General features: G+C 46.9%; 1 protein-coding gene across 1 annotated transcript; it reads left to right on the top strand.

The window, feature by feature from the left end:
* Positions 1 to 33,144: 33,144 nt before the first annotated feature.
* LOC149362636 (uncharacterized) lies at positions 33,145 to 49,844 on the top strand. The gene is made up of 4 exons (XM_089569779.1): positions 33,145 to 33,260; positions 36,990 to 37,060; positions 40,902 to 40,994; positions 49,341 to 49,844. Exons 1-4 carry the CDS (start codon positions 33,194 to 33,196, stop codon positions 49,824 to 49,826), a joined length of 717 nt encoding a protein of 238 aa, XP_089425905.1. The 5' UTR covers positions 33,145 to 33,193; the 3' UTR covers positions 49,827 to 49,844.
* Positions 49,845 to 72,089: the final 22,245 nt, after the last annotated feature.

The raw sequence follows: 72,089 nt of genomic DNA, 5'->3' as shown, positions 1-72,089 counted from the left end.
GGGGGGGGGGCAAAATCTGCGACATGCCTGCGCACAACCGGCGCCGTGGCCACCCCCCCTCCCCCCCTCAAAAGAAAAAGAAACGCAAGGCATGCACGAACTTTGTGACACAACCCCCACGAAAAGAATGTTATAAGGGAGTTATTACTCATTGACGTCCACCCAAGCGCAGCCATATGGCTACAAAGGAAAGCTATACAGCTTTCACAGAAACTTCGCAGTTAAAGAAAAATTCGTCCTGGTCCGGGGTTCGAACCCGGGACCACCGCTTCACCGGAGCAGTCGCTCTACCAATTGAGCTAACCGGGACGGCAAGCTTATGGTAGGGCGAGAGCGAATTGATCAATAACTCGAAGTGGGAACAGTGTTGACCAAATGTTTAGGGGAACAGGGTCACCCCAAAGTTTCACTCCCAACAACACGAGAACTAGCACTCTGGTCCCAAGCATACATCACTGTGAGTCCAAAGCGCTTTTTGAATGAAATGGTTATCACCGACATAGCGGCACCGGTGTCCACTAAAGCAAGAGTGTTTAAGCCACCAACACACATAAACACTTTGTTCTTCAACATAACGAAAGGCAGAGTAATTAGAGAGTTTTAGTATAGCGTTAGCGTGATAGCGGACCTAAGGGAAATTACGTTAGCGTTCCGCAAGCAACGTATCCCCAAAGACAGTTTTAGTATAGCGTTTTGAAAACGTTAAACGCCATCTGCTTGACATGGATGCGAACGGCCCTTCTAAAATGGTCGACACTGCCGCTAACTTGCCAAAGTATAATATTTCCAAGTTTTTTATGCGAATTATTAGTGAAGCGTTCATTTTCGTCGGCAAAATGACCCCGAAATTGAAATAAAATGAAATAAAAACGTAAAATAGTGGCGCCATCTAGTAAAGGCAATGTTAACTACAAGCCGTTGGAGCAAGAATATTTGCCATCACATGACGTATAATGTTCAAAAAACTTTTGTAAATTTAATATAAACTCTCTTTAAATAATTTAAGTCCATAAAACACCGCGAGAAACCTCCAACTCTATTTTTGTCTCGTTACATACGTTTTTGCTAGGTGTCTACTGCGTTTCGGGCCGTTGCAGACGGTAGCAGTGTAGCTGGAGGTTCCATTAGGCTTGCGCGCTCCAGAATCGAGAGCGTATCTCAAAAACTGGGCTGAATTGCAGCTTAAACTTTATCGTCGAAGCAAGGTAAGTCATAGCGAAAAGCAAAAACACCAGTAGTTGCCGGTAAACATGCCGACCGGAATCGCAAGAGCTGCTGAATCGGCTGAAGCGGGCGGCTGTCGCTTGAAAGGACGCCGCCATGTTTCCACACTAAGGGCGCAAAAGCCGCAACGCTAAATTCTGAAAATTGCGTGCGTACGCTAACGCTATTTCCCCGTTAGCGTTCTGCGCATGCGCACTCTGGACCCGCTATTCCGCTATGCACGCAATTACGCAAAGCCCGCAATAATAAAACTCTCTATTGTTGATGACGACCGTTCCGCGACCTAACCTCTATCGGCCGCAGGAGCTGGTTTTCCGGCTGTGGTGGGGAAGAACGACGACGTCGCTGGGGCGGTGGTATGAGGGTGCGGTCGGAAACGGGAGAATCGGAGCGGAAGAGTCGGTCTTGGCGTGGCTGTCAGTCACGAGGTGGGTTCTAGGACTGGGATCCACGGAAAGCCACGGACGGCCGGGCCGACGATTGTGCGAAGGAGTGGGGTGGTTGGTCGCGACGCCGACAGTAGCGGGAAATGTGCTCAGGACGACCACAACGGTAGCAAATTCGAGCCTCACGTTGAGCGTAGGAAACGGGGAAGTCGCTCGGATGCGGGTAGGAGCTCCGAGGCGCAGAACAGTGCTCTTTTTCGGAGCGGCGGGAGAACCGGTGCGTTGGAGGTTCAGAGACGCGACCTTGGTCAGGACAAGTGCGTGGACCAGGGTAGGCCTGTCTGGCCCAGGAGACTTTTGGTTAAGGGAGTGAGGCCTGGAGCGGGCATGCGCTGTATACGGGATCATCGGCGGGGTGCTGAAATAGCTGGCTCAGCTCTTCGTGGACGATGCGTCGGACGGAGGAAGCAAGGTCGTCACTGTCAGAAAGTCCACACTGGCGACAATGACTGTTGCGAGGTACGGGCTGTGGACTCGTTGAAGGCTGGGAAATGGGTCTTTACTAAAGGAATATGACCCAAAAGAAAAGAGGGTTCAGGTCATTGGAAGGTACAGACTGGCTCCCCGAGCAGCTGTTCTCTTCCTCTGCTGGAGGAAGACTCTCTTCGTTGACTGCTGCTCCCTCGAACGACGTGCCTACGTGATCAAGCTGCGCGTTCTCGGAAGGAAGCGTTACTGTGCGCTGACGGTCGCGCTCTCGAACGCCGTATCCACGCGACCAAGCCGCGCGTTCCGGGAAGGCAGCGTCCTTGGGCATTTACGTTCGCGTTTTCGAACGCAGAACATGAGCCCCGCGTCCGCGACGAGGCCGGCACCCTGCGACGCCGACTGAAGGTCGGAACGCTCGCGGCACAAAGCCTCCGGAGCTCGTGGGCCCACAGGCTAGCAGTTTCTTGCAACGCAACAAACTCCTCCCCCGATGAAGTCTTTCGCCGAGGCTGCGTCCCCAGACGCAGGGTCGAGATAAGGCGCTCCGGACGGCAACAAGGCAAATGCATGCGCTCACTTTGCGCGCGCGCACACACACAGACACACACACGTTCGCGGAAACCCCTGGCTGACGGTGCCCAAGCGACGAACGACTGCCAGACGCCGTTTGCCAGAAAACTCTCCCTGCCTGCCTTTGCTGAACAAGCATTCGGCTCCCGTCACCACATGGCAAAACACACAACAACAAAAGCAACGCAGAGAACGCCGTCTCATATTCTCGTAGTTCAGAATTCTCTACCCAGACCGTCCGCATTTCGGTTCTCACGTGCAATTTGTACTCTTGCAATATGGACTAAATTTACTTTGCGCTGTGCCCTGTCACCACGTTGTCAAGCAATGCAACTAACTATTTCAATGTGGCCACAAAAGAAAACGATAAGCACAATTACCCCCTATATTGTACTCAGGGATTAACATTTCAGCCGTGCCCTTCGGGGTCGTGTCCGTCTGACCACTTCAGCTGCGGAAGCGCGACGAACGAAGTCAACTCTAGCGTTGGACATTCCTTGACCACGTCTTTGTGTCTGTGCCCTGTCCAGACACTGTGAAAGCCTCGGTAGCGCGTGCAGTGCCGAATCCTGCTATATAACAATGGCCTGCCAGCAAGGCGACTGTCTGTCCCCCCTTCACACTTTGAGCCGGCTGCACTATTCCCCTTCTGACCCGTCTGCTGACACGGCAGACGCAAAGGAGTTCCCTGTGCCTTTTCCTGTAGCCTGGTGCCACAAACCTGCTGTAGTAGTTTTCGACGTCATCTTTTCCGGGTGATCGTCCCACACTCACTAGGGGTACTACACTTCTCTCCGAGTTGACGAGCAACTATCTCGCTGGCGTCGCAGCTACGCACTAACTCCACGCAAATGACCGCCGGACGTTTCACTGCCTCTGGGTTCTGCGACTCGTACCTCAGAGGATTGTCTGCCTCGCTGCCTTCGAGCTCGCCTAGCTCATCTTTGCCATCCACCCTGCGGTGGGACCGTTCTGCACTGTTTTGTGCACACTTTTCAAGGCTACTCTTCGTTTCACTTTCGAAACTTATAGATTGGGGCACCTCTACTTTTTCACGCCCGTGCCGCTTGGACGCCCGAACAAACTTCTTTCTTGCGGCGTCACGCCTATCCAACTTGGCCGCTGTCTGGCGTTCCTTTCCTTTAAGCTGTCTGGTTGGGTGTTCCCTTTTTCCGACCTTACCTCTTTGCCGGTCATCCATTTGCATGACTCCTGTTTCAGGTCAACGCGGTGACCCGGTTCGGCAACTGTTTCGCCTGCCTTGTTAAGCTTTCGCTCTGGTGTCAGGTGCTGCCCTTTCTTTTCTGCACCTTTGTTCTGACCAGACGCTTGCATTGATCCCTTTATCCTGGCATCGCGTCGATCAAGCTCGGTAGCGGTCTCTCTAGCATTGGAGCGCGTCCGGCCGCTTAGGAACTTTGTTTCAACTCCAAAGTGACGGAACAGAGCTGTCTTTACTCTTCCGTAGTCATTCATATCCTCAGCGGACAGGCTCAGTACGACATTAGTAGGCTCAGGCGGCAAAAGGGACACTAACATGTAGCTCCAAATGTCTTTGTCCAATTTCGACATTTAAGAGATAATTTCAAAGTTGTCCAGAAATTTTGAAATGTTTTCGCCTCTCTTGAATACTCGCAGCTGAGATCGCGTCACCTGCCAGCTTCCCTCGCCAGTGTTCTGGTTGACTTTTGCCAATATGCGCTTGTGCTCTGCCTGTCGCGCCTGTTCGCACAGTTTAAGACTACCTTCTTCTTGTGCATAGTCTTGGCACTCTGCTTTCTCACTCTCCGCTTTTGCCGAAGTTACGCATCCTTCATTCTTGACTGCTTCTCGTAGCATCTCAACTTCAAGCTGCAATCTTTTCAACTCCCGCTCCTGTTCCTCTATTCCCCGCTTCTGTTGCTCTGCCTCTACCCGTTGCTCTTCTATTCTTTTCCGCTTATTTTCCTTCTCCGCTCGGCATATATTTTCCCAAGCATCCGTTATCTCGCACTCTTCAATCTCCACCTCTTCAATTGCATGGCGAATCTCTGGCTTCCTCATACGTTGATTTACCTCCAAACCAAGTCCAGCTGCCAACAGCAGCAATTCATCTTTACTCAATTTCTTTATATCCATGGTTGGCGGGAGCCGACTACAAAATCTGCAAACTAATCACACACACAGTGGTGAATAAATGCAGTCGATTCCTCAGATAGAACCCAGTTCTAAATCATCTGGCAATACGTAGTCGCTTCAGCACTCACCAAACCAGGAGCCCTCGATGGCCACCGTGACTTCCGAAGTCAGGAACTGCCAAGTCCGGCGATCCCAGATCGTCGAGGTTGCCTTTGAGCGGTTGTCTTCACACCAAGGCTTCACGGAGCGCTGCGACGAAGGTGACTCCCTGAGCCACTTAGCGGAGCTCCGTTGATCCCGGATCCTCGAAGGCGCTCTTTCGTCCGCAGTTGTCCACCAGTCTTGTCCTTATCCCGCCGCCAAAGAAGCTACACCATGCAGCCTGGTCGATCCCAGTTCGTCGAGGTTGCCTTTAAGCGACTGTCTTCTCGACTGGCCTCCACGCTGCGCTGCTACGAAGGTGTCTCCCTGAGCCACGTAGTGGAGCTCCGTTGGTCCCAGATCCTCGAAGACGCTCTATCGTCAGCAGTTTTCCACCAGCCTTGTCCTTATCCCGCCGCCAAAGAAGCTACACCATGCAGCAAGTCCGGCGATCCCAGATCTTCGAGGTTTCCTTTGAGCGGCTTTCTTCACGCCTGGCCTTCATGCTGCGCTGCGACGAAAGTGACTCCCTGAGCCACTTAGCGGAGCTCCGTTGATCCCTGATCCTCGAAGGCGCTCTCTCGTCAGCAGCTGCCCACCAGCCCTGTCTTTATCCCACCGCTGCCACCAGTTGGTTGTGAGGTACGGGCTGTGGACTCGGTGAAGGCTGGGAAATGGGTCTTTATTAAAAGAATTTGACCCAAAAGAAAAGAGGGCCCCAGGCCTTTGGAAGGCACAGACTGGCTCCCCGAGCAGCTGCTCTCTTCCGCTGCTGGAGGAAGACTCTTTTCGTTGACTGCTGCTCCCTCGAACGCTGTGCCCACGTGATCAAGCTGCGCGTTCTCGGAAGGAAGCGTTGCTGTGCGCTGGTGGTGGTGGTGGTGAAAACATTTATTCAGAACAGGAGGTGTTTGGATCGGCCCGTAAGGGACCGATCCTTACAAACACTAGGTGGAGGTCCCTAGTTTGGGACCCCAGTGGCGGTAGCCGCCGCACGGGCGCGCCCGACTAAGGCTTGTTGGGCCTGTAAGTCGTGGCAGCCGAGCAGGGTCGCCTCCCAGTCCTCCCGGGTTGGGTTGGGGATAGGGGGAATGGCCGGGTTGGAGGGGCAGGCCCACACCATGTGATAGGTGTCCGAAGACACCGCACCACAGTGCGGGCAGTTGCCGCTAAAGGAGGGGTCAAAATGTTTTAGTGCTGCCGGGCACAGCAATGTATTGGTGAAGAGGCGGAGAAGAAGCCGCTCATCCGCCTTCTTGAGGCCTTTACATGGGCTAGGGTAAAGGCGATGGCTATCTTGAAAGTAGGTTGCGATATTTTTGAACGTATAAACCGGATTAAAATCGGGTTCCTGATCGGATGGGGAGGAGAAAACAGCCCGGTGAGACGGTCTCGCTCTCGAAAGCCGTATCCACGCGACCAAGCCGCGCGTTCTCAGAAGGCAGCGTCCTTGGGCATTTACATTCGCGTTTTCGAACGCAGAACATGAGCCCCGCGTCCGCGACGAGGCCGGCGCCCTGCGACGCCGAGTAAAGGTCGGAACGCTCGCGGCACAAAGCGTCCGGAGCTCGCGGGCCCACAGGCCAGCAGTTTCTTGCAACGCAACAGTACGTTGGAAAGACGGCCAAACTTGGGGGAAATGCGGCGGGTCTTTAGGGCCTCAGACGTCTGGCATTGACGAATGACGTCAGATGAAGTGGCGAGGTCATCCTTGGTGGTGAAGAAATGATAGACGTCTTCAGCGATACCCTTAAGGAGATGGCCGACTTTGCCGTTTTCAGTCATGGTGCGGTTCACAGTGGAACACAGCTTTAGTACTTCCTGAATGTACGTTGTACAAGTCATATTAGGTCGCTGCGCTCGTTGGGCAAGGGTTTATTCGGCTTTTTTCTTTTTCAACTGTGTGTCCCCGAAACACTGCTTAAGCTCGTCCACAAAACTGTCCCAGGTAGCAGGTGCGCCCTCATGGTTCTCGAACCATAAACGTGCGGCGCCCGCAAGAAAGAAAACAACGTTCATGAGCTGCATCGACTTGTCCCAGCGGTTATATCTGCTCACACGCTGGTAGTGCTTGAGCCACTCCTTGACGTCCTCGTCCGCAGCGCCAGAAAACATGCGGGGCTCGAGCTGAGGTGGCCAGAACCTGACCTGTTCGGAGCTGTCGCGGCTGGATTGTGGACCAGGCTCAAACGAGCTGGCAGGTGGTGAATGGCTTGCGTCGCGGGTAGCCAGAATGGGAAATTCGGGGGGGGGGGGGGGGGGGGGTAGCCCTGCCAAGCGTCGGCTGCTGCGAACGGAGAGAGGGTCCCGGACTCCAAAACCCGACCTCCACCAAGTGTCACGAGGTTGCGAAGAGCGGAACGGATTTATTTACAAGTGGGGATCGGGGATCTCACTGAACGGTCAGCGTCAGGCGGATTCCACCACAGACTCGCGCACATCGAGTTCGTCATCTTCGTTCCAGTGCACTACAGAGCGGCAGCGCCGCAGCGCGGCGTAACAATATATAACTGGCCGTCCACCGAAGTATTTATGCTTTATCATCAACAAGGTATGGATAGAAGGCGTCGTACCAGAAACTTGGAAATCGGCAATTGTGATCCCCATCCGAAAGCCGGGAAAGCCGCCGACAGACCCTGGTAATTTCCGGCCTATTTCGCTTACGCCCGCTTTGGGCAAGCTTACCGAAAAAATGCTTGTCACACGACTATCATCCCTCCCAAATCGGCTTTCGGACGTCCATAGGTATAGAAGATGGATTGGCTGTCTTGGCGTCATCAGTTCTAGCATCAACTCGAAGCCACAATGTACGTACCGTACTGACCATGGACGTTGAAAAGGCGTACGACATATCAGTCATGCTGCTATCCTGGAATCGCTTGACATGCTGCATTTCCCCGTTAGAGTGCACAATTTTGTAAAATCCTTTCTAGAAGGCCGACACTTTGCCATACGCTTCAGTGCTCTAATCCCTCCGTGTGCGGTAACCCTTCCCCGTGGTCTTACCCGTGCATAGGAGGTTGCGCTTCCGAGGATCCGGGTCGGGGTTGCCATAACTCCGGCCGTTTGACGAATGTGGTCGCAATTTGAAGGTGTATATCCCCGCCCCAAGTGTCCAGTCTGCAAGAACCGAAATCTTGAGGCCGACATTCGTCACCTGCTGTGGGTTTGCCCGGTGTTGAAGCCGACAAAAATTCGGCGCAGCGGGTCTTTCGCCCGACAATAGTGCTTCATATACCGCTTGGACACAAGGACCTCATCATCGTTCACTGCTCGATTTCATTAGATCAGCGAACCTTTACTCATTTATTTAGGCGTCCTCATCTATCATTACATACCGTTTTATGTCCTGAGGCAATGAACACCGCATTAAAAAATAATCTATGCTTTGCTAGAAGCGCGAATTTGGGGGAAGCCAAGCGCTCCCATTAGTGTGCTTCATTCCCTGCTGGCTACCCATCCTGTGCCATATGGCCTGATGTACCCGGCTCAAGGGGTGACGCAGCGCAGATTCTACAATTGTTCATTTCATAGGAAGGAACTCTGCCGATTACGCAATACTTAGCAGAGCGGTGTGTCTGCGTGGTGTTGTTCCTGGCCGTAAGTTGCCGCCACTTGTAACATACTGTATGCGTAGAACAAATCACAGTAGTTCGTCAGTGCACATGCACATTATTTTTGAGGGAGCTGGGCGGCCGGCGTGCGCACGTAGTTTTCCGGAGTTCGCGTTGCGGCGATTGCAGAGCTTGGGTGGATATAAAATCGTAGGTAGCTCTAGCCGCCACCATAGGAGGAAAGAGAGCGTCGCCGCTACACCTTGGGACGCGTTAGGGCACTCTAAATGATTATATATTCACTTTACACTCCCGATTTCTCGCCATAACTTTAAGGTATAAGTAACAAGTTATTTCTCCGTTCGGCGAATTCCTAAATGTCAAACCAGACTTATTTTGTAATACTTGAAATCGACTTCCCTGCACCATAGAATTGGCCACATCTGATAATGACTTTTCCACCGCACTAAAAGGGATGCCTCAATAGCTCTCCTACTTGTTGTAGCTGCAGTAATTTACATTGAATTCCAATGGTAGATCCGTATCGTTTTTTTTTTTGCTCTGTTCGAAGCAATCGTATTCCAATGGCAAAATTGGAGCGCAAGTTGTCCCAATGGCAGGTTGGGATCAGTCATCGATTCCGGATCGCTCCGTAAAGCAGCGATATTTGCTCCGCCGAAACCGGCAGATTTGGCCGGAGCCCCGCGTAGCATTGGAGAGTTTTAGTATAGCGTTAGCGCGATAACGAACCTAAGGGAAATTACGCTAGCGCGCCGCGAGCAACTTATCCCAGACAGTTTTAGTATAGTGTTCTGAAAACGTTAAACGCGATCTGCTTGACATGCAGGCGAAAGGTCTTTAAAAAATGGTCACCACAGCCTCTAACTTGCCAAAGTATATTGTTTCAGTCTTTGAAGCCAATTATTACAGCAGCGCTTATTTTCACCAGCAAAACAACCCAGAAATTGAAATAAACTGAAATAAAAAACGTACGACAGTAGCGCGATCTAGTCAAGGCATTGTTAACTACAAACAGTTCGAGAAAAATATTTTCTAACATGGTTTCTAATGTTGAAAATCTTTTGCAAATTTAATATACATTGTTTTCTTACATCATTTAAGTACACAAAAAACCGCGACAAAGCTCTTATAATCTATTTTTGTATCATTCCGGACGTCTGTGTTACGTCAAGGCTGTGGCATGTTGGAAGTTGCGCGTCCGCGCCGAGGGTGCCACCACGGTCGAAACGACTGCCGCGATCCTGGTATCGGCGGTAAACGCGGCTGCAGCTAAGCTTAATAAAAGTGAAATTTTTAGACCCCTATCAATAACAAAAACATGCCTATGAACTAAATTATAACCAGCCGTAGGTATTAAAAATAAGATATCAAAGAAATTAGTAGCGAAGATGACGCCGCGGATAACGCGGCAGCAGACGACAAGCAGACGACGCCCTGACAGCCGCGCAAGCGAAAACGGCGACGGTGGCGATATTCGCACTGCAGCAGCGTCATTGGCGTCATGTTGAGTCATACAGTGAGCTTTTCCTGGAGTCTTTATACTAAGCACTAGCACTACAGCATATTATGTAGTCCCTAGCCCAATGCACTGTGATTTCTTCTGCACGAGTCAAAGGTTGAAAACTTTCGCTGCCTTTCTCTGCGTGTGTTTATTCATAGCCACAAGACTGATGCATTTCAGTACATGCCAGATGTTTTACTTTCCTGCTATTTACCTTAATCTCTTACAAAGTCATGTACAAACCTATATTCAGTCATGTAGCATTTTATTATGTGTACTGTACCTACCTTGATACCTCTTTTATCCTCTATATATTCTCTGTGCGCTCATGTCTTCTACGTAGGTTTACATAATGGTGTTTTTTAATTTTGATTTTTAGGATGACTGTTACTGATACGGCAATGCCTAAAACCACTTTTTAAACATAGTTTGTCACTGCTGATGTTTTTTAACAAATTGTTCTTTGTAACAAATCATTTGCGCTTTACGTTCTCGAGCGAGTGCCCTAAGCAGCGGCTAAGCAGTTGCGCCGCTCGCCACCATACACCATGCTACATCAACCGATACATCGAAATACGAATGCGAGTGAGTAGATTCCGTAAGTACTTAGGAAATCAAGCATGAATCAAGCAGTTAATCACCAGTATTTACACAGCTTGGATCGAGCTAACGGCTGCCAGCACCAGGAACGCGCGAGCAACCGGCCGTAACCAGCCGCCTAAACGAATGCCGCAATATTGGATTTTTGGATTGACTGCGTTTACCGCCTCTCCCAGGTGCCGCCACTATCGCCTTCGAAAAAAAACGTCCCCATTGGCTCTATGAGTGTGTCACTCCCTTGGTTACGTTCCGGGCAGTTGCAGACGGTAGTAGTGCACCTTGAAGTCCTATTAGGCTTGAGTGTTCCAGAATCGAGAACGGATCTCAAAAGCCAGGCTGAATTGCAGCTGAAACTTTGTAGTCGAACCAAGATAAGTTATAGCGAAAAGTAAACACGCCAGTAGTTGCCGGTAAACATACCTACAGGAATCGCACAGACTGCTGAATTGGCTGAAGCGGGCGGCTCTTGCTTGGAAGGACGCCGCCATGTTTTTACGCTAAGGGCGCAAAAGCCGCAAATGCCGCAACGCTAACTTCTGAAAATTGCGTGCATACGCTAAAGCTATTTTACCATTAGCGTTCTGCGCATGCGCACTCTGGACCCGCTATTCCGCTATGTACGCAATTAAGCAAAGCCCGCAATACTAAAACTCTAACACTTTTCCTTTCACCCGTGTCTGCTTGCTGTCACGACCGGCTGCGGCTATTGCCTTCATGTCGTCGCAACGTCGCTACGAGGTGATCCGGGCAACATACAAAAAATGTTTTCCCTTTTTTTAATTGTTAACCGCGTGCAGCACCATCTCTGTCGAAAAGCGTAATGGTAATTCTCCCAGATGTAACTATTTTTGTCTTGTTCGCGTCCGCATAACTAAAAAGAAACTGTCTTAACCGAATGTCAATTCTTTGTGACCGCTTTTTAGACCCAAATCGTTGGCCTATTTGAACATCCCGCCCTTTCTGACGTCAAACGCCGCGTGATCGCTAAGCCTAGCAGCTCTATAAATACAGAAGCAATCCCAAAATTTGGCGCGTTTCATCGCTAAAATGTTGTGGTAAGCACCTTCAGCGAAAGCGAAATCATCGTGCGCCTTTAGTTTGCCGTAAACATGAGACCAGACTGGAGGAATGGACGAATCGATGGTGAAGCGAGAGGCCCCGCTTCGACGGGCGCCGCCATGTTGCCTGAACGGGGTGCTTTTCTTGCACGAAAGCGCCCCCGTAGGAGCGCACGCATTCGATTCGTAGAATGAGTGGGAACGATCTTCGCCAGAGCTACGCGCTCCGTTCGTGATCCGGCGGAGCGCTCCCGATCTCCCTTTGGAATTCAAAATTAATTACTTTCTCATGTGCTCTGATTAATGCATTGTGAGTGTGTATGCCGAAGTGCAAGTGTATGCATTATATACTATAAGTGTCCTTGAATATGGTGTGATACAAGTTCTTTTTATGCTGATATTGCATGTGTACAATGCTGCTACCTGCTTTTTATGCTCTTCTATTCCTGAGGTTTTGCTGTTTTGCTGCTTTGATTTGTATGAATATCGTTTTATATTGTGCAAGTGTGGAAATAGACTGTAGATATCCTCCACTATAATTCCAGTCATGAGAAACGTAGGCACATGAAACGAATATGCCTACACTAGTCTAGACGGCTATTATTGCGCAGGTTATTATGAAATGAATACGATATATGCTGTAGGCTTGACAACACCACCAGAGAAGCCGTTAAAATGTGTTGATGTTTTACATTTTTTTTCTATTTTTTATCGTTTCGCTTTTGGAAATGATTGCCTATTATTTATGCGCTCGCCATTGTTATTACTATATCATGAAAAGATGCTTTGTCCCCGCATTTAAGGGCTTTAAGTTATTTTGGATCTAGCAATTTCGCCATTGTGTATGAGTAGGAGCACTTATGCCTACATAAAATCCCGTCAACACGACGTACGACAGTATGCCTGAAGGAGCCGCCGCGGTGGCTCAGTGGCTATGGTGCTCGGCTGCTGTCCCGAAAGACGCGGGTTCGATCCAGGCCGCGGCGGTTGAATTTCTTTGGAGGAGAAATTCGAGGCCCGTGTACTGTGCGATGTCAGTGCACGTTAAAGAACCCCAGGTGGTCGAAATTTCCGGAGCCCTCCACTACGGCGTCTCTCATTGCCTTAGTAGCTTTGGGACGATAAACCCCATAAACCAAACCAAACCAGTATGCCTCAAGGGATTTACGCCTTACAGAAACAAGGTAATACTAAACTTTGCATCAAATCGAGATGCGCCATTATGCGTGTATTAAAGACGCTTGTATTAAGAAGGTTAGGTTTTAAGAGGCGTTAAACAGTAAGCAAGAAAGAGGGAATTGCACTATGATGTGTTTATTTATTTATTTACATATACTGCAGCCCCGATGGGGCTATTTCAGGAGTGAGAGGAAGAAAAAAAATAAAATAGAAAAGGCAGAGAGGGACAACATATTCAGAAGTGAACACCATTAAAATACAGAACAGTAATTCAACAGACTAATCACAGATTTGCAACAACATTGAAATATAGGTTTGGTACCAGAGAGCGTATATCACCGGGTAAATAATTCCATCGTTCGATAACACGAGGAAAAAAATTAAATTTGAACATATCAGCGCGCGCGTGATGGGTGTTACATTCAATGGGTGGTAGCTCCTTGTAGATGAAGATGCTGAAAAATGCAAATACTCAGACAATGAAGCAAAGCGGGATGAATTAACAATACCATGAAAATATTTTAAACACTCTATGTCGCGGCGGGTACAAAGGAGGGAAAGGCCTATGTCAGGAGGAGTGGATGAAGGTGAAAAATTTCTGTCATACCGTCGGCAAATAAACCGTACTGCTTTCCTTTGGACGGATTCCAGCTTACTGATATCGGACTTTTTATGAGGATTCCAGATTATTGACCCATACTCCAACAGTGGACGAATTAAAGCTTTGTATGTTACCAGTTTGGTTTCTTGGGGGGCAACACAAAGTGTACGTTTTAGATAACCGAGCCTCCGCATTGCATTATTGAATATTGTGTTAATATGCTTTGACCAGGATAAGTTAGAAGAAAAAAGAAGACCTAAATATTTGTACTCGGACACTTGATTCAGAGAGTTATCTTTGAATGAGTAGTTGTAAGAAGGTGGTATTGGGCAATTACAGAATGACATGTATACAGATTTACGAAAGTTTATTTGCATTTGCCATGTTTCACACCATGAGCAGAATGACACGAATGACTGATTTACTTGCGCGTGATCCTCAGGGGTGTTAATAGAACTGTAGATCACAGAATCGTCTGCATACAACCGAATTTTGGAAATAATATTTTCTGGCAAATCATTGATGTATAATAAGAATAACAGTGGCCCGAGCACGGATCCTTGTGGTACACCGGATGATACATTAACAGTTTCAGATGAACAGCAGTTGAAAGAAACATACTGTGTACCATTACAAAGAAAGCTTGATATCCAGTCTACCGGTAACGGGTTTTTGAGTATTGCATTAAGTTTACAAAGAAGTCTTCTGTGGAGAACGGTGTCGAAAGCTTTAGATAGGTCGATAAAAAAAGTGTCGATTTATGAGCCCGTGTCGAGGGAACTAGCAATGTCGTGCGTGAATTCTACAAGTTGTGAAATGGTATACGGAGGCCGCGCCGAAACCCATGCTGAAATTTGCACAAGATATTGTTAGCTTCAAGAAATTCTGTAATGTGCTTATGAATGATATGTTCTAGTAATTTGCATGAGTGTGAAGTTAACGAAATGGGGCGATAGTTAGACAAGATTTGTGTGCTGCCAGATTTAAACTGGGGAATACCTTTTGCAAGCTTCCAGGCTACGGGGACGGTTGCGGATGATAGCGATTTCTGGGAGATGGTAGTCAAACAGCGGCTGGTCCAAAGAGAGTAATGATGCAGAACTACATTAGGGATATCATCAGGACCACTACTTTTTTCACATTTATGTGATCAGTGATTTATGTTGATCAGTGAATAAAATAAACAAAGTGCTCCACATCACAGCTGAACTTCATTATGCCAGTGTGTGAGTGGCAGTTGATACATTTCGTTCGGGCTATAGATGCAGTTTGAGACAGAAAGGTAATAGCGCTACAGCAAGACGTACAGGTGCACGAAAAGTAAAACGGAGCACGCGGGCGGTGGCCAAATTGAGAAAAACTGCATGCCAGCGCGCTCTATCAGCAGATGTGCTGCAGACAACCAAGGGGCGTCGGCACATCCGGCTGAGCCATCTCGATGTTCTTATGCTCGCCTTATCGCCGGCACCAGCGAAGCCGCGCCGCTACAATCACTGCACGCCAGAAGCGCTTTCAGTACTCTTTGCAAGGGTTTATTATTGCTTGCCCGCACGGTGCAGAAAAGCTGGCCTTCAGCGGCGCGCACTATCTGCCTCGTCAGGAATGCCACCATTTTCAGTCTGCGTGACCGCCGCGGTTCGCGCTTCACATAGCGGCGAGTTTGTTTGGCAAGTGCGGTCAAAATTTTGCTTGGCTCCAGGGGACGCATGAAAGAAAGAACAGCATGCATGTATTGACTCCGTTGTCTTTGTGACATAAATAGATGCTCAAAATATAACCGATCGGGGACAGCTCAAGCAGAGACAACCTTCTTTTCGATGAAAATTTTCGATGAGAGAAATAAAGCCAATTTGAGCTGAAGCAAGGGGTCTTCAGTTGCTTCACTTGCTATGTAGTTGAGCATCCATTTATATCACAAAGACAGCGGAGCTAATATATGCTTGTTATTATTTTTTTTTCATAACGTTCCCTTTAGGCATGGAAGTAAAATTTTAATCGCACTTGCGAAAGCGATGCAGAAGCTTTTATGCTCCATAGCGCAACAAACTTACCGCCAGGTGAAGCGCGAACACGGCGGCTACGCTGATTGAAAATGGTGCCATTCCTGACGAAGCACTGAAAGCGCTTATGACGAGCAGTGATGCTAGCGGCGTGGCTTCACTCGACCCGACGATAAGGCGAGCGTCAGATCATCGAGATGGGTCAGCTGGATGTGCCGACGCACCCTCGCTCTTTGCTGGAAATCTGCTAATAGAGCGCGCTGACATGCAGTTTTCGCCAGTTTGGCCACCGCTCGCGTGCTCCGTTTTACTTTTGGTGCACCAGTACACAAGAAAGACAGACACAGGACATGCGCTAACTTCATCTGAGTTTATTTCCTGCAAAGCCAGCAAATTATAGAAAATTTAAGGCATGCGCAAAAAACCGGTAAAACAGCATCAACAAAACTGTTCAAGATATTGTCACGGAATGGTGACTGCAGTACGGCGAACAGGAAAACAGTGAGAACGTCTTCGAAACGAAGCTCTTTATTTGGGCTGACTTGCGCCAGCAAAAGAACTGAATCACTCGGCGGCGGCGTAGCAACAAGTGTGCTCGGCGGTCGTCGAACAGAATTCCCGCCGCTGTCGGCCGTGCTCATTTTAAGCTGATACCGAACATTCGAGATAAAGCTTTTGCTGCTGAGTTTGTCGGTTGCTGCCATCCCCAACGCAGCAGACGCAGCAGCCTCAGGTGGCGTCGCTCACGGACATTGTCCGTGAAGAAGTGCATCATGCACTTGGCTTCCCCGTCACCAACGATACCAACGGAAGCTACAGCTATGACCTATGGCGCAGCACTACGCAGTCCTCCACCTCGACGAGAACCCCCAAGCCCTCTTCGACGGGCACCAGCTCTAAAAGAACGACGTCCCCTAACTCCCACCCACCCACCTTATGAGCGAAGCAACGGAACCAGGAAATGCGACCAGTGGAGGACACCCGACAACCGCACACTATGTTTCCATTGTGGCCACGCCGGGCACATACTACGCCACTGCCCGTACAGACGCATCGGGCTGCAGGGTTTTGCCATCGACGCCCCTCGAGCGTTCCCCGGCCAGCGATCACGGGAAATTTACGACTACCAGCGTAGAGGGGAGTACGCGTCTTCAAGCCGTTTTTCCCGCTCCCCTTCGCCGTCCACCGCACGATTTGCATCACCGGGCTGAAGCTACGCCGCGGCTGTCCGAGGAAGGCCCCCTAGCCCTCGTAGGGGAAACTAAATAAAGCAACCTGTGGAGGTCAGGTTGCTTGCCGAGGAAACGACGAAGATCCTCCAGCGACCACGCCGCACCTGCTATGCGGACGCCGTATACAACGACAACCTCGACCATGACGCGAACCATCTTCAAAACGACGCCGCCATCAAGAAAAGCTTCGACCAAATGCCCCATCCCCGATGCATATACCCGACGAAGCTGTAACCCGACACGGAGGACGACGTGCAACTCCATAACCAGGACATCCGACTTAGAAGTGGTTATCAACGGCCGGAAAGTCACCGCTCTAGTCGACACAGGAGCTGATTATTCGGTGATGAGCGGACCATTCGCTGAGCAGCTCAGGAAAGTAACGACCGCTTGGGACAAGCCACAAATTCGCACCGCAGGGGGCCACCTCATTACGCCATCAGGACGATGCACAGCGCGAGTGACTCTCAAGGGACATACCTATCCCGCGACCTTCGTAGAGCTACGGCATTGTTCCCGCGACGTGATCTTCGGCATGGATATCCTTAGTGAGAATCAAGCGATCATCGACCTGCGATCCAAGATGATCACACTTTCCACGGACGAGGCCATCTCGTCGATGAGAACTCCGGAACATCACGTTTGGCTTAGTGTCCTGGAGGAACAAGTGAGTGTCCCACCCCGCTCAAGCGTCATCATCACGGTACGCGCCACGGAAGCGAATAACACTGAAGCCATTATCGACGAGAACACGCAGTTGCTTCTTGACCGAGGAATCGGCATCGAAAAGGCATCGCACATTTCCGCAAAGCACAAGCCGAAGTACTGCTGGCTAACTTCAGGGAAGAATACCGGCACGTTAAAAGAGGAACGAGATTGCATTCCTCGACGAAATATCCGACGTACGAGACTTCTTCGCGCTCTCCCACCCATCCGTAGAAGATTCGCCTGACCAAGAGAATTCGCCCACTTTCGACATAAACCCAGCCCTGCCCCGGAACAAACAAGACCAGATCCGCAATCTCCTTCGAAGCTACAGCGAGTGCTTCTCGTCATCGCCGAAGGTCCGACAAACGCCGGTGGCCAAGCATCGCATTATAACCGACCAGCACGCCCGACCACTCCGCCAGAGCCCCTACCGAGTGTCGCCGCGAGAACGGCAAGCCATCCGGGACCAAGTGGAAGAAAGGCTGCGCGACGACGTTATTCAGCCTTCAAAGAGCCCCTGGGCGGCACCTGTTGTTCTAGTGAGAAAGAAAGAAGGCGCACTTCGATTCTGCGTTGATTATCAGCGCTTGAGCAACACCACAAAGAAGGACGTCTACCCCCTCCCTCGCATCGACGACACACTGGACCGGCTCTGCACCGTCAGGTATTTCTCACCAATAGACCTCAAGAGCGGCTACTGGCAAATTGAGGTCGATGAAAGAGATCGCGAGAAGACCGCATTCATCACTCCAGATGGCCTTTTCGAGTTCAAGGTGATGCCATTTGGTCTCTTTTCCGCACTAGCCACATTTCATCGAGTAATGGATACAGTGCTGGCAGGTCTGAAGTGGCAGATTTGTCTTGTATATTTAGATGACGTCGATATCTTCGCCTCGAACTTTGAGGAACACCTAAAAAAGGCTTCGAAGAGTACTAGACGCAATCAAGTCGTCGGGCCTAACTTTAAAAGCAGAGAACTTTGCCTATGAAGAGCTGCTGTTTTTAGGCCACATCATTAGCAAGGAGGGAGTAGAGCCAGACCGCAGAAAACCGCTGCTATCGCAATGTTTCCACCACCGGCCGAAAAGAAAGCTGTGCGCAGATTCTTCGGACTGTGCGCGTACTACCAACGATTTTTGAAGAACTTTTCGCGCATCGCCGAGCCACTGACCCACCTGACAAAGGCAGACGGGCCATTTAAATGCGAAGCGCCGCAAGTGGAAGCCTTCAAGGAACTTCAGCGTCGTTTACAGTCCAAACCGATCCTCGCGCACTTCGATGAGAACGCCGAGACTGAAATTCATACCGACGCAAGTAGTGTGGGCCTAGGCGCTCTCCTCGTTCAGAAAATTAACGGAGTGGAGAAGGTCATCGCGTACGCTAGCCGTTCCCTGTCCAAAGCCGAAGCTAATTATTCGACAACTAAGAAGAAGCGCCTTGCCATCATGTGGGCTACGTCGAAATTCCGCCCCTACCTGTACGGACGACCGTTCAAGGTGGTCAGCGATCACCACGCACTGTGCTGGCTCGCCAGTTTGAAGGACCCCTCCGGCCGCCTCGCTGGGTGGAGCCTGCGGCTCCAGGAGTTTGATGTAACCGTCGTTTCCAAGTCCGGACGCAAGCACTCTGACGCCGACTGCCTGTCACGAGCCCCTGTAGATCCACCGCCGCCGGACGACGATGAGGACGCCTTCCTGGAACCCATCAGCTCCAGCTCTTTTGCACAACAGCAACGCTCGGAACCCGACATAAAATGCCTCATCGAATACTTTGTAGGCAAGGTTTCTTCACCCCCCGCCTCGTTCAAGCAAGGATTGTCTTCGTTCTGTTTACAGAACGATGTCCTCGTGAAGAACTTTGCAGCGAACAAGACAGCCTACCTCCTTGTTGTACCTTTAAGTCTGCGCGGAGAAGTTCTCCAGGCCTCACATGACGAGCGGACAGCTGGACAGCGGACAGCACCCTCCGCCGCATTACTGGCCCCGACAGTCTGCCGATGTTGCACATTATGTGAAAACCTGCCTAGGTTGTCAGCGACGAAAGACCCCTCCAACCCGACCAACAGGATTTCTCAAGGCCCTTTCAAGCAGATCGGCTTAGACTTGCTTGGCTCTTTCCCGAAATGAACATCTGGAAATAAGTGGATCATTATAGCGACCGACTACCTCACCCGCTACGCCGAGGCAAAATCCCTACCGAAAGGAACAGCGGCAGAAGTCGCCAAATTTTTCGTGGAGAACATTCTTCTGCGACACGGCGCCCCCGATGTGCTCATCACTGACAGACGAACAGCATTCACGGCGGAACTGACGCAAACCATCCTCCATTACAGCCAGACCAGCCACCGGAGAACAGCAGCATACCACCCGCAGACCAACGGACTGACCGAGCGCCTCAACAAAACCATCGCCGATATGTTCGCCATGTATGTCGATGCCGAACACAAGACCTGGGACGCCATTTTGCCTTACGTAGTCTTTGCCTACAACACCGCAGTGCAGGAGACCACGCAAATGACGCCTTTTAGGCTGGTCCATGGTAGAGAGGCCACTACCACACTGGACGCCATGCTGCCGAACGTTACCGAGGAAGATAACGTCGACGTCGCCACCTACCTACAACGCGCAGAAGAACCCCGAAGACTTGCCCGACTAAGGATCAAAGACCAGCAGCGGACCGACGTTACACGTTACAACCTACGAAGACGCAAGGCGGAATACAAGCCAGGAGACCAAGTGTGGGTTTGGACGCCCATTCGCCGCCGAGGATTGAGTGAAAAGCTTTTGCGCCGCTATTTCGGCCCGTACAATGTTCTTCGTCAGCTAGGTGAATTGGACTATGAAGTCGTCCCTGACCAAATGACTGCATCCCAGCGACGCCGCGTACGACCAGAAGTAGTCCTTGTCGTACGTCTAAAGCCCTATCATGCACGCTAAAGGACGCCGTGTTTCCAAATTGGGTGTTTATTTTTGCACAATCCGTTTTTGATTGTTTATAGCCGCATTATGTTCTAAAGCATCGAGTCGATGCTTCTTTGAGAGGTAAGTAATGCCGCGAATCTTTGTAGCATTCGTTTGTTTTGTTTATTTGTTCATGGTTCAAGGCTGCCGGCACGCCGCTTTATCGCTTCGTTTTTCACGCAAGACGCGCCTAGATTTAATCTCGATTGATCGCATCCAGGCGGAGCCGATTCTACTTTGTGTCAGAATGTTCTAGTAATTTTAAAAGCTTTATCTCGAATGTTCGGTATCAGCTTTAAATGAGCACGGCCGACAGCGGCGGGAATTCTGTTCGACGACCGCCGAGCACGCTTGTTGCTACGCCGCCGCCGAGTGATTCAGTTCTTTTGCGGGCGCAAGTCCGCCCAAATAAGAAGTTTCGTTTCGAAGACGTTCTCGCTGTTTTCCTGTTCGCCGTACTGCAGTCACCACTCCGTGACAATATCTTGAACGGTTTTGTTGATGCTGTTTTACCGGTTTTTTGCGCATGCCTTAAATTTTCTATAATTTGCTGGCTTTTGCAGTAAATAAACTGAGATGAAGTTACTGCATGTCCTGCGTCAGTCTTTCTTGTGTACGTCTTGCTGTAGCGCTATTACCGTTTCTGTCTCACATAATGCACCATCTAGCCCAAATTGAGGTTCTTCTATACATGCAGTGTCACCAGCTTGCTAACTTTTAAAACATGCGGCACGTGTCCTGTTGCTTGCCGAGCATGCGTATTAAGGTGGAAGCCGAAAAAAGGAGCGGAAATTCTAAGCCGCAAAGGAAGAAAAAACAGCCCCTTGAAGGGTCTAAAGGCGGATTCACACTGGCGGGACGCGGAGGTCGCGCGACAGGTAGAAATCGATTAGCTAAGCTCCTTGCCCGCTTTCCCAGTGCTTAGGAACCATTAATTAATTGGCCGAAGTCGGTCGTGGACTTTTGTGGTTCGCCAGTATAAATCCGCTTTAAGAGGCGCCTGTGGTAGGTTTCTGGCTCACCCAAAGCGCAGCTCGCATACGAGAATGGGAAACGTCGGTCTTCTGCGGAAATGTTCTCTGGTCATCGCCGTCTGTACGCGGCTTTATTATTTCTTGTATGTCACATGGAACGCGTGCATGGCCCTCTAGAAATGTCATGTTTCGGGAGCCAGCTTCTACCATGATCGCGATTGCTGATGGTATTGTACCTGTCGTATCTCCAAGTTCGCTGTAGTGTTTACACTTTTCCGCCGGGCGTTGCTGAGGGGCAACAGCTGAAATTCTTATTCTGTTCTCGTATCCTATGCCATTGTTCGTCTTTCTGTTTCCGGCTATTGTAAAAGAAGGTCTTTTGATCAGCATAAAAGAATAAAGAGACGGCAGCACACACTCCTTTTCCTTCAGAAGACGAGCTGAATTAGAATTCTCGACCAGGTGTCGCAAGGTAACGAGATAGCTGAGGAAAATCATACTAGCATGACAGCGGGAGAATAAATAACTATTATTATTTTATTTGAATCACTTCAGGAGATGTGAAAGAAGATGTACAAACCATCTATATAGCCTTTTGTGGGCGTACGATCAAGGAGCGAAAAGAGGAGTTGCTCAGGAGAGAGCGAGAGAAAAAAACATTGTCCTGGTCCATGCTCTAGTGGAAGAAGGAGTTAAGGTTCGGAACATCGGGCATCTATAACAAACTTCAATTCCTTGAGAGGTGTAATGCTTTTTGCATGCACGTAAAATAAAACGCACGTGGTGCGTGTCATCATTGCCCAGTGAAATAATGGTTTATAGAGCCCTGTTCATGACACACGCTGAGATAAAAAAGGAAAACGAGGAGCAAAACTTGCACGCGTACGAATGTTGTCATTTTCTCCGTGTACCCAGACTTACTTCTGCAAGCTACATACTGAGAGAGTGCCAGTAAAGGAATGGTGTAAAAAAAGGCTTTTCGTCCTCGGGCATCAATAGCATCTTCCATGACGTTCATGAAATAACTGACTACTGCTTTGCAAATTGCTCAGACGTAATTCTGTAATGAGATGTGTTCAGGGACTCCGGAACGTTTTCGGGAGTGGGCGGGGGGGGCAAGTACTGTCTATGCTTCATCATCATCATCATCAGCCGGACTAGACCCACTGCAGGTCAAAGGCCGCTTCCATATTCCTCCAATTAACCCTGTCCTGTGCTAGCTGCATCCACTTTCCACTTGACTCTTGCAAACTTATTATTCTCATTAATTATTCATTTTTTAATTCATTGTAGCCGTTTAAATTTTACATAATCGCATCCTCGCTTATTCTACATTGCTATACTTTAAAAATGGTTGGAAATTTCATAATTACTGAAACCTGCGCAGACAGCGCAAGTGAGTAAACGGATTCGAAAGCTGCGAAAAAACATTTTTATTATTTCTGAATTCGCGCTCACGCTGAGGAAAATGTGAACTGATATATTCATTGAAGTAGACATGAAAGCAGGCACAGGTACAAAGCTGTAATATCGCAGACTGACGAGCTTTAAGGCTTGCATGACATGAAGACGTTGGGCAGGAGACACTTTCAAAGCAGGCCGAAGATTGCTGTTCGTTCTGCTCTTCTATATAATAACTCTTTTATAACGGCATCCAAATGCAGGTCCACAACTCTCTTCTTGTGAACGTGGAGGAGGAGAAGGTGTGTGAGCCTCCTATGCATCATCCGATTGCGCAGAAATGTTTTTACTCTCCTCAGAGCACTGAAAGGTCGCTCTCCTGAAGCAGCTGACACAGGCATTGAAAACACGAGTTGGAGATACCGGACAACTTGGTCCATCATATTGCGCATGTCTGCAGTCTTCCTCTGCAGAATTTGTAAAATGCGTTCACTTGCGACCGGACCCTCGTCACGCAGGAGCGTTGAGAGAAGCACGAGTTGCGCTGAAAGCCTGCTGATGTCAAAATCTGCAGCGTGTGCTCCTAAACGCTCATTTAGGTCGTTTGACGCAAAGTTTCCACCTTTAGCAGCGTCAGTCAAAATGCGCTCGAGGCTAATCAGCTGCTCCATGCCAGGCTGTTCGAATCGCCGTCGGATCTCAGTGGTAATACGATAGATAGCAGCAAAAAACTCTTTTCTCTGTAATGACTTGCCGTCAAGCACCTTGAGGTGGCGACGGCGGCCACCTCCGCCGTGCGTGACGTCGCTCGGTTTCGCGCATGCGTAGAAGGGGCAAATCTGGCCCCCGGCTCCCGCGAAGCGCAGTGTTGACTAGCCTAGCTTTTCGCTTCGAAACGTACCGTCAATATTTGTTGCTCCTATCGCACACTCATCAGGTTGACTTTCAGGAGAGGTGCTTCCCGCTGCCAGCCAAAATACAAATACGAAGGGGCATTAGAAACACATCAATATTCAAAGTGGTGACAAAAATGTGACGCAATATACCTTGTGCAACCTTGCTTCCATGGCCTAAACGTTTCGTCCCAGGCACGAAGAAGTTGTAGATCTTCTTTTGAGGCCCAGATATCTTCCGAGGCAACGACACTGTAAATCTGCAGTTATTAAAAAATAAACTAAAGGTATGACAAACGTGCAAGTAGAGCGCGTTACGTTTCGCCACCGCCGTGCGAGATCAACGCGGCTGTAGTGGACGCAGGCGTATCATTCCGAGCAACGGACAATTCGCTTGGCTGACTGCCGCCCAGAGCCGTCTCGGGAATTGTGTCGAGACATATCCACTTGCCACGTGTAGTCGTGTGCGTGCGAGCGTGCGTGTGTGCAAACGCTTGTGAGAGCACGGCGCTCGGGGAGAGAGTGTTCGCCCCGGTCCGGACAGATCCAGATCACCGCGCCGCCGGGTCTGAGTCAGCGACGCTTGATATGAACATGACCGCTGGTTCGACACGTGCGCGTATTCGGAACCTTCCTCCTTTCCCTCTGAAGGATGCTCCCGCCGCTCGGTCACCGTCGAGACACCTGCTGTGTGGGCATGTCAGATTTCTCTCTCGGGCCAGCTTCTCTTGCCGTTCGTACGAGATGCAGTATTAAACCTTTTTCTTGTTAGACGATCTCATCGTCCTTTGCTGGAACCTGCCGATGCGCTCCGCGGGACACCGGACCGCCAGGTCAACGCTACCCTTGGGGCTAGCGTGCGACAGCGGTGGAATGTCGCAGGCGAGCCCCATGGTATAAGTCTACGTTTGGTACATCTATGTGCTTAGAGCTGCGAGCACCGCCGATCGGGCGAACCGCATCAGCTAGCGGAAAAGATCCAAGAGGGGGGGGGGGGGGGGTGGAGGGGGTGGAGGGGGCAGCGCCCTCCCTGAAAAATTGTTGGTGTGGCGGGCGCCCCCCCCCCCCCCCCCCCCCTTGCTCTCCCTGTTCCGGAGTCCCTGGATGTGTTGAAGCGAGAGTTAAAGCAGTGACTTAATTTTCCTTCTCTTACTATGCGATACCGTACCGCTGTGCGATGTGGTAATAAATCTGTTGGTGTTTTTTTTTCTGGTTAGGCCGCATACCTTACAGAAAACTGGAATGACGGGTAGGCACTGTAAGTCTGTTGGTTTCACGAAATCCTATTTCTTCCAAATGATCGCTCCCTTCAGGGTAGTGTATGACTAAGCAGACTTTAAACAGGAGTGATTTTGGTGGCGCGCTCTTACCTCGCTTGTAATGCTTTGTTGACTTGCCATTATGTGAGGTGTCTTAGACGCCAATATATGAAATACTTATAGATCAGCATACAGCATTATCTCAGTCTAACAAATATAACAAAAGAATTTATGAGGCCGTTTAAGTTACCTTATCAGCGCAATGTAATAGCACTGTGTTCTAGATCCATTTGTAAGTTGATGAAGACGACGGCATCGAAAGCTGAGCGCGAGGACTTGCAGTTAAACGCGTGATTTGTTCGGCTGCGGCGATGACGTTGTAGCGAGCAATCGACGATGCAACAAGGAGTTTTTGATGTTCCCCGCTGAAATAGATCAATCGGCCCGAGGCCGAGGTATTGCTGCGGCGTCTGCCGCCAGTAATACTTACCGTTTTTTTATTCCCCTCTGGCTGTTGGTAAGCTGGTTATCGACTGTGTTTTGCTGCGCGCGGGCTTTATAGCCGTTCAAATCGTACCAGGATTTTAGATACGCGTTAAGAGGTGCTGTAGACCTAAGGGAAGTCAGTTCCATCACACAGTTCCAGCTATCCCAAGTGAGGATAATAACGTGCAAGACTGCATGCGCCAAAGGTATGCTCGTGATTCCGGGGAGTTACAGAGGAAAACCGTAGCTGTCTGGTCATTGAACCAGACCCGAAGACTGTAAAGCTCAAGCTTCTTTGGCTCCCAGAACAACTAGATGACTTTGAACATTACTGACGGCCTTAGAACTTGTGTAGCGGTTGCATCCTTCACAGTAGAGCACTGGAGAATTTCGCAAATGGAGGGGATACATACTTTGAATGGAGACATTGCCTTGATTCTTGCTAATGGCGCCACTGTCTACGACATGCCCCATCTCTTCACAGTTTGTGGTCTACAGTTCCAGGTTTTAGATCCGAGAAGACCGCCCTTATGTCTCCGTTGTCTCAAAATTTGGCATATGCGCCGTCACTGCTATACTAGTCAGCGTTTCGGCCATACTGCAGAGAATTGCCAAGTGTCGTAAGCTGACAAGCTGAGCAGTGGCACCCATGCCGTGAAGACACTTTCAAGGGCAATTTGATGGATGCACAGTGGTTTTTCGATGCTGCTGTTATAATGTCAGCCATTGCACCCATTGATTCAGCTACTAGTGGCCCAATGCCTGGCGCTTTTTCTGCTCAGCAGCATGAGCCTATCAAGCCTTCCCGAACGGATCTGCAGATATCGATGGTTAACGCCTGGCGGAACACACACCGGTAATGCACAACGTCTATGAAGACACTCTTAGTGTGTGTGCCTGCACTGCGTGTTAGCCAGAGGAAGAAAATGATGGTGGTGTGGCTGTGGCGCCGAGCGCTTGCTCGAATTTTTGATGCCATTGTCTGATGTGCCACACGGGAGGCTGATACGCCATCCTCTCAGCTCACTCTCTGATGTGGTGCGGATGTGCCAAGTCCAAGTGTGGCCTCGAAGCTGGCGTGTCGCTGAGTTCTGTCTCCTCTCAGGAGGACATAGTCCCTGCCAAGTACAAGTGGAGCCGTCGAAAGTCAAATAGCAAGAAATCTCCCTGGCACGCCAGATCGAGGAGAAAGGATGTTAGCTCCAGGGAGGTCTCAACTACCGGTTTTGCGTCAGACATTGCGGGTGGCTGACTGAAGTGCACGTTGGTCAACAAGGCGAACGTCTAGCTCCTGATCGTCGCAACTTTCAGCATCTGTGGACTCCGGTCTAGGCAGAAACAGGAACAATTGATCTGATTGTTTTTGGGCAGTAGGCTAGACATCGTTGCTGTTCAAGACACCTAGATAGAAAGCGAATTGCATACAGAGGTGATCCCGTGGTCCTTCTTAGGAGATTCCAATGTCTTTGCGTCGCAGTCTGTGCGCATTTCCACGGGTTGCTTTCCGTTCTTCAAAAAGAGTATCTCTGTTTCTGACCTTATGTACAATGTTGACGCAGAAGGGCGCGTGTTATATTGTGTTTGGCTGCATGGCGAATATTGGAGGATCATCAATGTGTATGGTTCAAATAGTCGAGTACAGCAAACAGAAGTAAGTTGCTGAACATAAAAACTGCTGCACAGCCGATAAAACATAATACTGCGGCTATGCGGAATCCGAGGACACAAATAGAAATTATAGCAATAAATATCCAACGTCCAGCACTTTTGCACACTGCAGGACGTGAACACCCATTTCCGTGGCGTCATCAGGAAAAAATTAAATTATTCGGCTTAAATTGTCACGGTAAAATAAAAAAAACATTAAAGCATTTTTGATGAGTGTATTACTATCCGACCTACGAGTTCCTGTCATTCGAAGAAGTCGTGTAGTTTTCGTGTAAAAGTAAAATTTTTTAGTACTTATTTTTCCAACGTACTGTTTCACAATGTGGGGCCGCGCCTGCAAGCATGGTCAACTTTGAACATTGGACTTGTTCCCGCGATCTCTGCAGAATTCATAGTGCACGTCCTTGCCTCTGTGTCTCGTAAAGCTTTTTCCTGGGCTGTGGATTTTCGTTTCGTACGTGGTTTCTATTGTAGACAGTTGTTTTCTCTGCTTGCACTGCAGTTTATATAAGGTTCTTTTATTTATTATTTGTTGCTGCCTTATATATTTGTACCGCATTCCAATGTAAGGCGTGATAGAAAGGGCACCACAATATTCTAAATGAGTAAAAATCAATAATTCCGTCTTAACAGGGAAACCTACAAAACGTAATTCAGTACCAAACGTCTGAAAGGGCACCGCAAACCACCGAAGAATCAATTATATCTAGCCGCCGCGTAGGAAAGGGCTTACGCACTTAAGAGGTGCCTCATCATATCAGTTACTGACACCTAGCTTACAAGGGCAGTTGGTGATAACGTTTATGACGCAATATTTCGTATTCCTCTGCCTTCTGATGCTAAGGCGGTAGTTTTCTCGCCAGCGCTGATCATGGCATCGGTTTAGCTCTTCCAGATATCGATTTTATGAGGGAGGTTTAAGGGATGTTTCTATCTTTGTACGTCCTTAGGTCTCCTGGTGCGTGCACAGTGGCGTGTCGCTGGAAAGGTGCTGCTAGAAAAGCCCACAAGCATCTGAAAACGATGCATTCCCCCCTCGCCCCCGTTTTCTTTGTCAGGACGCCTAGCAAGTTCAGGCGAGGGGTGATTGGATGCTGCCCACCTCTACTCCAGTTCGTGGTGGCGCACGACACCGTGTGCAGTCCGCACACTGCAGGTGGCTGTGCGGAGCTATTGGGTTGGTTAATTCCAGAAACAAGTAATCTGACACATTTTGGAAGTACAGTACGATTTTAATGAAAAAAAATTGCGCGGCACAATATTAAAGGCACTGCAACAGGGACGAAAAGCTTGAGCGCTAATCTTTAGCACATATTATTTTTCTCAACATGTTATAACATGTGCAAGTAGGATCTATATTTTATAACAGCGAACTCTTTACCACACCGGAATATGGGTGGAGTGCTGGCACATGCTCTCCTCATGTGGAGAGAAATAGTGGGTGCGAATAATACCGCTGAATCTTTCATCTCGCATTCTGTGCACTCAGGCTGCGTGTATCAGTTGTACGGAGCAAGCTGAGAACCGCCGCAAGTTCTCGACAGCCTTCTCGCTGTGTTCTGCTTGCCAGGCGACCAGTTAAGCAGTTTTTTTTTTACTTAAGGCGCCGAATCGGCTACTTTGTGAAGGATGCGGACGTTTTGAAATAACAAAGTAACTGTTTTATTAATTTTTTTTTTCGTACGCGCTCAAGCAGACATGCATACGCCTGCACGTTGTCAAAGTTTGAAGGGGAATGTGAGCGCATGGTGTTCCATGTTTTCTGCCCTGTGGAAAGGCGGATATGCCAAGGTAGATGTAGAATGGCAGCGCTGCTGGCATAGGAGCCCATGCGTTCAAAACATGGCTGCTTATGGTGCGGAGCCAGCGCCGTTTTCGAAGGGTGAGGCGAACTTAACAACGACGTCATAACTAAAAAACAAACACTAAGACTGGTGGTGTGATAACCACGCGTAATAATAAACTTTCGAACACCTCGAAGTTCCTTGCCACATACGATGCAAGGGTGAAGAAGAATACGCGACGAGTACGGGCTACAAACACCATTTTTCGGTCGTTACTTCTCACTGTGTCATTTTCCTTTGCCCTCATCTCGCGTGTCACGCTGAACAGCAAGGTGTAAACGAACCAACAGGCCAAGCCATTTGTCTTGATTACCGAGGGGTACATTTTTAGGTATATTTATAGCTTTTTGTCTGGGAGCTGCTTTTCTGCACCCAGGTTTGAGAAGAGTGCGTTGTGACAAAATTATGTTTATTTTCTGCAACACTGCAAATTATGTATTAAATTTCGAATAATTGTTGAAAACTAGAACACGAACTCATAATTTGGATTGTGATGCAATTTGAAGAAGCAGAACTCACCCACAAGACAAGTTGCATGTGCAGAGAATAAGCTACTTGCCTGCGGTGCATGGGTGGCATGAGTGTTCTCTAAATAGAGGGGCACTTTCGCGGTAAAATTGTGAATGTGTTTTGAAACATTTGGAGGACAGACATTTTCATCAGCATGATTAGAAACCTACGCAGATGAGATAAAACTTTCAATCAAGCACTAACACAGTGAGATTTTCCCGTGGCGTGAGAAAGGCGCCACAGGACCGGCTAAAAGGTTGGTTGACTCCTGCTACCGTCAGCGGTGAGTTAAAAAAAAAAGCGGGAGCCTGCACGTTTAATCCTATCCTATTTAAATTATAAGCCGCCGCGGTGGCTCAGTGGTTATGGTGCTCGGCTACTGACTCGAAATACGCTGGTTCGATCCCGGCCGCGGCGGTCGAATTTCGATGGAGGCGAAATTCCAGAGGCCCGTGTACTGTGCGATGTCAGTGCACGTTAAAGAACACCAGGTGGTCGAAATTTCTGGGCCCCTTCCCTACGGCGCCCCTCATATGGGACGTTAAACCCCGACAAACCAAACCTATTCTAAATCATGAAAATCATCCGCATAGGACAATAGTTCGAAGTTTCTAAGAATGCTGGCAACGTGTAGATCGAGTTACCGGGTTAAAAAGACGAGTTAAGATTCCTCTTTAGTGCAACGTTAACAAAATTCACCTCGTACACGCGCGTTCGTGCAAAATACCAAGCGATGATAAGAAAGCCGCATCTAACATCTCCCACACAGACGTTAAAATGCATCATCATCGTCATCATCATCAGCCTGACTACACCCATTGCAGGGCAAAGGTCTTTCCCATGTCTCTCCAATTGACCCTGTCCTTTGCCAGTTGCGGCCACTGTATCCCCGCAAACTTCTTAATCTCATCCGCCCACCTAAATTTCTGCCGTCCACTGCTACGTTTGCCTTCTCTTGGAATCCACTCCGTTACCCTTAAGGACAAGCGGTTATCTTGCCTTCGCATTACCTGCCCTGCCCAAGCCAATTTCTCCCTCTTGATTTCAGCTAGGATGTCATCAATCCGCGTTTGTTCCCTCACCCACTCCGCCCTCTTTCGATCTCTTTAAGTTACACCTATCATTTTCCTTTCCATAGCTCGCGGCGTTGTCCTTAACTTAAGCTAAGCCCTCTTTGTTAGCCTCCACGTTTCTGCCCCATAGGTGAGTACTGGTAAGATACAGCTGTTGTATACTTTTCTCTTGAGGGATATTGGTAAACTGTTATTCATGAGGCACTGAGGCACTCAGTGGCAACTACATACCAGAGTGCTAAAATGGCTGTAAAACCATACCGTTCTAATCTGATAACAGCGGAGATATTCTCACTTTGACAATTTCACACGGAGCATCTCTTTCCGTGTTGTGCGCTGTTCGTCTCGAACCACCACGCCTTCCTTCGGAAGGGAGGAACGTCAAAACCATGCGGCGAACTGCGGCTGGTATGGCAAAAAACAAGCGCGCCACGGGCGATGAAAAAATGCAACCGAGCACTCGAAATTAACGCTTATGGAAACCGAGCAGCATCACGCAACGGAGTCTCGAAATGAGGAGATATGCAGACAGCTAGCGGCAAGCAGGACGCAGAAAAGTCAAGATGGATGGAATAAGAGCCGCTGCCCGCTGCTGTGAGGGAACGCAAAACAAACAATTTTTTACAAAGAAACTTCCTATTTCCCAACCTTATTCCAAACATTTCAAAAACTAGTAACTATAGTGGTGTCTTAAGTGGTAAAGAGACCACAAATAGATAAGCAAATTATTTTTTTCTTCTTTGCGTCATCCTCACTGGCAATTTTGGGTCTCCAGTTCCACTCCCCAGATAATGGCGCTGGCACTTGCTCCAGACCGCTGACGAGCCCCGTCTTCACGACCTATGTCAATTGATCTTGGATATGCTTTGAGATATGCTGAAAAATATCTGAAAACCAGATGCGTACACCATCTGCTCGCATATCGCTCATTAAAGAAAAACGTTTTCCAGCGCGGGACGTCATGCATGTAGTCCAAGGTAGATGTACTATGGTAGCGTAGGCTGCATAGAAGCCCATACGTTCAAAACATGGCGGCTTATGGTGCGCAGCCAGCGCCATCTTCGAAATGCGTGGACAACTAAAAGTGACGTCATAATTAAAACACAAAACGCGACGTCGAATGACGTGTTTTAGTGACGTCATATTCGTGACGTCAGCGTCACGTGCTGCTTGGCGGGAAAAATAAACTGCTGAACGCCGCGACGCTTCAGCGCGACACCCGACACGAGAACGAAGAAAGAAGACACGACGAGTGCCGACCACCAACGCTATTTTTAGTTAGTCAGTTCTCGTTGTGCCTTTTTCCTTCGTCATCGCCTCAGGTGTCACGCTGAATGTCAGACAGGTTATCGCTCGCACATCGTGCAGCCGCACACCTCTTTTTTGCGTACGGGGGCCCCATGGCCACAGACGATGCCCTTTTGGGGCAAAAGCGACAGAACCGCACCCAACCGAACGAAACTACACAGAAGCGCTGGCAACAGGGAAAAGCGGAAACTGTACACGAACAATGCACACCAAGAACTCGAGCAACCAGCAACGAGCAAAAAGTAGGGCTAGCAGAATCGAGTTGCAAACAAAAGCAAGCAGAATGGTCAAAAGATATGACAAGGGTATGACATCAGAGCACCGTCAACCTTGGCATCGTCCCGCTGCCATTGCCGCTGCTCTGAGCGAACGCTGTCATAAAAATTTTTACAAAACAAGCGCTATACTTTCTAATAAAATGCACACAACTAAAACATTTTAAAAAAGAATCACTGCAATTGTTTTTGAATACTTTTGAAACACAAAATATGTCCTAATTATTTTCCTCTTCTAGTCGTGTCTGTCCACTCATTTCATTTTGGCGCTTTCGTTCCAGTAATTTGATGTCGCTAGCATTTGGTTCTGGACCGCATTCGAGCTCCGGCTTCGCGACCTATTTCAATTGACCTTGTGTAGTCCGTGAGATGCTAGCGCGGAAGGCCTTATTATGGCGCCTTTTTTTCGAGCGCTGGTTCCCCATGTCGAAGCTGAAACCGCGTGTTCGAAACGTAGTCGCGGAAATGTTTATTTTATTACTGGACTCTAAAGGTCAGGGAGGCCACAAAATTCTTGGTTGGGTTTGGCCCCGTGAAGTAGTAATGTCGGATTAAAAAAAAAGGGCCCTGAGAGGAGTTCCTTAAGTTGAATCTGTTGGATGCTTATGGCACTTTTTAAAAAACGACACAAACTCTATACACAGTGTACAAGTGTACGTTACGTAATCAACTCGCCAAAGATTCTTCGCTGCTTCCTCGGACTACCCACTCGCCAAGTCTTTATCGCACCTACTATAGCCCCACTTGAAAAGTGGCACTGTTCCCAATGTCACAGCTCGGCTGAGTCAGGCTGATAGCATGCCCGATTGTTTCACTTACTTTTTTTTTTACCTTTCCAGATGCTACTCACTTTGCGTAGACATTTTTTCCCTTTATCTTAGCAGCGAAAAGAAACTAAATAAAGAAAAACGCGTGGCGTTTCTTGGAACGAAGCACGGGCTTTTGATTGCTGGCTCTCGAATTCGTACGCACCACCATAAAATGTTGTAAAGAGCACTGTAAAACCCGGAGGCCCAAGATGTGACGAAAGCGATTGCGAAATATAGGTTCGGCGCTGCGAGCGCTTATATAAACCCTTACTCAGTGCACGCAACAGAAGCCGAGATATTCAGACATTGTTTTATCAGCGTCAGAAGCCTTTCCTGAAGTGGGCAAGAAAGATGAGAGTGAACGTCTTTTTCCTGTGCGTCGGGGCTGTTTGCCTAGGCAAGGTAGCACGAGCAGCCGGTAAGTCGATGTTTTGTTCCAGGAATTTGGCGAAGAAAGGCCCGTAATCTGTACACTGAGCCTACGCCGAACACATACGGTATTTTGTTAGCGGGCAACTTCCGTAGACTGGAGCCCTGCCGCAGCACGGCAGTATCATTTCAGTGTGTAACTAATCCGATAGGTACCAGTCCTGAGCAAAATCGCCCTTTACCGCGTTGTCAGTTTGCGGCTAGCCTAGCGCGAGTGCTCCGTCCCGCGGCAGTTCCCGCTCATCATCGTCTTCTACGTAACAGAAATACGTGCTTTCGCACTGATTCGAGTGTAGCAAACATTCTCTGAAGCTTTCTTTAGCTTTTTACTGTCATTATACTGAGAAACACTGTGACTTGTAGCAGAGTTAATTTAGAGAGTATTAGTATGGCGGGCTGTTGCGGCTTTTGCGCCCTTAGCGTAAAAACATGGCGGCGTCCTTCCAAGCGAGAGCCGCCCGCTTCAGCCGATTCAGCAGTCCTTGCTACTCCGGTCGGCATGTTTACCGGCAACTACTGGTGTAGTTGCTGTTCGCTATGACTTACCTGGCTTCGACGATAAAGTAAAAGCGGCCATTCAGCCCAGTTTTAGAGCTACGCTCTCGATTCTGGAGCGCGCAAGCCTAATGGGACCTCCAGCTGCACTGCTACCGTCTGCAACTACCCGAAACGCAGCCGAAACCTATCACAAACGTCCGGAACGAAGCAAAAATAGATCTGGAGCTTTTTCGCGGTGTTTTATAAATGACGTAAAGCGAGTTTATATTAAATTTATAATAGTTTTTGACAGTAGACGTCATGTGATTGACAATATTCTAGCTCGAACGGCTTGTAGTTAACATTGCCTTGACTAGATGGCGCCACTGCTTTACGTTTGTTTTTTCATTTTATTTAAATTTCGGGCTCATTTTGCTGACGAAAAATGAGCACTACAGTAAGAATTCGTTTAAGAAACTGTGAAATATTATATTTTGGCAAGTTAGCGGCAGTGTCGACCATTTTAGAAGGACCGTTCGCATCCATGTAAAGCAGGTGGCGTTTAACGTTTTCAGAACGGTATACTAAAACTGTCTGTGGGGATAAGCTGCTCGCGGCACGCTAACGTAATTTCCCTTAGGTCCGTTATCACGCTAACGCTATACTAAAACTCTGTAATATTTAGTTCCTTTACGTGCGCCTGAAACGCTTCTAGTGGAGGGAAAAATCAGGCCTTCTGTGTTTCTTAATAGTAAATAGTGGATCTGGTTCTATGCTAGTAACCCACATTGTTACAAGGCCAGAAAGATTGTTTTCTGGCAGAATAATTATGCAATATTCCATGGCCTGTCTTCAAACAGTGGGACCCCCTGAAGAAATATGTGGAAAACCTTAGGCGCTCTGGGTGCTCGAATGAAGTGCTGCTTATCTGTCATGTCGGCAATTTCTGGTGATGAGTCAAATTTCAATTCGCAAAACATATTGTTTATTTTGTGTGACTTACATTTTTTAAGCCTTGACAAGGACGAATTCGACTTCGCCATCATATCAACGTCCGCACGAGAGATTTAATCATCTGACTCATTTAGTACGCAACAGTGTTCCAAGCAAACTATCAACTTTTTCTGTCAGGGGGCTGCGCCTAGAAATTTCTTTGTTTCAGGTGAATTTCGCGTCCTTCATTTCGCAGATTAGCTCAGTCTTTTAAGCCACATAGCGAATGCCGTCGCTTAAAAACAGCTAACATTTCGCGAAAAACTGTCTGAGTAGCACGTCGCACGCCATTTTTCTGCAGTCATTGCTTGCCATACCAGTCGTAACATTACGTTCTAGTATTTTCAAGCGTAAAGTGCACTAACGAAATAGCACTTACTTCCCCGATTTCTACGATCCTTCGCGTGGTTACTTGATAAGTCGCGGCATTTTAATGTTGCTATTTTCATCGCACTTTATAGGATATTTAGCACTGCCTTGCAAAAAAAAGGCTTGTATTTTACGCTAGAAAACAACGTAAACAACGCTGTAAACAACACCTACTCAAGCAAGCCATTCTGCCCGCCGCGGTGGCTCAGCGGTTATGGCGCTCGGCTGCTGGCCCGAAAGATGCGGGTTCGATCCCGGCCGCGGCAGCCGAATTTCGATAGAGGCGATATTCTAGAGGCCCGTGTGCTGTGCGATGTCAGTGCACGTTAAAGAACCCTAGGTGGTAGAAATTTTCGGAGCACTTAACTACGGCGTCTCTCATAGCCCGAGTCGCTTTGGGACGTTAAACCCCAGTAAACGACCAAGCAAGCCATTCAAGATGCAATTTTAAGCCTTAAAGAGCGCCACAGACGTATCGCTCACACACACACATTACCTCTTGTTTTGCATGAAAGGCTTTCAACAGCTCCTGCCTTTGCGTCACAGCTTCTGCCCGTAATTTTTATCTCATGCAACCGAAGCTCACACCATCTGCAATGGGCGCAATACTCAGATAAACGAGTCCGCATTCATTTTTTAACGAGTGCAAATGTGCCCACGAGCCGTAAGTAACGCAATTGAAAGGTGTATTTGTAATTTTTGCTTCAGGAAAATGAAATTTAGCGTGCTTATTGGGCAGTCTACTGAATGCCGAAGTAAAAAATTGAATGAAATATCTGAGCAGTTTTGAATTATAATTTTTATACACTCCTTTGCTACACCTAACTTCCAGAAAGCCTGGTGTGACATCAAAGCATGGTAGGAACCTCCAGTCACCCTTTACGTTTTGTCCAAAGGAAGGGTTGATGCAGTGACATTCTACAAATATATTTAGCAGCCTGAGTTTTCCCTACACAGAATGTTATATTCCCGCTTGCATAATTCACTCATAAATCTCATGCCAAATTAGTGGCGGTGTGAAAAAATTGAGATAATATATAAATTCAAGGAACACAATGCACGCAAGAAACCGCATAAAAATCTATGAAGCCTCTGTCATGCTAAGCTTTCTGCGTACAGGGCAGTCCTATCAAAAACACTTCTGAAAGAACTGGTATTTTTACGAGAGTTCAGCCATTTCCTTGCTACCATTTCCTTGCTACCTATGGTCGGCAATATCATTCTTGAAGTCACTTCTTGCTTTTTTCGGGAAAAATCTTTCGGGATAGTTACAAAGCCCTTTCAGATTAAGAGCTGGTGTTCTCTAAACTACGATTGTTTTTTATATTTTCGCGACTTGATCCCCGCGTCGCCCCTTTAGGCACCAAGAGCCACCGAAACGCCTGTGCTTTGGTGCGCATATCATAGCTGTGCAGATCTCTGTATATTCAACGTGTTGCATAAACGGGTGCCAATTCGCATTCGTCTGTCTTCCTTCATATAAGGAAGAGTGTATATTAAGTCTATTAAGATAGTATATTAAGTATGATGAGGATAAATTTCTGGCGGTTAGCTTGCGCTGTGTAGTTTCGTTTTGTGGTCTTCACTTCATTTGCAGGTGAAATGATCTAAATTTGTCACAGCGGCTGAGGACGCCATGTGGGCAATTTGTCCTTTACGGAGGTTGAAGTTGGATCAAGGCTACATCTTGAGATTTTTTTCTCGCACCTATTGCCTTTATGCTGGATCCGTGTGCATGACCAGAGCTTTATATCTGCATACCTTATGCAGTCGTTAAGCAAGGCGTCACTCATGCGCGCTGCTTTTTACGCTCCTCCAGGAAATATTTTCAGATCGCAGTTTCACGGCGTCACCAAAGATGTATTTTTTTTTTCCGCAGGCCTTCCGGCTGACCCGTCGTCTGCTGCTGCCGTTCCCCCGAAGTGTCCGCGTTCCCCCGTTGCTGGATTTGTAAGTATCCAATGTGCTGTATTTCGGTGCAATCGTTACTTATGTCCTCTATCCGCCGGGAAACTTGTGCTTTGGCAGAGAGGAGATTACGAAGACAGCTAGGAGTGACAGTTATTGTCCCATTGAGGGTGTCTGCTAGAGAACGGAGGGGAGGAGTGCAGGACCATGCATCATCTATAGTAAGCGTCCGTGGGTCCACCCTCATGTTGCAGGGATCATGGCGTTGAAACTCTCCACAGGCTCGTACAATGCATGCGGCATGCGTGACGCCACGTCGGCGGGAGGATGTGCTTTTCTCAGTCGTCGAAGAGACACTGAGGGCCAGTTAGATTGGCTTGTATTGACAGACTGCCGTGTTCCAACTACCAAGAGGCTACTTTAACTGAAAATGCAGCTTTCACAAGCTACAGTAGGCCAGGAAATGAAATGCACGTATCGCCTCCAGCAGCCGTTTTTGCAAGAAACCTGCAATATCGTCACAGCAGTTACTCCTACGGGGATTTCTGACGCTAGGCTATACCACTATTTAATTTCTATCGTTGATCACGGAGTCTTTAGGTCTTGCCGTCACAGTTTGAACCGAGTGGCATAAAAAAAAACAATAAACACGCCATTTCTAAATCTGATTTTGTCAGCATTAAATGCCCCTTTTGCTGCCGAACAAACGGTAACGTGGCCAGATATAGCCTTCAGATCAAAAATTGGGTGGAGTTCTCTCCAGTGTCCCATTAAGTGGGGAGGAAGAATGGGGTGGAACAAAAGTGCAATGTTGTGAGGAGAACGTGGGACTTCCGAAGACAGTAAGTCTTGCGTCAAGAGAATACGTTCTGAAGGTCTTTAACTGGTGATTTCTTGGAGCAGCTCGCCTTCTACTATCCTTGCTGTGTCATCATGATGATGATACATCCATTTTGTAAAGAGGGCTATGATAGCTTTCCTGTTTCCAGAATATCTAGTGACTCACACACGGATGTGCTGTGCATCAGCCGCAGGAACTAGCCGCTGCATGTTGATCGAACAGTGATGTGAGCAGTGGCATTTGGTCAGTTCGTTTCCGGCCCCTTGTGCTTCTTGCATATGTTTTACAAATAGTGATATTTAACACTCATGTGAAAAGAGCGATGCTTGAATTCACGTTTCCTTAGATATAGTAAATAGTTTTACCAGTATGAAATGCTCTAGTGACTGTATGTCGCATCTACTTGAAAGGAAATGCCTTCTACACACTGCGACAGCCCTTCCGTGATAATTGGCAGAATTATACATAAAACTACTAAGAGTGAGCCTCTAAACGAGGTTTATCTATGAAAACCTCCTTGAGCGCTGGTTTGCTGGTTTGATGGGATGGCGACATTGTTTACAGGTAAATGGCGGAATCTCAAGTAAGGTGAAAGTTAGTTGAGCTCGATTTCAGCTTACGTCACTGGGTTTCTTTTATTCTTATGTCGTTACTCAGCTCACCTAAAACGAGTGCAAGATAATGGCGTTTTGAGGTTTACAGATTCCTCGAGCACCAAACATATTGTCACCTAGTATTGCCAGGTGGAGCATAGCTGACGACGACGAAGTAGGGCTCGCGCCGTGAGGAATCTGTCACCTTTGCTGCCCCAGCTTGCCTGGCTTTGTCTGTTTTCGTGCCTGGTATTAAAGCCCCCTCCGTCAACAAGTACGCTACAGTCTGGTGGAGGTGCTGGGTACCCGTGAGCCCATGCAAAAAACCTCTCCAGGCAGCCGTCGCGCCAGCCTATATATTGAGGATGTTAACGTATTGATGATGAGCGGGTTCTGGTCCTTAGCAGAATATGCATGCATAGTGTGGGACCCGTATACTAAATCTAACGTAAAAAATCTGGAAAGAATACAGAGAAGAGCTGTCAGGTTTATTTTTAATAAATATGCAGGGACTGACGCCCCAACCACTTTAATGGAGATTAATAAAATTGAAGCACTGGAACGTCGGAGAAGCAGACTTAGGTTAGAATTTATTTCTCTGTTATTACGTAACAAACTTGGCTGCATCCCTCGTCATACTTAACGCCGGCACCAACCAGACAAGCTCGTCAACACCATCCCAGTTCGCTAACCCACATAATCACTAAAACGGACCCAAGTTCTCGGTCTTTCCACGCACAATAACATATTGGAATCAGCTAATTAAAGCAATGTCCCATGAGTTTTAACCAACTATTGCTATATTGTTTTTTTTTTGAAGTTTTGTGTTTTTTGTGGTTTGAATTACTCGTTCACGCACCCTGCTTGGACTCAGTGTCCGCAGTGCTTTGCAAATAAAAAAAAACGCGCGAGCCGTGCTAAGAGGTTGCAATTGCTCCACCGTAGCAGCGCTTAAATGCTAAATAAGGTCCACAAATCAGGCACATACCTGAGACCTGACTGATCTACATAGCTCTAAACACAATCACCTATAACAGGCAATAGTCAACTCCTGTTGTCACCATCTGGAGTACAAACCCGAGTCTTGGAGAAACTATAAGAGAAGGCGTGAAGCCTCCTTTCTACATTAGTTTTCCGCGCAGGTAGAACAATGTCCTGAAGGGAACTATGAGGGGCTCCTGTATTCTTCAGGGAAGCGACCAACACACACCTTTCCGCGTTGTACACTAGAAAGCACATAGGATAATGATCGAAATTACCGCGGACACCACACGTGGAACCTAATGGAGACGATGACAAGCCCGTCTTATACATCAACGCAGGGGTACAAGCAGAGCTCGTCGAACGCGGTGTAGTAATGTGGTCTGGGACCTTTTTAGTCCCTTGGTCACACAAGGCTTGTTGGATGAACTCCACAGGCTTCTGAAATGGCCGAGCACCGTTTCTCTGAAGAGCCTCTTAGAATCCGGAGGGACGTTTCTCGACAGAGTACCTTAAAGAGCTTTATGGGCGACTGTTTCCATGCTTTCCCAAGCCTTGCGCATGCGAGTGAGCACACTTATTTTTCAGCAGATGTGCCGCTGAGTTTATAAGTGCGAATGGAAAAAGCCTAAATAGCTCCGCTCACTAGTTTAATGGCATATATTGCTGTCTGCTTACTTGAAAGTTCGACAACACTGCTGATGCTAAGGGATTGTTGAAAAGGCTCGCATTTTATTTTTTCTTAGTATTCAGTTCAGGCTTTCGAGAAGCGTGTAGTCAATGGCTGCAAGAAGTCAAGGGAGAACACATTCAGTATCAGCAGTTTCGTTCCTTTCAACTGATGAAGACGCATGCCTTGGAAAGGAACGAAACTGTTACATCGTTCTAAAGAAACTGAGCAGTTGGCCACTCATTTTCAACTAATGCACATAATAATGCTGTAACAGAGCAAGACATTTTAGCATGGCTGTCAGGAATAAGAGGGGCGAGAAGATAAAATTTACCAGCATGTGCCATACTGACCCTGACAGTTTGACAAGGTGTCGATTGAGAGGCAAGTTTTGAATAACCGCATCACATTTTGCTACTATAGCGGAGAACCCAGTGTTATTTTTTTCGTCTTAAAAAAAATTCGGCGATGCACTTTTATACTCTGACTCATCCCAAGCACGCAGAAGCTGATATCGTCGAACTTTTTCATAATCACCAAATATGTCGGCTTGAAGCACAATATGAATAGAATTGAATGTGGTTCATAGGGACAATTTTTATGGTTTTAAGTTGGGTTAACGTCCCAAAACAACTCAATAGCTACGAGGGACACCGTAGGGAAGGGCTCCGGAAACTTCGACCACCAGAATTTTTTATAGTGCAGTGACAAAATGTTTGACAAAATTTTTTAAGAGCACTATATGCAGGTTTTGTGATGTGTAGTCTTTAAATATTTCTGCTTTTTTTTTCTTTTCAGTTGTACTGGAAGCTACTTTTCCAGCCATGCGTTTACCTGTGCTCGGGGATGCCAATTTCTTTTGAAAAAGAAGACGACGGAACACCTTGCGAGGTAATACATACAAAAGAAATCACCCTTATCGTTCTTTGAGCGATCACCCCTAAGGCAGCCGCGTGATGTGCCTGATATGTTCAACCTAAAATGGTTGAACCCAGCAACAAGGTTACAAAATACAGACAATTGTAGCACAGCGCGAAAAACGGCAGCTACTAAGGATAGCGAAGGAGCGGGCTCTGATGCTGCCCAAGCGCAAGAAGCTCTGCGCTCCTAGCGTTTTTGAAGTCTATTGCCCGTATATCCTTGACGTGGTCTTAAGTTATTCACAGGCGTCATTTTACGCTTTGACTAAGTTGTATAGATCTGCGCGTCTACTGACGTTAAAATTGCACCCTCCCTATTATGGTGTATTGCTTTTAGCGAATTATAGCCGCTGGAGCCCCTTGCGTCAAAAAGTGGAAAAATAGGTTGCCATTTAACGCATTAGAAAACCTTGTCTGTTATAATTGCGTCGTTTCTGTGACTACTCCTTGTCCTGCGAGTATCGAACAGTCTTTCTGTTAGTGTACTTAATGCTCGAGGCACCAGCGGACATGCACGCTTTTTTATGGCGTTGTGTGCTGAAGCACTGCAGTCAATTTAATTCCCGAAAATGTTGTGTTGGTTACTTTAACGCAAAAAACACGAAGCCAGTAAAATGGTGGATTATCAGCTAAAGCCACAGGGAGAGCACTTTCGTCCGCTGCTCACAATGTTTTACCCTTGTGATGGTGCTTTTTCTTTAAGCACCCATCGTTTAAATACGAATTAAGCCAATATCTACGTATTTTGCGCTCTTGTCTCGAAAGGTACATGTTGTATTTCAATTATAGTTAGTTTGACATTTTAATTGCGTGTTTAAAACAGGTTCATAGCTGAGCAAACCTGTAGGTGGGGACTCCCAGCTTGGCACGATAAAAATCTAAAAGACAAGAATTGGTATAAGGATGCTAATGCACATAATAAAACCAGAACACACAGCGCATAGAAACAAAGAAAAAAATTACTGATAAGTTTTACTCCTAACATCAAGATTCAGAAGCCGCAGATGACCAATTCTACTACGAGAAGTTGAAATCGATGAAAAGTCAACTATGTCGACAGATGCAGACATTTATAAAGTACAAAAATACCCTTGAGTGTTAGTATTGAATCTGAACCCGCATGATGAAGTGTTTGAGGAGGTGATACAGCACGCGGATAATTTTTAGGCTTCAGTTTTATCAGACTGAACAATTTTGATTCTTTGGTACTATAACTGACGAGTTCGAGAATGAAACTGTCGAGAATTTTACTCACGACGTCCACCAAGATTGGATCAATCGAGTAAGACGTGGCACTGAGGTTTTGCGTTAAGAATAAACAACCTGGGCGAGGCATGGCGACACCCGGCTGCTGCTGCCACTTAAGAGTAAAAAAAAGTAAGCAAAACTTAGATATGCTTCGTGTTGCTGTCTGTTCAGTTTTTGATATGGCGCTCGTGTACCATTTATGACTTCTCCGTCAGTAACTCTAAGTCAGTCATCAGCACGCCGCGCATGATCCTCGAAAGATGGTGCTTTCGAATGTGTGTGGGCTCTTGATTCCAAACCGAGTTTTCAATTTAGCTAGCATCACTGCTTGAAGCGATCGCATATGTGGCTGCTCAGATGGAGGTTGATTCGTTGTTTTAGGTGACACAGTATGTCTTAACATGCACTACCCTAGGGAACTGGCAGTGATTGGTGTTTACTAACCAAGCCAACGGTCTGGCCTATGAGGCATGTTTCAGCGAAGACTTCCGTGATAAATCTGGTCACTTGGGGGTTTTTTGACCAGTAGGAAGTTTCAACACACGGCAATTATGAAAGTTTACCTCCCATAGACTGCGGCCGCCAGGACCAGGAGAGAATTTGTGAACACATTTTGGGATATTGTGATCGCTAGTCGTTTACACTGACACCATCACATGGACCTCTGAATCATTTTTCTGGCTCCGCTATTAAAATGGCGCCACACTGCTGGAAACTGAGCAGATTAACGTACTGCATAGCTTGCTGGTGGTCGCCACCTGTGCCGCGAGGTGAGAAATGCGGTCACAGATGTACGCCCAATGAGATCGGAAGAAGCGTCGGTGAAGAATTGTTTGCATCCAGGGCTCAATGTTGAGACTGCATGGTGCACTATGTATTCTGCATTCCTAAAATTAGGTACCAGATATATATTTCAAGCAGCAGCATTATCTACTAAGTATGTATCTATTAGAATATGAAAATCGGTTTTTCCGCTAACATTCGGTGTCATAAACTTTTGGCAGCGGGGGCGCTTTTGCTGTGCCGTCACTTTTACTCCCGCCTCGAAGCCTACGGAATACCACATGAACCTAGTTTTAAAGCGAACACATTAAAAATAAAAAAAATCGGGAAACAAATAACACGTTACCCGAACGTCTAGACAGGTGTGGCTTTAGTGAAGCCCTTTGTGCTGGCGCTCGTTAGCGCTTGAACAGGTTTTGCTTGTCTTGCATCTTTTAAATGCAGTCAAAGCAATATACACTTAAACGACAATTTCACACCAAGTAGGCAAGGATTTCTTTCCGAGGCTGCACTGACATGGCGGAACCGATTTCCATGTGTTGATTCCGCACCACAACGATAAAACGTATCCTATGCTTCCTGGAGTGTGCTTACTGTTTCACCTGCAGGTAGAAGGCTCCTCACGTTTCTTAGAAACAAAAGTTCGCGAGCTGCTAGGTGATTTAGAAAGTGTTATTGCGTGGATCCAAAGCGGCTTTGTGGCGATGTCTTCAATGACCCGTTTTCTTGTCAGCAATGCTCTGTTATGCTACTGAATGGGTTCTCGTACCGCGAAAGAGCCAAGACAAATCCGCCTACGGATACAATTAGCACTGTTAGAGATGGAATCAGGGGTGCTTAGTTTTCATTATAATATCTCCGAAATGTCATGATGAATGTTAGTATTTGGAATTTCAAAGATCACAAGTTCTAAAATATTTTATGTTTAATTTAGAAAAGGACCGTTCCCACTTGAACTATTTTAAGAGCTCTTTTCTTGTTAAGAATATTCACATTTGAACTAAATTTGCCAGTACCAACGCAGTGCTCTGGCAACAGTACTCAAATTTAAATGTATGTCTAAACCGCTCTGCACAGCAAATTTACCCTTGCCTACCTAACGCTACGCTACTCCGTCGGCTAGCTTGTGCGGCACTTTTTCCCTGTGAATCTACCTTATTTTTCGGGAAGATTGCACTCATTAGCGCAGGTCTTATCAACAGTTAGGGCTCTCTATCACGGATGCTCCTCGGCTTCTTATTTTATGGCGCTCAATTAGTGCTGATAACTGGCGGCGGACAAGGGTTGCCGGCTTGGTGCAGGCCAATGAATGCAAGACCGAACTGCGTTGAAATCCTTAAAGCAAGACAAAAAAATAGCCAAAGAGAATCTGTTAGCGCGATGGCGGCGTGTCTTTTGGGCCTCTGAAGAAAACGCAGCACAGGATGCTCTACTTCACGCTCCTTGCAATCTCAGTCAGCGGTAATCTCCCGCCACAGCTTGTCTTATCTTCGCGCTAGCGTAAAAGAATATCCCTGCCTCAGAAGGGTCATTAGAGATATTGTCCGCTACACTCTTCGTTGTAAACTTTACAAGCTCTGCAATGACGTCCAGCAGGCGAGCTCTTAAATTGGCCTTGTGGAATCTTGCGCTTTGGCATTAGATCTTACGCATGTAATGGTTTCACTTACTTTTAAGCAATGGTTGCACTCTTTAAAACGCATGTGCTGATGGTGTTCATCGCGAGCAGAGTAGGCGGTTACCGACCAATAATACTTAAATGAATTGCCTCTGTATATGCTTTTTGCGCGTGTGCGCGCAAGCGCGGTGGTACAGTCCCTCTTTGTTTGTAGCAAAGTGGCCAATAAGTGTAAAATAGTCAGGGGCGCACCATTCACCTGTATTAGCAAATAAGAGTATAATTTGAATAAAACTGCTTGCTTTGAAGCGGGCTCGACATAGTCGTTTATATCCGAGTTTTATTTTATTAGCCCCCCCATACCTGGAACATTCTGCATTCTGAAGACGCTTTCCCAATACCTTACTTGATGTTCGTTTTGCTTCTTTATTAGTGGATACCAACCAGACAGACTTCTGTCGAAGTTTTTCTTAAATCTACTGAGGCACTTTTAACAGGCTTCAAAAGGCTGTCTACGCTTATTTGAAATAGTATGCAAATTAAATTCTTGCAAAATAATAAGCACAATAAAATAATTATCAAGGCGGTGCGTTCGTTTGCGTCAAAAACTGAAAACGAAGCCGTACTATGCGGACATTCTTTTTCTTCCTTGTCACCAGGCCGCAGTACCAAAACCGGTGACGTGGATTCCTCGTGCAATGAATCTGCAATCATCTCGTCGTCGAGAGTAGGCGTAATCATACCATGCATCGTTGGAAAAACAGCACATTCGCGACGGCTGATAGGCAGTGGTATCTGCACTGTGGCATTGGCCGATGCCCTTCGCTGCTGGACATGTCGCAGCCTTTGCCCGCTAATTCTTGGCCTCTTTTGCATCTTGAAAGGCAACAGCCCTCACCTGCTTCTTGTACTGAACACCCACCGTCCCTGGCCGCATTTGATGCTTTAGTGCCATCGCGTTCAGCCCTTTCCTTTCTTTGCTGGCCACTGTGTTCAATGCCTTTCGCTTTAGCCCTCACCTGCTCTTATTTAGCCTGGGCGCCATATTCGGCAAACTTGGCTCCTTTTCACTTCCATGTGCTGTCAGATTGAGTGGCCCTTGGCGATGAAGGCGAGTCTCCCTCTTTACTTGTCCGCGTCCATTGGACGGTCTGGACTGTGGCGCTACTTGCTGCCACTGAGCGCTTACAAGCGCGAACAATGAAATCCACGGTTGGACGGAAACCCGTCTGGTCGGGAAAATTCATGGCGGGAAATAACAAGCGCCGACCAATTGTTAAACACAAACAAAAACACAGACGTTTCGGCTCAGCTACAAGCTGTGAACAAGGCTCCCGTAGCGGAGCCGAAACATCTCTTTTTGTTTTTGTTTGTGTTTAACGATTGGTCAGCGCTTATTTCCCGCCAAGCGCGAACAAGTGGATAAAAAAAATGACCGCTACGGCGACAATTCTATCGCTAGCAAGTGCTATATATGCGAATTACATCATACCAATAGCACTAGATTACATCACTGTAATAAATACCACGTTGAAGAAAAAAAAAAAGTTGTGGCGTCTATGCAGCGTACAGAGCTGTACGGAAGCTAAAGCTGCTCTTATTTGCGCCGGCGCTTGTCTCAATTGCGGAAGATTCGCAGGGTTGTGAAGGCTTTTTTTTTTCTTTTAATTCATACCATCCAACCTAAAAATTTCGGTAAGTTTTGCTTTCAGTTTCGACGGGAGCTTTCACTGTTTCGGTGCACTTTGCCAGAGTTTGAAGAGAATGAGAGCTGAAAGCATGTAATTGTTAACTTCTCAATAGAAAAAGTGCGCCAAGCCTCGAAACATCGCATAAGCTCCCGCTCTTCAAAACCTTCGATCGATATGCACTTACGGAACAAATCGTCTTCTATTAAGAGAGCACTTATGAGTAGTTTTTTTTTATCGTGAGATGAGGTCCTTCTTCGATAGCACGAAGCTTTCGTGTAATGGATTCGTCCGACCTGACTTCTATTTTTAGAGTAATTCCTTTTATGAACCGTTTCCTATGCTCCTTCACTGCAGCAGTAAATTACCGAATTAACCGAGCGTCCAACTATCGGAAAGAGCGAAAAAAAAAGGGAGGTGTCCCATATTAGCATGCTTTATTTATTAAAAACAAAACTGTAATCGTTGAGGGAATTGTACTAGAAATTTCACTGGCGATACATATTTTTCGCAGCTCTGTTAAGCGGTACAGTGGCCTCACGCCATCCGTGAACCGAGAAATTTCTCCCTTTTGAAATTCAGGGCGTAGACAGCCCGGTGGACAAAAAAAAAATGCCCACCATAAGTACGCGCACACGACCTCGACAGGTCGACGATACAGGTAGACGATACAGGTTATAGGATAACACGAAAAGCGCTGACAGCGGGATTTATGACGAGCATGCAACAGAAATGAAGAATGAAAATGACAGAGCGAAGCGTGCAAAAAATATAAACATCCTATTCTACTGCACCGACTGATGATCATCGTGAAAAGCACGGCGCCTTAAGATTTCTGATGGACTCCAGCACCAGACGTCCTATAATGACCAGGCTTCAAATTCACTCACTCTCCGTTATCGCCCCCTCTTCGGCATCCTGTGCGCATGTGTGCTCCATCATCTGTCTGAAATAACTGAAACGCGGCTGACTTTCTTTGAATTAACGAGTTTTCATACATTTGACGGGACTGGATGGGGAGCCCGAATTATAAACTTTTCTGAATTAGCAGAGGTCGAATAAAGAAAAAATTGGCAGGGGCTTAGCTTTGGTTAAGCCTGGTAGGTTGCGAAAGCAAAAGCGCAGCGCCTCCAACTGAAAGGACGCAGTGCGCCGCGTCTACAGGTTACGCGTGGCTAACGGCCGCCGCTGCGCGACAACTCAAAGCGTCTTCGGTAATTTTTTTTTATATTTTGTTTTTGATGTTGTTGCGACTGAGAGAAAGAAAACATAATCTACAGCTGCTATGACGTCACAGCGGCAGTAGCGCCACAGGTGCGCAGCGCGGCAAACACACACCGTAACTGCAGCCGGGCTCTCTGAAGGAGCGAGTTGGTCGCCCGTAATCTACAGCTGGTATGACGTCACAGCGGCAGTAGCGCCACAGGTGCGCGGCGCGGCAAACACACACCGTAACTGCAGCCGGGCTCTCTGAAGGAGCGAGTTGGTCGCCCGTAATCTACAGCTGGTATGACGTCACAGCGGCAGTAGCGCCACAGGTGCGCAGCGCGGCAAACACACACCGTAACTGCAGCCGGGCTCTCTGAAGGAGCGAGTTGGTCGCCCGTAATCTACAGCTGGTATGACGTCACAGCGGCAGTAGCGCCACAGGTGCGCGGCGCAGCGTAACTGCAGCCGCGCTGTCTGAAGGAGTGAGTTGGTCGCCCATATTCACTCCGCTAAAGGTGAAACGTAACTGCGGCCGGGTCACGCGAAGGCTTGAAAGTGCGAGTAGTATTGCTTTCGAGATAAAAACTTTTACTATATTTTGTTCTCTGATGACGTATAAAAAGCATTTCGAAGTAACCGGTGTGAGAAGTTACACGCAATGTGCCAGGAGAAAAGTGCAATGACCTTATTATGACACAAATGTTTTCCGACACAGATGTAGCCTTTTTAAATGCGAAAGCATTTGTATGATGGCTGGCGTTTACAGAGCCTGTCAGCAGAGCTTGTCATCAGTGCGGGTCCGCACGAACTGTCAATCATCCATTCTATGGGTAACAGAATAGTTGATTAAATAATTATGTAATTAGCATGAATGAACAATCAAGTCATGGAAATAATTTAATGAGCAAGTAATTAACTTGACGAACTAATTATATAGTTGAATTGGCCAAGTACTTCACAAATTCGAATTAATCGGTAATTCAATGGAATTGACGGATGAATTAATTATAGATTTCACTGAATAAAGCATTTATTTCAAATGCATGAAACGAAATCTCCACAAATGAATAGTTAATTAGGCAATCATTTTCTGATTGAATTATTAATATGTTTAATTAGCAAATTATTTCCCACGTTTATCGTAATTTACACACTGTGAATTTCTTAGGCACTGGATTAATTAATTGATCAAGTAAATTCAGTAACCAATTATTTAGCACTTTGCCGCGCTTACTAGACGCTCTAGCAACGCGACCTTCGTCTTCAGATGGGGTAGAAACCAAGCTAGAGCGAAAACACGACTTAGAAACGCCAAAAAAAACGAAGAAGCAGCAACATAATCGCCAGCAGTAAGAGAAATGCTTTCGTACTACTACACCTAAACAGACTTAAATGCACCCCTGGAATTTTAAGCTTTATTGTGAATGTAAATTAATGGTTACACAGGCTGTGCTAGCACGCTCTTTTTGAACTTTATCTCCATTGTGTCTCAGGAATAGGTTTCAGCTATACGTATTTTCTAGATACCCGCTTCTATTTTAAGTTTTGCATACATCTTTCGCTGTTACTACATTCGCGTACTGTTATAGAATGCTTTATCATGTAGCTATGACATCTAAATCTCTTTTATTTTAATGAAACTTCTGGTTAAACGTGAGGTGCGCTATATTTTTGCAAGTATATAGATACTGCCGGCTAAATTGCAGATTCTATGTAAGAAGAAAAGAAACACTCTTTCTTTGTATTAATGCCTATGCGTCGCTCTCTTTAGGTACCCGGAAGTACGAAAGGATTTTGCGTCGATGGCAAGTGTGTTGCCGCAACCGAAGCCCCAGCAACCGAAGCGGCCACCACCACCACCACTGCTGCTGCGACAACCGAACCAGCCTCTGAGGAACCACTAAAGGAATCTGAGAGCAGCACTCCAGAAGCAGAAACTGATGTGCCCGCAAAGCCTTCTACGGAGACGCCTCAAACTGGTAAGGAAGAGGCAGACAACGACGCCACAACAGAAGAGACCGAGAATGCTGACGAAGGCATTGGAGGTGTCAGTGAAGATAGCGAAGGACCTACCGAGGAACAGTCCAAAGCCGACGAAGAGGAGAAGGGCGAAGAGGAGCAGAGTGATGCGGCGACTGGCTCCAGAGATGAGGAGAAAGCCGCCGAAGAGGAGGAAGCCAAACCAGCCGGTGTTGGAGATCAGGAAGGAAGCGGCTCCGAAGTCGATGGCGCCGAAGAAAATGCTGGAGAGGAGTAAGACCCAGCCACGCGGTCACCTTCGTCAGCATTTCGCGGATTCGCTGTACAGTTAATAAACATTTGACCTTGAAAGCAAGCTTCCATCTGACGTGGCCCTCGTGTTCACTGAAGTGAATGTGTTAAAAAGGGTCCGTGTGTCATCTTGTGCAAACCAGAAACACGTTAGCTACTCTTCTCTCCGGCTGAGTTGCCCTCGCGCAGTTGAACTGAAATCATCACCATTACGATAACCAAATAGTTACTTCTAAAGTACGCCGTTGGTGATAATGGGAGGTGCAAAAGAAAGTGAGAGAGAGCCCTTTGGTAAAGACGCATATTAATTGTTAAATATGTTGCATGCTTCAAGGACCTTTGGCGGCTGGCCGTATCCTTTTGTTGATTTCATCCCGGTTCTTCAAGAAGAGGACTCGCATTAGTGAGGAATGGGTTGGATACTGCCATCCGGCCTTGTAAAAAACAGTGTGGAAGTTAATCCTGGTATTAGGAATCTAACTGATTTATCATAGCCCGCCAATTATGATCAAGACGCGTCGGCCTAAAACTGGAAACAGCCTTGGGCAGTGCGATGCAGGGCAGCTTTACCATGAATTGGCGCGATCATTTGCGCAGCGCCAACGTTCTGAGGGTTCCCTTAGTGAAGCATTGAACGCTGCTTCCACAGCCGAGCGGAGGATGCACTCTTTGAAGTTTATCTTTTCAGAGTGAGCTCTGAAGAATAGATATGCAGGTTTATTAAACCACTTCAGTCAAAAACGAACCCCATAGATCGTAAACTGTTGCACCTTTGATTATCATGTAGGCCTTGCACAGATACTACCAGGAATGATCTGGCACTTCGAATACAAGCAGAGCAAGCAACTTCAACAAAATAGGCGTTTTCTTGCGATTTTCTTGCGTGATCGAATAGACTTTGCCGCATTCCGAAGTAGTGGTTGTCAAAGTAGTTCATGTATGTAGGTATGAAGCAGGATATATGAGAGCATTGCTGCTGTAAATAATGAGGAACCCATTAACGTCTGGCTAGAGAAATTTGGTCTTAAGGAGCCAATAACTGCAGACCTGTTGGCAGCAAAAATTCGAGCAATTGTCTGCAACCCTCCAGAACAAATGCCTCATTACATCGTGTATCGTGTACGAGAATTATTACTGAACGCTTACGTAACTACGACAAACAGTATATAAAACATCGGAAATTTATTAATTTACTTCTTTTTCTTGCAGAATACGAAGGTCATCATCAGCCTAATAACGTCCACAGCAGAACAATGGTTTATTCCATATTCCTCGAATTAACCCTGTCCTTTGCGAGCTGCAGCCATTTTGTCCCAGAAAACTTCGTAATCTGATCTGCTCACCTCACTCTGTGACGCCCCTGCTACACTTGCCCTCTCTTGGAATCAATTGAGTTGCCATCGCGTTCTTGCTTTACATGCTATGCACATGCACATTCCTTCTTTATTTCGACTCACATATAATTGATCGCGTTTGTTCCGAGAACATTCTGCTCTCTTCATGTATCTTAAAGTGGCACATCAAATTTTCCTTACCGCAGCTCGCTGCACTGTCCTTAATTTAAGTTCAACCTTTTCCTTTAGCCTTCACTTTTGTGCCTGTTATATACTGTAGGCGCCGTTCAGTCTCAGATTTGGCGGGTGGCAGGAGGCTCCTCCCTGTTCAAGCGTGTCCCCCGCCAGCCTCTATAGTCTTATGAGATGCGAAACTGAAATCTCTAAAATACTCGAATTGAAGGTTGCTCGCCACCGAAATGACACAGCAGAGGGAGAGGTGGGCATGGGGTAGCACCCAGTTCGCTAATTGGTGCGCCGAAGGTCACGGAAGAAATTCCCCTCCGCCATTACTTGGGCCGGGAGTCGTTTTCTTCTTTGCCGGTCAACACGATTACCTCGCTCGGGTGGGCGCGACGCTATGCGACTTCCATGTTGTTGCGTGCCATGGTTGCCTATAGGTGCTCCGCAAAGTTGACGTCACATAAATAAGGCGAATTTTATTTTTGATCGATACTGGTAAACTGCTGTTTATCACCTGCAAACTGTTGCGAAGTGCACTTCACACCAATGTTACTATCCTACCTATTTCATTCTCATGGCACCGCCGCGGTGGCTCAGTGGTTACGGCGCTCAGGTGCTGACCCGAAAGACGCGGGTTCGATCCCGGCCGCGGCGGCCGAATTTCGATGGAGGCGAAATTCTAGAGGCCCGTGTACTGTGCGATGTCAGTGCACGTTAAAGAACCCCCAGGTGGTCGAAATTTCCGGAGCCCTTCACTACCGCGTCCCTCATAGCCTGAGTTGCTTTGGGACGTAAACCAATAAACCAATCATTCTCATGGTCGTGATCTGCAGTCACTACCTGCCCCTAGTAGGTGTACTATTCGCTAACCAATTCCAACGCCTAGCTTCCTATCGTAAACCACTAATTTCTTCCCAGACTTCTGAACAGTGCTTTAGATTTCTCCATATTATTTTTATATTAAGCATTCCAGTTTTCCAGACCCGGTCCTAGATTGGGCTTGATATTTGGCACCTGGTTTACGTATTAAGGCGACGTAGTAAGGCCATAAGGAAATTGGACGTTGCTAAGGCGTGCTCCATTAGCTTTTATCATCAAACTCTTCCGACTCCTCTTCTTTAAGTACTTCCTGTATACATGTTGTAAATAGCACTGGAGATAACGTGCCTCCTTCCTGAAACACTTACTTATTGGTATTTTATTACTTTCCTTGCGAAGGACGATGGTCGCTGTGCAACTGTTATAAATATTTTTCAGAGCTTTTATATATGCCTCTTCTACACCCATGTTACACAATGTCTGTATGAACGCTGAGGTTTTGATCGAGCCAAATTGTCTCTAGTAATCAATGAAGGCTGTGTTGAGTGGTCAACTTGTTTATCGCAATACCGATGGTGCCAACGTGGGATTACAATTGTGGGGAAGGAGGATTAACTCAGAAAAAATAAGGTGTAATTTGGCATGTGCATTACAAAACTAAACACGAGGTCACTTTTCTTTGCGACAAAAAAAGTACCCTTCAAAAAGGAATTGGCAAAAAAGTAGCCATAATAAGAATATGGAGCATAAAATAAGCAATGAAATGTACCTCAAAGGGCCACTTACTGCACAATAACATTTATTAAATCCGAGATAGAAAAATAAATCGCTTTTACATAACACACAGCACGGTCTACATATATTACAGCAGCAGTGAAGAAAGATCACGCCACAAGTTGGCGACCACTCCAGATCATACATTCCCGAAATTTACGCCGCGGATACCTTTCCAAAACTCCGCCCTATACCCAGGCGTCTGCCTGGGCTTAAAATATGCCAAACCCACAGCATATAACTCTTCAGTGAGCGCCCATAGCCACCAGGTGCAAAAGTCTGGAAAAGGAAATAAAGGAATGTGCGTTGTTGGTTCTATGAGAAAAAAGTTGACAGGGTCTAACGCGTGCCATCGATCCGACTGTGCATGACGCATGAGGGTGTGCTGCATTGGAGGCTGAATTGGAAGCGGTGGCCACGTTGCAAGGCAGCCGCGTAGCATTCGTGACGTGCTGGGTTCGGTCAAGATCTCCCCCGGCCGGGTGTTCGGCTCTTCTGAGGTGAAATGCGTGGGGAAAGGTCCTGGGCAATACCGAACGAGATACGCGAATGAAACGGAAATCATAGTCTGGCTACATTCTACATTCGTGGAGCCTGATGTCAGTTTCGAGGGCCCGTCTTTATCAGTGTTCACGATCCTTATCTCTCTCTCACTGTCAGAGCTCTGCTCTTCAGTTTCCAAGAAATCGCAATGATTGTGGTGTCACCTTCCGTACCCGTAATGTAACATTTCCTCCTGTAATGTAGAACTCACGACAGAGAGGGCGCCACGTACTTAACTAAATTGGAGCAAACTATAATTTGATCGCCACAGAAATACTCTGGTATTTCTGTGGCGCAGTACTTCTCACCACAGTATGCGCAACGCCGGTTTTTAAAAACACACTATAAGGCCTTTCGAAAGGTCTCCTTAGGAATACGGCGGTCCGTCGTGACATCATAGAATTATAGTTGCGAAAGGAAAGGAATACGTGAGTTTGACCACTAAACTCTAGGTAGCATTAGTACCATTGGAACACGGAGAATTTTATCGGCGTTTTTATGACGTGTTAATTGCTCAGTGAGGGCGTAATGATAAGCGGAAACGAAGCTTAGATATTCCACTCGCGACAGGACTAGCAATGAATGTCCGAAGCTGATTGCTGCGGTTGCGCTATTACATTATTTTTTGCTTACTGCTGGCGATATAGATTAAATATATTGCATCAATGTGGTTAACCGCGTCTCTGAGAATCACACCAGCTGATATTGAGCAGTCCTTTGGATGAAGACAGCTTGACTGCAGATCTGAAGCTGCCACACAAGGATGCTCAATTTATTTGAAACAATAGCGCAACAAGTTGCGCAAGGCGAAATCAGTATCAAGGACTCACACCAAAATTACTGAAAGGTGTCCAGGGACGGTTCCGATTGCTTGTGCTCGGAATACCTGTAAGGACAGTTGCCAATGAACGAAATAGAATAAATGTCCTCCTACCTGTTTTCTCTCCACGTGTCGCATTCAATTATTTTTGCAATCACGACAGACAACTAAGCGAACAAAAATAGGCAAAGCTGAAGGGATACCAAGAAAATCTCTGCTTCAAACGAAGCGACCTCGGTGGTTTAAAGAACTGGAACACACTGTAGCACAGCTGCACTCAACTCGTGTACTGGTGACAATATCAACAACAAAAAAAAAGGGTAACCTACTTCATCTCTTGTGCACTCAATCAGCAGTATAATTAAAATGTCCTTGGACCTGATTTAAAACATAAAAACTGCGCAAGAGGTGATGCACGGAACACAGGCAGACAACACGAATACAGAATCTTTCCTTGAGCAGTTTTTATGTTGCACATCATGTCATTCCAAGTAGCATCTCATGACACACACCGTGAGTTCTATCGCGGATGAACATCAGCCACGATAATGGGAAATAACACAAAAACATGTGCTGATGATGGTAATTTTGCCTGTAGTGGTCATATTACCAAATAAAAAAACAGAACTCCTTTATGAGTGATGGGTGTAAAGCGGACAATAAGATAACTATGAATAGATAACGCTCACCTTCATCCCTTTTGAAAGCTTGTCAAAGCATTGTATCTTCAGGCAAGTAACTAGCTGTCAACCTTTGCGTGCAGCTCAATTTCAAACAAGATCTCCGAAGTTGTTTCTTCTAGAACATGCACGTAGTACACGAGTCGTCCTACAGCAGCGAGGAATAATGAGCCCGAAAGCACGGCTGGTATGAAAGAAGAAGGTTACAGACTGTTCGATACTGCTCCTACAACTGTCAAAGAGCTTGGAAGTTTACTTTTTGAAGATGATTAGCAAGTTGCAAGCCATGGACTTTCACCTGACTGTACATCTTGTCATCGTACTGGTATCTGTCGACTTTATGGGCAAACATCTTCAAGAATGCCAAAATGAACAGGCCAGAACTATTAGGGAGCGACGTGAAATAAGAAAGAAAACAGCAAGATTAGGTTACAGCTAGAACGCAAGAGAACACAACTGAGGGATCTTCAACAGTGCAGACGAAGAAATGATTGGGAGTTGACAGACATGCTTAAAACACGGAGTTACTCGCTGACAGCCACTTTTTCAGTCGTAGCCGCAGAAGTTGGAATGGGGAGAACAATGAATGAGATCGCCGTCGTACATCGGGCGCCAGGGAAAGATAAAAACCCGTGCATTATCGTCCGAAATTGCAGTCGGGTGACGCCCGTGGGTGGATGCTTCGATGTACAATCAGGCCAGAATAAAATGCAAACAGCGCCTGTGAAGAAAACAAAGCATCATACCTGAGTACTTTCAGCTACATTGTACAAGTAGCCTGGTTTATGTCTGATCGTTAGAGGTCTACCGAAATACATATTTATAAATTGTTTGTAAAGCAATATCTCGCTGTAAAGTAGAAGAGCATGGTATATGCGCGTTCGCGTTTCATTCCCGCCTGTCTGTACGAAAAAAGTGCACTTAAGCACTGCGAACCTTAATTTTTCTCATTAACTGTCTGAGTTTGTGAGTCATCACTTGCCTCGAGTACTAAGGGTTATTGGCTAAGGCTAGAGCGATGGAGAAGCGTTGAAACTAGAGGTATATGCATGAGTGTCTCGCAGAGTATCTCGCTGAAATGTAGATAGCTCTGAGCTGATCTGAATTTCTGGGGAGGCCGACCTTTATCGCATAGTCTGGTTGTTTCGAAATACTGGGTATATACACCCCAAAATACACTTCATTGGAAAGTAAGTAGTATAGTTGAAAATTTGTATGGCCTTTGTTCTATTTTGGTTTTATCTAATATGTATAGCGATTGCATAAATATGGCTGATGGTAGGTGAGAGTTTTATCCGCAAAGCCCGTTCAGTATGGGAGCGAACAACCAGTTTTAAAAAAAATATGTTTTGTGTTTATTTCTCCACCAAAGTTCAGATTGGGTGTTCTGGGGTATACGGTAGGAGGAATATTAGCTAGTCAACGGAAAAAAGTGTGATTGTCGCCCTTAATTATGTACGCAATACCGAATTTTCAAAATTTCTTAAAGTCCACATTAGAGCTATGTGTCCTTCGGTTACCGTGATGATCAGGCACCGTTCTAAATGCCTCTTTAGTGTATTTGATGGTGCTGTGCAGAAGGTTGTGTATAGGACCCCAGTCGCGATGTTTACATTATTACAGATGAGTTTCCTAGTAGCTAACAAAAACGGCCGAAAATGTAACTATCGTCACCGCACTATCATTTATACTTAATGCAGCGCACGAAGTATATATACCGAGCTAATATTTCCTTACGAATTCACGAACCATACAGGGTCTGTTCTGAAATTAGTAGGACTGGTTTTTTCCTGGGCGAACGGGCGGACGAGAGGCGGTCTGCGCGTGCAGGATCGTCTGCGCGTGCAAGGGGGATATCGGGAATGCTGGGGAAAATGGGAAGTCGGCTCTAGGCCATTGAAGAGAGGAGGTCGCTTGTACTGTGAACCACTGTCGAAAAATTGTAATCGTTTGTACTATTCTCTTGAATAAATTTTGTTTAAAAAAATGAGTCCTACTACTTTCAGAACAGACCATGTATATTTAGCCAACACCAACTGTGAAATTTAGTTCGACATACCTTCGTCGGGGGTTATGCAATTTTGCACATCCTTGTAGCCTCTACGGGGCATACGATGTAGCTGCGGGCTATCCCCTCGGTATAGCCATTTTTATCCTCTGGAATGTAGTCGTAAGGTAGGTGAGAGCATGTTTAGGTTTTTCAAAAACTGGTTATGATAAATGCGTCCTCATGATGTCTCGATAAGCTTTGAACACGTTGATGAAATTGAAACGAACAAAGTTTGCCCCAATATTGACAGTTAAATGAAAGGCATGTTAAGAGACACGAATATTGCAAGGATAAACGTACTACAGGTATTCAGTGTTCCTTTAGGTGAAAGATGCCCTAGTAGTCATGATAAAAGCACAAGATTGCAGGCGCACCAAAATGAAAGAAAACAGTCTATAGACTTCCCCGAAACAGAGCTGCTGCGTCTATGCACAAGCAAGCAGAAAAAGCTGTGTTGCAGGATGCAAATAAATGCATGTGCCAAGAATTATAACCAACTTTGTGAAACAATAAAATTAATAATCTGACGTAATGGGCGTAACCGGATACCACTTCGTTTTGCCTCTTCCAGAGGTAGCCATCTCTTATCAGATCTCAAGCGGTCTTTGCCTGCGTATCATTAATCGAGTTTCGATTTTATTGGAATAACTAGCCTTGAAATAATCAGTAAACTTAAGTTAATGAATGTTAGTAAGGCCTCACGCCGACACGGTGCACCGGTACCTGTACCCGAAATAACAGCGGGGTCCCAGCTACGATCTTAGCCTCTCTTTGTTAAAGCATTTCGGTCCGGTACCTTCTTCATATGCTAAAGCTGGTTTTCTCCACAAAACTAGATATCGTAATGAATTTCTTAGAGGCAAATTTAAGTCCTTAGCTGTATTTACCCTCTATTCTAGAAACATCCACTCATCATCACAGCATAGCTTTCAGAAATGTACATTACTACGACAGACGTGCGACCAACACAATTACTGAAGCATTGTTGAATAACAATATTCCTAGTGGTGCACTCTTGAAAGCCTGCCTGCAACGACGTGCGTAACTTCATTGGGCTCTGTCCGTACTTCAGTCGATTTGTGAAAGGCTTGGCCGACATCGCCCGCCACCTCAGTGATCTGTTCAAAAAGGAAATGAGTTTCTCCTGGTGACCGCAGCAAGCAAGCGCCTTTGACACGCTATCTGGAAACTCGCAGCCTCGTCAGTCTTGGCTCACTTCGATGTCGTCGCCCCCACTGAAGTCCGCTCGGAAGCCAACGGTCATGGAGCAGGCACTTTAGGTTCTCAGCAGCAATCCGGGCCTCACCCTATTATCATGTCACGTGAATTGAAGACGATAAAATAGACAGTGGTGCTGCAGGAAGCGCTAGCGCCAGGCCCGCAGCGATTAAATCATGACATCATCATCCGTTTTGTTGCTTCCTTCATGGGCTTGACTTCACGTAATGATATTATTAAAGGAGAGGTTGCGTGTACAGTCGTCGCCAAAAGTAACCCCGCACAGGTGGTTTGTTTCTTAGCCGCGCAGCGAAGCACTTATGGCAGCCCTTAAGGTATGAATCTGTATAGAGTGAGGTGAGCCCTTGTCCTCAAGTTCTGACACCTTTCGGTCCTGACGGGTGCCGTAAATGCTCCGTTATACGGCTGAGAAGCAAAAACCTGCTGCTCGGTTACTTTTGGCAAAGTGGGTACATTTAGTAATACTGTTGTTTGAGCTTGTTCGTTGTAACGAGACATAATTGCCCAAATGCGAACTGACCCAAAGAAAGGAGGACGAAACCTGTCCTGTCCCTCTGTGTTCGTCCTGGTTTCTTCGCGCCAGTTCGCATTTGTGCAATATTGCCTTATACATTTAGCATTCCCAGATGCTCGAAGTTGTACCCATGGTTTTAAGGGACGCGTGAATTTTTTTGTAGAATAACACTTTAGTTCAGATACCGAAGGTTATGTCACTTAGAGCCCAGCTGGGAACCTCTTGTTATATGCACATAAACAAATTACTGACTTTATAGATGACTATGGTAGCTGTACAGTCGTTATAGATATCTTTCAATACTTTCACAGAACACTGTTCTACACTCTGATTACGCAATGCCTGCATTACAGCTGAGATTTCTCCTGAGTCAAATGCTCTCTCGTAATCAATGAAAGCTATATATACGGGTTGGTTATATTCTGCGCATTTCTCTATCACCTGATTGATAGCGTGAATATGGTCTATTGTCGAGTGCCCTTTATGAAAGCCTGCCTGATCATTTGGATGAGTGAAGTCTAAGGTGGTCCTTACTCTATTAGCGAATACCTTAGAGAATACCTTGTAGGGAACGGACAGTAAGCGGATTGGTCCAATTCTTCAAGTCCTTGATGTCTCCTTTCTTATGAATTAAGATAATATCAGCGTCCTTCCAAGCTTCTTTTACGCTCCAGGTCGTAAATCATTGCGTATACAGCGTTGCTAGATTTTCTGGCACAATCTCTCCTCTGTCCTTCAGAAATTCAGGGGGCACTTTGGTTCTCTAAAGTGCTGCAAGGCGAAAGCCTTTTTTGGCGCACTGTTTGGCATTGACTGCAAGACTGTTTGTGCTGTACTAGTGCTTTATTTGACTACACACTACAACTACACACTCTGACAGCCGACTTTCACTGCTTCTTTAGCACGACTCTCTCTCTGTTTAGATGAGTTCTGTTGTATCCATGGCTATGTAATGCGGTCACCCACGGACGCCTTACGCTCCCTGTCGGAGCGGACGATAACTATTTCATTAGTTGTCGTTTGCTCCAAAACGGGCGCCACACATCCATGGCTGACCTCATTACTGCGAATTCGCGCACTCTGACGTCATAACCATTTCGACCAACCAAAAAGCGTGACACCTTTGCTGACAACCTTTTGTCGACAACCTGCTGTCGACAACGATGAGGCATTAAAGGCTTTCGTTTTAATGAATCTGCTCTTGAATGATCCTCACCAGCTGCTTTCCGCCTTTGCATTGCTCCTAAGGCTTTGTTTACTTCCTCCTTCGTTATTTGCGGGATGTCCCAATGTTGTGCTCTACTGCGTGCGTCTCTCAGTAACATTGTGACTATAATCGCTACTGAATAGATTTGAGGGGAACTCTTCGGCTACTTCACCTATCTTATCGATATTGCTAACGACATTGCTTTCTTTCTCTCTTAGCGCATACATCTGCTTTTTACCTATGCCGAGTTTTCTCTCCACTGGTTTTAGGCTACCTCCGTTCTTTAGAGCATGCTGAATTTTATCCATGTCAAACTTCCTTGTGTCGGCTGCCTTGCACTTATTCATTTACTTCGATAGCTCTGTTAGTTTAATTCTGTCTGTGGAGTTAAACGTCCTAATGCTTTGGCGTTTCTTGACCAGATCTTTAGTCTCCTAAAATTCTAATAAGGAAAGGTGCCAGGAAGCGAGACACGATCTCGCCTATGCTATTCACCACCTGTTTACAAGAAGTATTTCGGGGCCTGAAATCGGAACAGTTGGGGATAAGAGTTAATGGACAATAGCAAAGTAATCTGTGATTCGCTGATAACATTGCCTTCCTAAGTGAATCCGGGCATGAACTGCAAAGCATGATTAATGAGATAGGCAGAGCAGAACTGTGGGGCTAAAAATTAACACGCAGAAAACCAAAGTAATCTTCAACAGTCTAGCAAGGGAACAGAAGTTCGCAATTGGTAGCGAGGTGCTGGAAGTAGCAAGAGAATATGTCTACTTAGGGCAGGTACTGACCGCTGATCCGGATCATGAGAGGGAAATAACTAGAAGAACAAGAATGGGGTGGAGGGCAGATGGCAAGTTCTCTGGCGGTTTAACAATATCCCTCACGAGAAAAGTATACAACAGCTGTATCTTGCCCGTAATCACCTAGGGGGCAGAAACGTTGAGGCTAACAAAGAGGGTTCAGCTTAAGTTAAGGACAACGCAGCCAGTTAAGGAAATAACAAAATGGCGGGGGTTTAGCTTTGGTTAAGCCTGGTAGGTTGCGAAAGCAGGTGTTTTATACTGCATATGGAGCGCCTCTAGAGGGAAGAGCGCGGCGCGCCGTGCCAAGCGGCCGCCGTTACCCGACGAGCCGAGTTCGTAGCCCGTCTCTCGCTCCTGGTATGACGTCACGCTCTGACGTAGGCATGGCATGACGTCAGGGGTCATTCTAAAGGTCAAACGTGCCAAGTGGCCGCCGCAACGCGAAAGGCCATTCTTGGCAGTCGTATTGCTTTCGCGATAAAATGTCAGGTGTAACGTTAAGAGCTCGAAAGCGGGCGAAGTGAGTGAGGGAACGAACGCGGGTTAATGATATCCTAGTCAAAACTAAGAGAATGAAATGGGCTTGGGCAGGGCATGTAATGCGAAGCAAGATAACCGCCAGTCCTTAATGGCAATTGAGTGGATTCCAAAAGAAGGCAAGCGTAGCAGGGAGCGGCAGAAAGTTATGTGGGCGGATGTGAAGTTTGCGGGGATGCGGTGGCCGCAGCAGGCAAATGGCAGGGTTAATTGGAGAGGCCTTTGCCCTATAGTGGGCGTAGTCAGGCTGATGATGATGAAGCAAATTACTCTACTTGCATGAAACACGCAAATATTCGCATCACGACCGAATTAATAATATAGTTGGACTATACACCCTTATTGCAGTTCAGACACTGTACATTTAATTACACAGAATCTCCACCTTCTTCATAAATTCCACCGGTGCTGCTTTGTTGATAGTTCGCTGCTCTCTGCACTGTGAGCATTTTATGCCAAAGGTTAAAAAATAATGCATTTCTTGGTACACTCAAAACGGATGAGTTGTAAACCTGAGAGGGCTTCTTTGTCATTTCAGCCGAATGGAAGTTAAGTGTCAGTGAATTGAGTTGCGCGAATGCACTTCAGGGACCTTGAGGTTTATTTCGGCTGTTATTCTCTGAAGCGTGACACGCCTACTGCGCTCAGGACAATGGGGTCCCTGTACGAGTGGCGTGAGTAAATAGTATTACGTTTTTGCTCTTATACAGTGGCCAACACACTTCAGTGTATTTCTTCTATCACTGAGTGTGTCTGTGACTTGTTTGTTTCGGCTCCTCACCGGACGCCGTCTGTTCTTCTAGAGCTGATGTAAATACGGTGGACCCAGGTGCATGACGCTCGTCACTGACGTGTGGCAAATATGTCACTGTAATAGCGTCGTCAGAGCCCTGCTGTCTCAAGATGTCACTATGCTGATTTATCCTGCACATAGACTTGAAGGTGACCCTTTTCCACCATCGAGGTAAACCCTATTGTGCGCACAGAGATCCCTTCATATCGCGTCACAGATATTGTAAAGGCCTGCCTTCCCGACGTCCACTCGAAAACTCGAAGACAATAGAAGTTCATCCCAGACGTAAGTAACGAAAGTCTATCAAGTTCGTTTTGAACATTTTTTTTCGTTACCAGCGAATGCGACATGCTGGATACTGCGTGCATATCAGATCCCGGGGTTCTTTGTTGAAGGGAAAGACAATGCAGTCCAAAAATGGCTTAAGAATACAAGGCCAGCGCTCACAGGGCTTGTGGCAGCCTTAAGTTCTCGCGCTCTCATATTCCTCCAGTAAGCGGAGACGCCCGCGGCAGACGAGGGCCATGGCTGCCACACGAGGCTGTCTTCCGCTTTTGGCTACGTTAGGTAAGTTTCAGTATGAATTTCGTCGCAGGCCTTCCGACGGCATTACCTTCCGAGGCAAAGTTTCGTTATCCGGCTGTGCTTTTCCTGAAGTCTATATCGTGAAGAGGGAGATAGGTCAAAGGAACGTTACGAATCCGGTCTTGATGTGAAGTAGCCATGAATTTCAGCTTGTATTATTAGGCTTGTTAGAATGTGTAAGCGAGCAATTTTCACTTTCGCTAACAGCTGCCCAAGCAGCGCTACTCTGACCGAGACGTGCGGGAAAGCACAAAGTCAGAAAAGATTTATTTGTGAAGCGGTATTTGAACAAAGTTATAATGCAAGAGATGCAAATTCCAGAGTTCATAAATGGAAGTTTGTTTCTATTTCCTCATGGCAGGTGACGACAGTCTTTAAATGAATACACTTCCAGAGATCGCCCTACTACACAAAAGCAGTAGCGACAGCAGTTTGATGCGAATTTTCTCACCCGAACCTATGCGCTTGGTGTGGCGATATTTACTATAGCTGCCATATCCGTTTATCCTTTCCAATCAGGTCCTGCAGTGCCTTTGTACGTGGTCTTCGTACTGCCCATTACCCTACTCGCGAGGCCATTACAAAGGCAAATTTTATTAGGCTTCCTTCAGATTTCTTCAGCCGACAGGATTCTTGCGCATGAACGAGTGGAACGGCCTTGCTCTCTGGACTTCGCAGAAAAGATTAAACTGCCAGTATTAAACATTCAGAATGTATCTTTCTTGCAGATGGCAAGAAATATGTTCAGTCCATGGGCAGCTAAACCTGTTTTTTTTTTTGAAGCTTTATATGACAGTCGATAAATATACAATGAAAGTTATAACGAAATGCCAAAACAAGAATAAACAGTACATCTATGCAAAGGAGGATGGACTAAGTCCGCCAACCCATGCTCCAACACGAAGACTTCTGTTTTGCTGGCCAGACGAGGAAAACTCCTCTTGTTGGTGTCGCACTTATCAATGAAGTTTCTGTAGCCATGGGACGGAATTAAGCAAGACACGATGGCGTCGGCATTGCTTGCTTGTACAGCCATCTATAATAGACCTGTCTAGAGCCCTCGAACTCCTTGCCGCCTGCGCTAGCGACGTCTAGAGACAGCGACTGGTTCCATATCGGGCATCTCTGAGTATGATCCGAGGATCAGTCATGCGCTATCTCGAACTAAGCGCTGCTGTTAGACGTCGCTCTGTGGACTGCGGAGCGCAGATGTCAAGGAGTTCCAGGGCTCTACGCTGGTCTGTGGACGACTGTGCACAGTCACAAGATATACATAAATAAGGCCTACTAACTGCGGAAGTCTGCTGTCGTACTGAACCATTGGCAGCTTTATGTTTAGGCGACAGCGGTAAGGCTCGTGTTGAGCAGAAAATACGGCGTCGCCATCGGATTGTCAGAGAAAAATCCTCGAAGAATCAACCTCGGTCAAGTGATTTCGTTCCATCCTCTCTACCTACCCATCGGATTGCGAGCAAACTGACCACATGGCAGGTTGCAGTTAAATTAATGATTGCTCACGAGGGGGTGCTTTGAAAGAGCAAAATGGGTCGCAGAGGCGCCAGCGGTGGCAGCACCTGCCATCGCAGTGCAGTGGCGCTTCGAATAACCACTGCGCGAGGAGAGGTATGAGGACACGCAGGGATCTATGAAAGTCGAGAATCACCAATTTCGCATATATTGACATTGAACCATTAGCGCTATCGCGTCAAACCCTTATGGGGCGGCTTAAGTGTCGCCTCTAGTTTTGTGAACTATTTGCCTAGAACACTTGATAAACTTTCTGCTCATCACAAGAGCACGTTGCGAAACTGCATCAGGAGAAAGTTTGCAAGTTTTGAGCTGCACTTGTAAACAGCACACTAAACTAACAATGTTATCCTTTCAGCCGTTTTAGCCTCCTTTAGCGCAAAGGCGCAAGGATTGCAATGCAGAAGAGTTCGTGGCTTCCCGACGGTAAGTTCGCCGCTATCCTTACCACGTTTTCTATTTTGTATCTCCGAATACAATCATGTTTGCCGTATTGGTGTCTAGAAAGTGCTCTAAGACGTTCGCATGAAATGCTTTTCGCATTTAAAAGGTACACCCCGAGGGCCGCCATTTTAGAAGCCGCTGCATTATTATGGTCTTTAGCTGAAGTCTTTAACATAGGATCATTAAATTCCTTATGTTAGTTCCGAAAAAAAGGTGGACACTAAGAACTACTTACGCGCTTTGAACGCGAAATTGTGGCCTCATCATGGCGACTGTTGCGTGGTTAATTAACGGTTCCTTCCTTTCTAACGACACCCTTACCCAGTAGTATACAGTAGTATACTTTGATGAAGTTCTCTGGCCACTAGTCATGGTCAAAAACAAATGGCGTTTCCATCCTATGCCAAATCACTAAAAACACTAAGCGCTACAAAAACCGGGGCGTACAACCGGTGCCTGAGTGTGAACAAGAGAGACGTACATTTCCTTAAGCGCCATTTATTTTGGACCATAGTCAGTGACCAGTGAACTCCATCAGCAATTATTCCTGACCAGACGGCATGCCGTCAAACCATCGAAAGCATCGCTTCATTTTATTTCGCAAATAGCCAAGTGATTTTGTGGCCTTTTAAACAGGCAATAAAGACAAAAAAAGGTTTTCTGGCCTTTTGGTTCTGCGCTCCTCTCACCGTCGAAAGGTCCTTAGTTGAATTCACCGCACGTTTGGAAGAAATTTTTATATACTGTCTCTTGTCTCTTGTCTCTTTGTCTACTGTTGACCTCAGGCGAGACCATAGCGAGTTCACTAGGGTTTTTTGGACAACTGCTGTTGGTCCATGTCGGCAGGTTTTGTTGCTGATTGGTGATATAGAGCTTCAACTTTTATAAAGTATCCGTTCTTGGAAAAGCAAATATTCAGGGTTAAATGTGTGAACTTTAACTCTTCATGCTCAGTCTAGATGACGCGTTATTGCGCTTATTTGAATCGCTCCGCCGCCATCTTCAGCTGCTTAATTAGCTCTAAATGTGCTTACAGGAATCATAGTTTTAAAAATGGTTCTCACGTACTTAGCAAGAGTGACTATGATAATTTATAATGCCATCATTTACAATGGGGAACTTGCATAGCCTAGGCAGCGCTGAAATCATTCCACTGCGCGCCTAAAAACTGCTGCGGTCCACCGTTTGGTTCGCGATAAACGAGAGACCGCATTCTCTGCGATTAAATGCTGCGTATGGCTGATAATATTCCTTGCCTACGTGCCATCAAAGTTTTTCATTTCTCTGACGGATACCACCTCTGGCTGCGACACAGCACGAAAGCTCGCACCTATAAGCGCAGGTAGGGAGTGCGGAAAAGCACACAGATGCGCCTAAAAAGTGCTTGAACTTCTCGCTTGCCAGTGTTTAACGGCGGCGTGACCGACTCGGTAAGTAGTAGTGATAGTAAAAGACTTTTATTCGACCATAATTTACAGGCCGAGCATGTCGACCGCCTGGGCGACCAGAAGTCGCTGTTCTTCCTCCCCTTCAGCGCCAAGCCAGTCGAGCCAGGTGGTGATGGATAGAGTATAGTGGGGGGTAGCAACCCGACTGCTGAGCAGCCGGGTAATAGAAGAGGCAATGGGCCAGGTCTGCATAAATACAGGGGCAGTTAGGACAGGAAGGGTCCGAACGATAGCCATAGAGAAAGAGGCGGGACGGGGTGATGACTGCATTCGTTTGGATGTGCCGAAGAAGGCGAGCCTCCGGCACTGTGAGTGATGGATGACGGGGAGGGTAAAGGCGTTTGTCGAGGCGGAGCTCGAGGTAGACCTCTTTTATGGCGCGGCGAAGGGTGATTCTCCCACCGTCCTCCGAGGGCTTGTGCCAGGGGATCGACGGTGCCCGGAAAAGTGTGTAGCGAGCGAGCTGATGGACCAGCTCATTGCCGTCAATCCCTGAATGCCCAGGGACCCAGCGGAGGAAAACGATGGAAGGCTGCAGTGTGGAGACCGCTCGTTCGACCTCCTGTTGGAGAGAAGGGGTTAGGGTGTGTTTCTGTATGTGGTGTATAGCAGTTCGTGAGTCTGAATTGGCTGTGTACACTTGGAGAGGGGGAATGAGGGCAAATTACTGGAGGGCATGCGCGATGGCGGGGACCTCGAGAGACAATGCGCCCGGAGGGCGTAGATACGGCCCGCATGTGTGGGTTTCAGGAGCGGGGAGGTGGGGATGGTACAGGGCGTAGCCGCAGGAACCTCGAGGAGCCACGAAGGAGGCGTCCATGTAGGCTACGCCTTGGGTATCAAAGAGAGGGGAATGGTGCTGCGGGGTCGCATGACGACGGCCGGCGTGCAGGACGCGGTTCATGTTGGTCGGGAGGGGGAGGATACGAAGATTAGGAGCCGGAGTGGGAACAGGGGAGGTAAACATGGAGATTGGAATGGGCGAGGTGAGATACACGCCTCAGTCAATAACCACTGACCCTGACGGGTAAGGGAAAGCCGAGTAAGCTGTGGGTCACGATGGAGAGTGAGAAGAGAGCGGGGAGGATGGAACAGGCCTGTGGCGAAGAGCTTAGCGTTAGAGGTAGTGATAAGGAGGTTGAGAGCTGCCTTGCAGAGGCCCACAAGGGCAATCTCTCAAGAGACGGTGAACTTCATCCCAGGTTGCCTATAGTCTTCAGGGATGACGTGAGAAGACGTCATTGCCTTCACTTTTGGGGCCAGTACGTACCATCTTGATGTGTATGCCTTAAGCAATGCGATATTTCGCATTCGCATGTATTAAGCGGTATCCTGTATTAAACTGCACTTATTTGAATGGATATTCACCTTAATTGAAGAATGTCATTAAAAATGGACAACGTTTTGACTTTCCTTCCTCCAGCCCCCATGCCGGTACCACTGTGCCTACTTTGACGGCTACCGCTATCGCTTGGCGACTCTCCTCGAAAGGGACGGATCGCGCTGTGGGGTAAGGATGTAAAATTGACTCGCGAATATAATTTACTGCCTAGAACTATCTAATGTCACCGAAGATATTGCAAAAGAATCACGTGAATGAAGATTCGTTCGTGTTTTTCTTGTTTCTATTCACCAGTAATTATCTCGCTCGCGCATTACAGCGCCGTCAGTTACTTCGTAACGCCCTACCACGTATGCTCCATTAGAGAGAACGTCTATAATTCTGTTGGAGCTGCGTGAACAACACCCCTGGCCAAGTTCTGTCTTATAGCATGTCCTAGACATGAAAGATTTTTATTAATCCTTATGTTCTGGTGCTGCAGCCACTGCGTATGCGCAGTTACGGAGGTGTTGATTTAGTCCTTAGCGACATGGTAGTCACTTGGATTGACCTAGTCCAAGCAAATGCATATGGCAAGTAATACTTACAAGTAATATCTTAAAACACGGACCGATGAAGGGCTCCGAGATTCTTTCTTTTCTTCAGATCAAATGAGAGACAGCAACAGTTATAACGCGATGCCGACGACAGTGCCGATCTCTTAGTCCACTCAAGTGAGATAGCCAGAAGTGGCGTGCAGTCAATAGCTTCTGTAATGTTTTCCATGTGGCTATATCAACAGAGGGCGTCCTGGATCGTATAGCCCCATTTGGTCCTTTCTGAAGACTACTTGTTGCCTGACGATTATGGCCAGAACTGACCTGCAAACACTGAGAGAGTTTTAGGGCAAAAGTCCACAGTAACGTCGTTCATCCGATAAAAAACCTTATGTACTGCTATCGCTGTAAACGGCAGTGGTTCTGCGAATAAATCTGCATCAAAATTTAAAGAATTTTTGAGATAGCTTGCGTGGTGCTGCGGGGAATGCGTCACTTTTTTTAGTAGTTTGAGACCCCAGTAAAATATTTTTGTATTGGTCAACTCTGAGCCAGGTCTATTCAAACTTGAGAGATGAAAGTCACTGCTGCCGCCCAGTAGTAACGGTGGGAGCCTTGTTGCTATCTTCAACTTGCAAGATTGAGAAACAAGGCATTGTGTTCTGTTGTCGTTAGTTTACCCTTTGCACTGCCTGATGACTTCAGCCATTTACTTACACGCCGGAAAAAATGGACACTGTAAGCTGCAATATAAAAGAATACGGTTGACAATAACAGTACGTTTTTTGAATTTATAGCATAACCGCGCCGTAAGAATTTCAGCTTTGTTAAGCTGTTGAAGTTTTAAGTATGCAGCCATGTCAGACATTTGTTTCAAGCGCTAATTTCGTGACTGTAGCGAATCACAGCTGGACACCGGCTCGCTGGTTGGGTAGCGGTTTCGGCTGATATATTTCTCTGCTGCCGAAATGCGAGAAGCCTAGCGCTGAGATCTCATAACTCTTTATGAACCCAGGTGCTCTGTATTGCTCCGCAGTCGTGCTGCATACCTGAAAGTTCTGCTCTTGCACGAAATAAAAAAAGTACCGTGGGTATTAACCATCTGGCGCATGGTTTGTCAGTTTGTGTGGAAAGGTAAGTGAACAGTCGCCGTCAAAAGGAAATGAAAGGCGACTTCGTCAAAAAAATTTAATTTCTTTAAATCTAAAGGATAATGGCCCATGTTTGTTGGTGCACAGTGCAATTCGCACAATCACAATTAGTCTGCACATATTTATTCAATGATGCATTAATTGAACGGGCAATGATTAAACTTTTTTCGTTAATGTTGCCTTCCATTTACTTTTGACGGCACCTGTACATGCTGAGAGCTCAGAAGGGGCCTCGTGTTCATCGATGGCAATATTTTTATGCTCCTGGTCGTTGCAGTGGAACAGACAAGGAATCTGCCGATCGGGATTGTGTCTCCCTCTATTCAACGAGCAGCATGCCCAATCGCAGCAGTCGCTGCTGTCGTCCCAAAGACCACTCCGTATCAGAAAGCGGGACACCAGCAGCGTGTCTAGTGCAGGTAACGAATACACCCAGGCACTCAAAAGCACATACCATTGCACTCGCACTCGTTGGTTTGTTCGGCGCTGCAAGAAGAGAACTCATTCTGTCTGCCAGCGGTTAATAAGGTTAGCTGGGAGGACTTAGATTTACTGCATAGTACCTAGAGTTGCGCGTAGGTGTGCCTTACTGCTCCCCCAAGCATCGAAATTATGGGTGAAAGCCTCAACTCTTCCAGGCAGAAGGCGGACTTGGTGCAGTGGTTAGAGCGAGTTCAGGCTCAATCCTCTTGATTCTGGCTGCCGAAATTGCTTTATTCTAGGGAGATTACCGTCGCATTGAATGACACAGCTTGTTAGCAATACATCGGCTGCACCAAGGTTTATCTGAATCAGTTATGAACAAAACTACTTGCTGTGTGGTGTATGGGTGGCGCCATCTTTTGCAAATTCCACAAACCACACGTTTTCTTTTTAACAATCGGCTAGTACTTGTGATGAAACTGCTTGTTCTTGTTCAGAAAACACCGTTTTCTGTGAACATGTGCACTTGGGGAAAATAAAATGCTGCAGAGTAAGAGAACAATAGGTGTGCCAATGAATTGTCAGCAACGGTCTAGTGCTAAACGATGCAAACGAGTTGGCATCTCTGCAATGCAGCGGAATGCTCTTTAACCATGTAATCACATTTAGCCAACAGAGGTTCAAGCGGCGCTGGGAAACCAAACGCGCAACTCTAGGTACTTATGCAGTAACTTTAGTAAGACTAGCACATGTTAGGCTAACAAGTTCACAGAATAGGATGTTGCTGTAAAGGCTACACACAAAAATTTAAAAGTACGTGGAATGGAAAGCTTCTTAGTAATGAGAGTTCGTTCCATGCTATTGTGCTTCTAGTACGAATACTCAAAGCAATACTCAGGAGACACATTTCAAACTTTTCGCAGCACTTTTCACCATATCAGCATTTACCTTTGCTAATTTCAAAGCCAACCTTCTGGCTCAAGTTTCACCTATTGAATCTTTTTTATTCATACTGATTTCGAAACGACGTCACGCACGTAATCTTTTTTTATGGGGGGGGGGGGGGGGAAGGGGGCAGAGGTGACGAGCCTTTTTAGCGTAGAATTTCGGAAATATCCGTATTATATCCCTGCCCGTTTACGGAAGACTTCTACCAATCTCTATGAATATGCAGTGAGCACATCCTTTTCTGAATAATAGAAACAAATGGTGAATATTGTGAAAATCGTAGTGTCTCTTTAACAATATCGTTTTCTAAACAACAGTTCTAGAGTTAGCTGTCAGAAATTGCACTAATTAGAATGAAAGTGATAGGTGAATTATCTATTATACCCAGGATTGTACGTCTATAAATTGATAAAAGTTAAATGAAAATAACGGGAAATGATACTCAGTAGTGACAATATTTTCTATTGTATAATTTATACTAGCTGTGAAGAAAGATGTACACTTGTGTTTTGTGCTTATGATAATTTATTTGGAATGCAGGTGAAGGTGCAGACACGGAAATCACAAAAAGTGTACGCGCTACAAAGTCGGTTGTTGGATCTGGCGGCAATGTTGCGATACACAAAGGTGGTGTAAAGACCGTCACCGTCAAAACCAAGAAACAGAAGGGAAGAAAGACGCAAAGAATCGGCGCTGACATCGATCTATTCGGTACAGGCACAAGCCAGGGTGGAAGCTTCTTCACAACTACCAGCGAAGGACAGGAAGGGTCACAAGGTCTTAATAAGGTCACCGGTGGTGGAGGTACCGTTTCCTCGCTGGACATTACCACAGCCACGCTTCAAGGCCGCGGAGGTTCCACTTCTCAGGTTGGGTCGACGGGCGGATTAATTGGCACCCTAAATACTGGTCAGACTTCGGGAGTCACGGGCACTCCCAACACTATCCAGAGTGGAGGATCAACAAGTACAATTTTCGGTGGTAGCATAGGTGCTAGCGAAAGTTTCCCGTCTTCGGGAACAAGTGGGCAGAACCAAGGGGGAATTGTTAATGGTCAAAATATCCCGTCGTCCTCACCTGGACTAACAACCACGACTACAAACCTCGCCTCAACTACTACAGGGGGATATGGTCCATCGCCCTCAATTGTAGGAGTGACAGGACATGGCGCTCCATCGGGTGGCGTGACTGGTGGCGGTGTAGAGGTAGAAGTGCCAGGATACACCACAGGTGTAGGACGAAACTGGAAGTGGGTACTCGGACGTAAGGTTGGATTCCTTCCGCCCAACGTGCAAGCTCTGGATCCTGAAGTCCTTTATTATAAGCTTGGCTACCAGCAGCCGGCGCTTCCACGTTTACCAGAACCTATACAAACTATTCTCAACAGGCTTCCAGTTCGTCCTGTTGGCAGCGACCTTATTGGATATCCAGGGTCCACAAGTATCCTCGACAATATTCGAAAATTGCGAAGCGGATTTGGTGGATTCCCAGGCTTAAGGAACCTTCTGCTGAGAAGCAGGCTTTCACATCCAGGTACCCGTGCAAG

This window comes from Amblyomma mixtum, chromosome 2, assembly GCF_055824585.1.
Source record: "Amblyomma mixtum isolate Tamu chromosome 2, ASM5582458v1, whole genome shotgun sequence".
Classification (NCBI taxonomy): domain Eukaryota; kingdom Metazoa; phylum Arthropoda; class Arachnida; order Ixodida; family Ixodidae; genus Amblyomma; species Amblyomma mixtum.
The sequence above is the reverse complement of the archived record's forward strand: the minus strand, read 5'-3'. Positions and strand labels throughout refer to the sequence as shown.

What these genes read in the sequence shown, in the direction of transcription:
- LOC149362636 (XM_089569779.1), top strand. Translation starts at nt 33,194, where the DNA reads ATGAGAGTGAACGTCTTTTTCCTGTGCGTCGGGGCTGTTTGCCTAGGC. An exon ending in GTTCCCCCGTTGCTGGATTT is followed by an intron (nt 37,061 to 40,901) that starts GTAAGTATCCAA and finishes TTTTCTTTTCAG; the next exon opens with TTGTACTGGAAGCTACTTTT. An exon ending in ACGACGGAACACCTTGCGAG is followed by an intron (nt 40,995 to 49,340) that starts GTAATACATACA and finishes CGCTCTCTTTAG; the next exon opens with GTACCCGGAAGTACGAAAGG.